Source organism: Parasteatoda tepidariorum, chromosome 4 (assembly GCF_982258835.1).
Source record: "Parasteatoda tepidariorum strain Cologne lab strain chromosome 4, Ptep-v5.0, whole genome shotgun sequence".
NCBI lineage: Eukaryota > Metazoa > Arthropoda > Arachnida > Araneae > Theridiidae > Parasteatoda > Parasteatoda tepidariorum.
In genome coordinates, this window is record NC_141758.1 from 35,611,255 (window position 1) to 35,683,343 (window position 72,089).

Here is a 72,089-nt window from a genome sequence, read left to right on the forward strand (position 1 = left end):
ATATATATATATATATATATATATATATATATATATATATATATATATATATATATATATATATATGTATATATATATGTGTATATATATATTTATGTATATATATACATATACACTGAAGAGCCAAAAAAACTGGTATACCTGCCTAATATCGTGTAGGGCCCCCGCGAGCACGCAGATGTGCTGCAAAACGACGTGGCATGGATTCGATCAATATGTGAAGTAGTGCTGGAGATAATTGACACCATGAATCCTGCAGGGCTGTCCATAAACCAGTGGGAGTAAGAGGGGGTGGGGATATCTTCTGAACATCACGTTGCAAGACATCCCAAATATCCCAGCGATGTCGTAGATTTGATGTTTTACCGGTTTTACGATACTCACGGTATACTCAGGGCTAAAGAGAATACAAGGGCTAGTTCACTCCGCTCTTAGAGCTGAAGCTACGATTTCCCTCCTCATGACGTCACTGTGTCTACAGATCTCGGAGATCGCAAGCAAAGATATGATAACTTTGCATCTTTCTCTTGTAAAAATAAGTTAGACTTCTTCTGGTTATTAGCCTTCAAACTTTACGTAATTAACACATTATTTCCGTTCATAAACATAGTTCAAAAAAAACTTTCTTGGTTATTATATTAAAAAAATACCATTTTAAACTTATAAAAATGTTTTGCTAGTTGGTGAAAATGACACGATAAATACTTTATTTTAAAAAGTTCAGTTTTAACTTTAACTATTAAGAAAAATGAAGGCATATATCGACACTTTTTTTATCTACATATTCTTTTATAAAGATAAGTTAAGTTAAATTTAGAATCCCTGATTTTAAAATATGTCGTTAATAGCAATTTGTTCATACTTAATCATTAGGAAACATCAACCTTAAACGCTAATTACTGAAACAAAATAATAATTTAGGTTCATAATGACATCAGAAATTTTACAATTGTTTATAGACATTTAAATTTACGATGATATAATATATAGATATTTAAATTGAAGAGAATATAATTTTTAAAAAAAATCATAAATATTTAGAATAACTACATTAAAAAATATATTATGAAATTAGGAGAATTTCAACTATATACTATATATTTTATTTATACTTTTTACTTACATTTTAATTTTCTTTGACTTTATCTATTTTTTAATTCTTTTCACCTGCTTTTCTTTATGAAGTAGCGAGGCGGTTTCTATTTAGATAATGAATTTTTATAAAAGTTCTTTACGACAGAATAAACGTATTGCGGTTTTATATTAACTGTGTCATTTCGGAATCCATTCTTTACATAGTTGTTCATTTACTTTAGGGAACACGCGAAAAATTATACTTTTTCCTTTTGTTTTTATATCAGAATTTTTGCAAGTTGCAATCGCGCAAACTGGCATTTCGATAATAGTTTTAAATTCTTGTAAATTCACTGCAAAAACTGAGGAAAGTCATTATAGAAAATAACAAATGTCTTAGAATATCTCGCAAAAAGAAATGATCCAATATTAGTTAGAGCTAGTAAGGCCAAACGCTCCGTTCTTGAAGTAAAAGTGCGAGCTTTGCGCCAAAGTGACGTCACTAGAGTGACGTCAGAGGATCGGCGCGGCAAGAGATACTTCAAAGGAGTGAACCAGCCCTTCTATTCTCTTTAGCCCTGCGGTATACTCGTGAAATGGGCGTACGTAAAAATCCAAATTTCATTGCTATCTCGGAGATGCTATGTCCTATCTCCCGTGCGCTGACTATAACACTAAGTTCAAACTCACTTAAATCTGTATAACCTGGCATTGTAGCAGCAGTAACCGATTTAAGAACTTTGCTAGACACTCGTTGTCTTATATACGCATTGCCGATTGCAGAGCTGTACTTTGATTGGCTCCATACCCCTCTATTTGCATACTCATACCTGTACCAGTTTTTTTGGCTCTTCAGCGTATATATATATATATATATATATATATATATATATATATATATATATATATATATATATATATATATATATATATATATATATATATATATATATATATATATATATATATATATATATATATATATATATATTATATATATATATATATATATATATATATATATATATATTTATATATATATATATATATATATATATATATATATATATATATATATATATATATATATATTATATATATATATATATATATATATATATATATATATATATATATATATATATATATATATATATATATATATATATATATATATATATATATATATATATATATATATAAATTCCTCCACCAATGTGCGGAAATATCAACATAGGTTCAATCATAATCGGAAATATCAACATGTTGAACATTTTCTACATATTTTTATCTGTTAAATGATTCTTACTTAATTTTACAGAAGTCGTCTCTCTTTGTCTTTTGCGGATGAACTTCTACTATGTACGAAATCATCTCGAAGAAAAATTTTCCCTTAGAGAATTAAGAAACACGAAAGTATTAGCTCTAATTGGTGGCATCTTATTCTCATTCTATGGAATAGCTTTTATCGTTCTTGCTGTCACGAGGAAACAAGGTATTTTAAAATTGATTGTGTTCAAAAATTTGTACTTGACTTTTAATTACATTACATACATTAGCAACTTAATTTTCAGTGTTGTTTCGTATTTTAATTTTTTAAAAGCGTAAAGTTTCAGGTCCCTTGTCATTTGGCACAAATTTCAATACTGAAGTAGATTTAATTACTCTTTAACGGACTCAACCGAGGGAGTGGAACAAAGTTTTCCATCTTTAAAATTTCGATTCTTAAACTCAATTCTTATTCAAAATTTCAACTCTTAGACTTGGCATACCAATCGCATGCAGTTTCCTCAACTGTGGCACCCTCTTAGAATATTAATATCACGGACAGCTTCTTCATCTTTAAAGACCTTGATTAAAAGCAAAAATGGCTCAGATGTATCGAAAATGCTTACTTTTTCTTCATTAATATTCCATTTTAGTGATCTGAAAATTAAAATAAATTAAATCGAACAAAAAGCAAAGCAGTCAAACAATACATCATTTTTTCAAATATTTAAGACTTTGATATTTAAAGATTTGCGGCTTGTGATAAAATACGAAAAATGGCGAGATTTTAGTTGCCATGCCATATGGTTTTAGCTGAGGTAATCGAAATATTAAGATTCTAGGAGACACTTTTTTTTTCAATCATCAGTAACGCTTGAAAATAGAGGTTTATTTTTGATAATAACTAGAAAGGAATTTTTCCGCAGAGATGCTTTAATGACTGCTCACTCGCTTGATATTTAAGTTCTTTGTTGCTAATGCGAAAACGAAATTTCATTAGTATTATAACAATCTATACATACATTCACATTCATTTTTAACGCAATGAGAAGATATATTGTTGAATAATTTTTGCAACTTTATTTTCAGATTTTCAGTGGGAAGACGATGGTTTTTACGCATCAGCTATTCCAGCTTTTCTCGGAGCATTCTGGTCATTTGTAATGTTTTCTGATTGCAAGAAATTTGAATCTATTTACGTCCAACCAACGCCCAACCAAGTGTCCTTACCACAAATATAATGTACTTTCATTAAAATAATTTTTTTGATGACCTCTCAGAAATTTTTATGGCATACAGAATGAATAATCGTAATAAGAACAAAGTTGAACTCGATTATAACAGTTTGTGAGCAGCTCTTAAATTCGCGAGCACTGATAAAAATAAGTGCCAGTTAACTTAAAGATTTTCACAACAACCTGTTGCACTTATTTATATCTTTAGAAGTGACATACCAATAGGACTGACTTCAATTCAGAAAAGCAGTATTAGTCTGATGGGAGCAAGGTCCGCGCTTGTACGTCAGGCGTACTGGGCTATTCCACGGTAACTTTCACATAAATTTTATTGCACTGAGAACTAACAAGCGGACAAATAATATTAATACACACATTAAAATAAAGTGATTTCTGAAAATTACAATCGAAACCAAAAGGAATCTAGCTAAAATAATTAATATTTTTCAATTTGAACAGTGTAAAAACCTAAACTTTGTGTGGTAACTTACGTTACCGAAAAAGGAATTTCATAAATTTGCAATATGCTTGAAGGCAAAATTCTGTTCTTATACAAATGTTGCATGATTAAGATTATATGTATCATTTTTCTGACATGTTTAAATATTTCTTATGCCTAGATTTAAAATTTCATTTCAAAAGTTAAATTAAATATAATTTTTTAAATGGGTAACTTACGCTACGAAATTCCCTTTGTATCAAACTTTTATTCCAATAATGTAAAAATTGGCCGTAACAGGACACAACTCTTTCGTAATCTACTGAATCTGGCAGCACGCAGAGTACGTTCTTGTAGCTTCAAGAAATCTCTTGAAGACTCGATAAATTCGAAAAATCTCATTTTTTTTGTACAGATTGCGTATTCTTGGAATATCTTCGAATATGCAGTAGCCATCAATAAGTTGGTCAGTTCTTCTGCAGCAAAAGGAGGAGCAGCTTTTAATATTGTTGCAATGCTGGTTAAGTTTGATGCTGGTTGACAAAGCTAAGGCACGCGAAGGAGAGATAGTCAGTTTTAGGAGTAAAGTTACGCAATTTCAACTCCAAGAATGATTTTACCAAGAAAGGTAAATTTGATAAAAGGATTCTAAGAGTTGAAGTTGTGTTGGAAAATAAACCGTAAACGCAAGTTTATCTGGTGAGTGAAGACATTTTGTTGAAAGTTCAAATATTCGGCGGTTAAGCTGGCAATTCTAAAAGATGCGTCTTGCCGCATTTTTGTAGGTCCTAAGGGTTCTCTAATACAGAATACATGAATTTTTATATACAAATTCTCAAATTTATATTACTCTTTTAAAACTTAAATCAATGTACCCAATGAAGGAACCACAAGGTACTAAAATATGGCGTAGAAAGGACATTTTTCAAAATTTAATAAAGAAAATTGAAAGATAAATAAAGGGTAGAATCCTAGGATACGTTACTAAAATTGGCGTGATTTTGAAAAATGACGCTTGTCGAACAATTGCTAGTTAACCGGGTAAGTGTACAATCTATCCCAACTCAAAGATGATGTGACAAAACACAAATTTACTATGAATAGTATCCGAATACACTCAAAATATTTTCAAAATCAAGATAAGAACATTAAAAATGACAAATGCCTGATTGTGACAAATAAAACTATCTATTTAAAGTCAACACAAATAGTACTTTAAATATTATCCCAATAAATATTTTCGAAAAATAATATGTCCAAAAAGAAAAAAAGAGATATAAATGAAAAGAAACAAAAGATAATTTCAAATTAATCAAACTTGCACTTCAGATTAAAAATAAGGAAAATAGCTAGATCAGTCAAATTTTAAAAACTGATTTTCCTTAATACCATATTAAATTTGAAAGCTTGTTTTGGATTTCAATTAGTGATTGTGTTAAACAGGTTGTAAAGCAAAATTTGAGAAGACAGATCACCTTTTCTGATTAAAAAAGCAATTTGTCCTTACACATTTTTCCTGAAATCCGGGTTAATGATTGCGATAAAAATACCAGGAAAGAAAATAAAAGTATAAAAAATATAGAAAGTAGAAAGAAAACTAAAAGAGATAAAAGAAAAGAAAATTACTTACAGAAGGCAAGTTTTGGACATGAAAAAAAATTTCTCCGGTATTTGCTATTAAAGTGATAAATATGAAAGGTTAATAATAAATAAAGTGAAAGGAAGACAATACTGATGTCTTGGACTTCAGAATAACAACCACTGTGTCATTTTTTATTTTATTTTGTTTTTAAACAAGGCAAACGATACTCAAATCTAATTTCAGATTGATATTTTTCCTGTAAAACTGTTTTTTGTATTTTGCATTTTGCATTTTAATTTACATATTTTTAAAAAATGCTTATAAATTTTTATCATCATGATTGAAGAGTTAACTTAAATTGTGTTATTATGAGGAATACTTCTTGGAGAATAACTTTGTTGTCATCTTCAAACAAAAGACTTGGAACTGAAAAAAAACTGCAAAGTCATAAAAACTGTTGAAAAGGAAAATCATGATCTTAAATTTTCTGATAATGCTACTACAGATTTTCAATTGTGTTAAAATTTTTACCATGAGAACAAATGTAAATTTTTTATAATTCATATTACTTTTATATATTGTTAAAATTACAAATTTTATTCTTTTCATTTTATTTGTGCTTCTATCATAGGGAAGATTTTGCAAATAGATAATTTTTAAAACGTTTGGATTGTATTTAAAAATTTTCGGCGAGGGGGAATGTAACATAAAAAGCTTCTAATCTTTTAATGTTATTCTTTTCTGTAAATCCTCTTTTTAATTTATTATTCTAATCGAAACTCTTTCTCACACTTTTAAATTCACATCCAGTCCTTAAATCTATTTTTGGCTCAAGTACGCATTCATTAAAAGTAAAGACATTTTCCCCCTTTGCTCTTTGTGGGAATCGCATGACCTATTTTATAAACCAATCACAATTACTAAGATTTATCTCTTTCCCTAAATTTAAACATTTTACGGATTTACTTTGCAAGATTTTCCCTAACATATAATGAAGAACACTACATTTCATGACAACTTTTATGACTGCTCTCTGCCTAATAATTAATAAATAAATTATGTACCTTCCTTCCCTGCCTAAGACCTGTTTTAATAATTCCACACGGCAACGACAATTTCATAATCTTATAAACTCATTCTGATTCAGTTTCATTTCATTACTGATAATGTTGCCCCGCTTAAAAAGAAAATCCTAATTAAATTGTGAAAATGGATAAATTTTACGCACGGCCTTTGAACTAGTTATCGTGGACTGTCTGATTCCCAGCACGTGTTCATTATACGTTATTAAACTTTCATAAAACCAAACTTTCCAAGTTTCACTTTCCAGCTGGGAATCTCCATTCTATTCCCGGTGGCCCATTGTAGGGCACTTGGGTGATTCCTGGAATTTTAAATTTTCCTATATATATTTTATCTTTTGACACTGTCACTAAACTGACACATAAAGTTAGCAGTAATAAGCTGATAAAACAACAACGTAGAATAAAATACACATCACTTTCCATGACCGATTACTTTTTGGTTATACAAAACATCCAAATTACATAGATCTACAGTACACATATTGGCTACGTATACATAAAACATTGCACACATAATTTTTCAAATATACAAAACTTAAAACAAATTTTAATGTCTAAAAAAGGCATTCATTGTTTTTACAAATCCCTTCTAAGCATTTTGAGGTCCTCTATCCTCTTGTTTCTTTCTTTTGTTTTCTTATAACTCTTGAAAGGATAACTTATGATAAGTAGGACTGTCTCTAAGAAATCGAATACAGCAACCAATGAGATTCCAAGCCACATTCCAACATAGCCACCAATATAGCTGAAAATCTCTATATTCTAAAATGTATTGTACCCCAAATTTTTAATGTTAAATTGAAATCAACATATCTAACTCAATTCATAAATAAACATTAAAAAGCATAAACAAAGCATTACTATTTCGTAAATATTACATTAGATGCATTTAGTACATATTTATATATATATAAGTACAAAATGAAAATAAAAACAAGGAAAAATTATAGACATATGAATAAAAGTTGGGGGGGGGGAAATAATAGATAAAAAAATAACAAACAAATAACAAACAACTAATTATAAAAAAAAAAGAAAAAAAGGGATGAAAAATTTAAAAAAAAACCGGGAAAAAAAGATATAATCTTTTCATCAACCCACACGATTATATCCGCAAAAAAGAGTGCAAAATTATCTATTAAATAATAATTTATTAAAAAATTTATTAAAAAATTTTTTTGTTAAAATTATCTATTAAAAATTTTTTTCTTTGATAATTTATATAATTTTTCCATGTGCAAATCCATTTCGGGCAAATCCGTGGCTATAATTATTTGTAAAATAGTCAATTTATGTTTCTCTTTTCTATTTTATATTTTTTCTTAAATAAACATCTATTTCCTAAAACTATTTATGGTCAAATTTTTTAAATTATCCAGTATAATATTACCTTTTGCGCATCCATTGGTAACTAACAAATCAATGCACAGAATAACAAATCACTTCAGCAATGCAGTAAGAACGACATTTTAAAACCCTCTAGTTACACTCAATTTGCGTTTTTGTTTTCATATTTTGTAATCTGGCAATCTTGTTGCGAAAACAGTTTTAAATCATTCTTGAAAAATTTCCCGTGCATGTAAGTACATCTGATTTCGCTACCTGCTTTATAGTGTATGTTTTATACTATTTTTTCTTTTTCTTTTATTTTATATTTTGTTTTTACGTGTTATCTTTACTTATTGTGCTCTATTTTAGTTGTTGCAATTTTGATTGTAAAATTGATACCTTATCTGAGTTGCCACTGGATAAAAACTACGGAAAATCCGCTGCAGAAATCTGTTCAAACTGCATCACTTACCATAATACCTGTAGTACGTATTCATCTGCGTAGCGTCATCTACTTAAGGCGTATTTCTACAGTCTCCCCCTCCGCTAACGAATAAGTACTTTTTCCCTATTGAGTTTGCTTATTTTTTTTATCATAATAAACACATGTTATCAAAATTAATTAATCATTGGTGTCAAAGATAATATGGCCATTTCTTACGTTTCCATAAAACGAGTAAGTATCTTTTTTAATTAACTATTTTAGCTTTATATTAATTGCGTCGGTTTATGTCATGCATGATTTCGTACTGTTTTTCAGTATTGATTCATCGATTATTTTCTATTCTTTAAGCATCTCGTACGAAGAACGGGTATTCAGCTGGCTTTATACAAATTTTCTTTTTATTTCGCGTATAAATCGTTTAGAACATAAAAAAAAACCTAAGTCACAACCATTAAATAAGGACATTAAAAATAATGGTTTTGATGTAAATTTACATAATATATCATTCGCATTCATCTCGAGATTTTTTTTCTCTCTATATTGCCTATCGATCAGTAAAGTTATGAATCATGAGTTTTTTTGTGCGAATCAACTGACTTGTACATTTCAATATTGCAGTCAAATTTACTTGAATTTAAGCTCATGATTCATAACTTTACTGATCGATAGGCAAAATACAAGTAAATTTGACTGCAATATTGAAATGTAAAAGTCAGTTGATTCACACAAAAAAAATTTAGCACCGTTACAATGATATATTATGTAAGAACAAAACACAGATTAAATAGAAAGATTAAGTTCAATTTAATATACATGCGTAAAGTATAAAAGAAGATTTCATTCGAAATATAGAAATCAATTCACCCATTTAGCATAATAAAAATATTAAGTCAATATGCACATTGAAAAACTGTGGGATTTGTTTGAAAATTGTTTCGCTCGGCAGTACTTTTATCACTGTATATTTTCTATGAAGTAAAATCTAAAACACTTCTAAAAAGCAAGCGACACTTTTAAAACCTAATATAACTCTAAATCTCATTTTTTACTGAATTGACATGCGGCATTGACGTGCAAATCGCTGGAGTACAAATCGCTGGACGTGCAAATCGCTCTTACAAATATTAATGGTATTTAGAAGAAGTGAGGCAAATCATAGGGATTGAGAATTGCATAGAAAAAAATTTCCTGAAATGAAATCGCACGCAGCTTGAGGTGATTGCTTACTTAGATGTTTCTGTTGAACGTTTTTGAATTGGGGTATTTATTTACCTAAATTATATGGGAGTCATATTTCCTAACAATCGTTCTCAAAAATTGCATTCAAATCCTCTAAGAAATAGCTGTTTTTATCGTAATTTATTAGTTTTGGCATCAGCCTGTTTAATATCAAGAAAGAACAAATTTATTGTAACGTAATAATTGTAAGATGTCCCCTTCCCCTTAAATTAAGATAACACGAAAATTAAAATATTTATTTTTACCTGAAATTTAGGTTTTTATGTAAATGCTGATGTTTACATTCCATTCATGTCTACTTCTACATCAATAGGTACATTTTATTACCTAGATTTCTAAGTTTAATGTTTTATATTACTTGTTTTCAGAAATTTCATTGAAATAATCTAAGATATAGTTTCTTTTTTCTTAATTTATTAATTCAGGAGGTAAACTGTTTATCAAGAAAGAATAATTTTATTGCGAGGTAATTAAATGCAAGATGGCGTCCTAAAATTAAACTAGCATGAAAAGTATAATATTTATTTTTACCTGAAATTTAGGGCTATATGTATAAGTCGTTGTTTCCATTCCATTCATGTTTACTACTACATCAATGAACTGGCTAAAATAAAAATATCCATTACTGTATATTTCACGAAAAAGAACTTATTTTTATTCACTGAAAGTGAATTATTTTAAGATACTAATGAATTTAGTTAGATTTTCAATCTCTTAAGGCGATTCTAATAATGTAGATACTTTTATTATTTTGTATTTTTTTAACATATTTTTTTGCGACTATCGAGACTATCGACTATTTAAACTATCGAGAGCAAATTTTAAAGCTAAAAAGGAAAAGTGCTTCTTCAGAGAAAATACGTTATACTATTATCATTCAAAAGCTTATTTATGTTTTGCCAATTGCATTTCAAAGTGCATTTCAGAGAGTAAAGATTAGATACAGTGACCTCTCACTTATACACCACTTCTTTTATGCACCTTCTTCATTTATACGACGATTTTTGCAGGTCCCAGTACATAAGGTATGAAAATAATGGTAAACATCCTTCGTTTATGCGTCGCTCTAAAAATAAATTTTTCAATCATGCGCCGAAATTCTAGGCTAGCATTTTAATTTTTTTATCCTTTAAATATTTTTTTTTCTTTTTCTAAAAAAAAATGTTTTAAATTGAAAATGAAGCAAATAAGCAATCCTTGTTTCTGATAAAAAGAAATATATCTTGTTATATCCCATTGAATTTTCTTCCCCCTCTGACCTTATCATTATTGTTGTTTCTGGAAGGACATTCTTTCTAGAATTTTGAATAGTGAGTCTTAAATCTGTTGCACCAACAATAATGAAAGCCCATTCATCTTTAAGAAAATTACTATTCCTCTTGTCCAGAGGTTAGTTTTACTCCCATACTGTTTTCTAGAAAAAGAAGACACCTGGAATACGAAAGATGAAAGAGACCGCAATCACTTACTTGCAGTCAGATGGACATCATGAGTAAATAAGAGGAAGTTTAACTTATTGTGCAGCATATTATGACGTCAAGTACTTTTCTTAGAAATTTATCATGTGATGTTTCACCCCCTCCTATAAAACTCAAATTTTTTGTGAAGAACTGTTCATTTATATCTAACTAGAACTTGTGGACGACGAGAACGAGGTGGATGATACTGACGAGGATGATAAAGTTCCTCCAAATCACACAGCAGTATTAGAAGCTTTAGACACTATTCGTGACTATTTACAATTCAATTTTGCTTCAGAAACTCCCCCTTATCACATTTATATGAACTGAAAAAACTGTTTTTTAAATACGTCGACAGAAACAAATACAAACATGTATTAAGATTATTTTGTAAGAAAATAACTTGTCTTAAGCTATGTTAATTTTTTTCCTTGTATAATTATAGTAATTACCAAAACAGTATAAATATTAACATTTTATCTTTAGAAACATATTTATTCATATTGTCACTGCAATTTACGTAGAGTTTTAGAATTTTGAAGTTTTTCACTTATGCGCCTCTTTCACTTATGCGCTTTTTTCTCTTGGCCACTTACACCGGTGCATAAGTGAGAGTTCACTGTAATTAGATTGCTTTTAAGAATTGAAAACTGTTAAGGTGTATAGATTTTTCTGCCCTCTCTCTTTCAAAGCTTTTAGGATATATAGATTTTTTTTGTAGCCTGGTTTTGGTTTTAGTCAGTTGTGTAATAAGTAGACAGTTGTGTAATAGCTTTGGGATTTGTTTTCAAGTAAGTTTTTGTACATTATATTCTTATGTATCAGTTTAGATTTCATAATTTTGTATTTGTTTTTTTTTTTTTTGTATTGTATTTTCTTTTCCTGGACTTTGGCGAAACCTTTGAGGTGCAGGGAGTGCAACTTAGACATTGACAACTTAGACAGTTTAGATTTCATAATTCTGTATTTGTTTTTTTTTTTTTTTTTGTATTGTATTTTCTCTTCATGGACTTTGGCGTAACCTTTGAGGTGCATTGAGAACAATTGTCGAGCTCTTTTATAGAAACAGTTCTGCATTTATGACTTCCGGGGCTGGTACCCCCGACTGCGTCTGCTTCGGTTGTCATAGTTTTCATTGTTTTCATATTTCATTGCTTTTCTTTCTTTATTCTTTTGGTTTTAATTTCCTTTTGGAATTTTTGCAGTATTGCGCGTTTTTGCACAGAAAGTGTTGTTTCTAATTGCTTTAATTATTTTGATTCCTTTTCTTACTAGGAGAATTCAGTTAATTCCGTTTAGTTTGCAAGTCTCTGCTGTGTAATTGACCACAATTTTAAGCCATTAAGCACGATATCGGACAAATTTAGAATCAATATAAAAAAGTAACTACAACTTCTAAGGACTATAGTATAATATGATCTAGTTTAAAATGTTCAATTTGCACGAAAAAGGTTTCTATTGACACTGATAAAATAATTGCATGAATATTATATGGATCGTTTAAAATTTTCGTCGATATATTGGTATCGATATATTGGATCGTTTAAAATTTTCTAACAATGTATAGTTCTCGAAATTACGATTGAAATTTAATTTGCAATATTATTCAAATTTATTCTGGAATTAAATTCTGCACCCTTTGCCTTTAAACACATGAAAATTTAATAAAATACTTACTAGCGCATTGGTAGGGGGAAGCAGATAGGCTGTAAAGAAGGAAAAATTTAATTTGAATGTATATAATAAAACTGAAATCGTAGATTTTCAAAATAAAATATTGTACCTGCTATCTAGAAGTTCCCAGTTTTTAAGATACTTTGAAATTTAATAAAACATGTCAACTGAGGTAGCGTTAAATTATGAAATATACCACTTCCGCTGACATGACTGTCTGACGTTCTAATCCTGAAGACTAGATTTTTTTTCAATATACATAGCCATCCTTACCAAAATTGACAATATAAAATATCGTATAAGATCGAGTTTAGTGACATTATATACGCTGAGCTTAAACATTCTGACATTTTTCTATGAACTCGTCTAGATGGTAGATAGAGGGCATGCATTCAAAGTGGAATGGTATTTAACTGCTGCTGGAGAAGGGATAATTTTTGCAATTACTTTTGTGAGAGATGGGGATGGCTAGTGATTTAAAAGAATTTGATAGTGGGCAGATTGTAATGACAAGATGTATCTGCTAGTATTTTCGAAACTGCATGACTGGTAGACTGTCCCTGATCTGCCGTTGTGAAAATTAAGGTGAAGGGGATAAATGATTGTATACGCAACTTGCAGTATACGCAAAAGGCGTAAGACATCCACATTCCATCTAAGACGCCGGAGACTGTCCCGTTTGGAAAAACAAAATCAGCTGTAGACAGTGGCTTAGCCCTGTTCAATGCATTTATAAGTACTAGCCTTTCGGAACACACAGTTAAACGGATGTTAGATATGGGACTATGCATTTGACGTTTCACTTGTGTGCCATTCTTGACCAAGCGCCATCCTCAAGTACACCTACAGTGGACTCAGGAACATTTACTTTCAGTGGACCATAAATTAGTGGATGACAGTTGTCTAGACAGATTAATCAACGCATTTTCATTCATCGTATTGATGATTGTGTTAGTATGCCATCTTCAAGGTCAAAAATTGCTTCCCACCTATATAGTGTGCAACATAAAAAACGGATCACCCGGAACTACTCTTGATCTAATGATCGGATCTTCACGTTTTAGGATTCAATCTTAATGCTTTAAGGGGATGACAGCAATAATGCTAATTGTTATTGACGTATTTGTGTTTAGGCAGAGGGGTGCAATTGCTTTTGTTTTCCAGTTCTTGTTTTCCAGTGTTCCTCTCCCAGCGTAATTACCTAACCAAACTTTCACTTGTTTCTCTCTCATCAGAGTAACATTGTGTGGAATAACATTAAGTTTAGAGTGGGATGTAAATCCGCACCTTGTTAATTTTTTTGTTGTTGTTGCAAAAACCCAAGGGGTTATGTATATACATATACTGATACCAACATATATACTGATGTACGGATGTGTGTAGGAATATGCATAGTAGAATAGTATTCATAATTATGTTCATACAAACTTACGTGGAGTTTTTCTTCACGCTTGTCAATTATCTCTCTTGTAACTTCATAACTTTCCTCACTAAAAACAAAAACCGATAATATTAGATGGTAATATACTTATGGAATATTCTTTCTTCACCGCCAAAATGGCCTCATTACTACTCATTACTACTTAAGTAACAGAGAGAGATTTTGCACAGGGATATGTTTCCTAACTCAAACTCCAGCTCTGTGGTACGTAACTCAAACGTTAACGCTATTTGCTTTTTACAGCTCATGAGGGAAAATTTCTTACAAAACACAATTTCCCTATAATTCAGAAAATAACTTGAGCGTAACGGTTAACATTAGATAAATGCTATAGGAAAATGCTCTGTAATTTATCATTTCAAGGTATAATACATTTTAAAACGTTTGTGAAGGATTTATGTAAATGACAGACAATGTATGCGAAAAGTCAATTCTAAAATACGCAAACTATTTTCTTTAATTTACATTCGCATACATTTTTCGTTTTTGCATTATTACCATTCACCCAGATGTCCTTAAATTGAGACTAACAATAATATGCAGACAGGTACTGGTTGAAGTAAGAAGAAATGAATTTTTTTTTAAAGGAACACTTTAAAATTCAAATAAAGTTTGTAAATGCATTGAATCAAATAACGCTTCTTTCATGATTAGTAGGATTTTATATTTTGACGCTGTTAGAAAGTAACTTCGCATATCAATTTAGTAACTTGTTAATACTACGAATAATTTTTGTAGAAAATATTATTACAATTTTTATTATTTTATAAATTAATAATAAATGTAACAAAAAAAATAATGTTGCAATTTTTATCGCAATTTATATTAATTTGTGTATGCGTTACACTTTTAATAATTGTGTACTCTATTAACAGATAATAATATTAAACAACACTAAAAATATTTTGTGTTAGTCGATTACAAGTAATACTTCATCAAAGCACATCGGAAAATCAAATTCTTTACTTACAAGCATGCAGGAAAACAATGCTTCTTTTCACAATCTGTAATTTTATTTTCCGGAACTTTCACATGTAATTCTGTAAAAGTTAGGTATTGCATGTTAATGTAAAAACAAAAAGTTTCATTTGCTGTGTCATTTTAGTTCTATTTATTCTTTAGAGAAACAATAAACCTAAATAAAATTCAATAATTCAACCATTTAAAGAAAACCATTAAGCCTCCATTCACCAAAAAATTACTCCTCTTATCTATATATGATATTATATGATAAGTATTAGTCCTTGAACTATGGATAATATTTTGGACTAAATATATTTTGAAAAGATTAAAATATTTAAAATCTCTGACATGCGTTTTTGAAAAAACAAATCTGATATTTGAATACTGCAAATCCTTTTTATTGTTATTGTTTTTAATAACACTTAGATAAGCCAAGCTCGCCAGCCATCGGACCAAGTATGAAAGGTGAACCTAACGTTTAACAAGAGAGCACCACAAGGGTGAGAGTACGCCTCAGCTCAGAATCTCACGGATAGATGGCAGCACCATTCATTCGTGAGGACACTTCCTCAATTCATAGATCTCTGAAGAGAAAGATAATTTTCCCTGAACTCATGGTACTGCTCGGTGATCGATCACAGGACTTTTGATTCCCCAGATTTTACGAACACGTAGATCGCATGTAGTCGGTGGGACTTAGCGCCGTCGGGGAGGCCACAGCGGTACTCCGAACCTGAAAATCAAAACCTATTGGATTCCTTAATGAAATAATTTTATCCAATCATCTAAATCTCCGACATTCTACCCGGTTCTGAAATTTTCAATCCCGCTTTGTCAGTAGTGAGTTGTTAACATTTGATAGCGATTTGGTTTTCATCCTAGCTTTTGTTACCTACGATTTGTACGTTAATTACTTCATTTTATATTTTTTAAAAAAAAATATTAAGATTAACCACCAAAAAACTCATTTATTTTCCTGATCTGACTGCATATTAGAAAGGTCCCGGGTTTGAATCATGGTCAGAGGCCATGGATGTTCTTTCCTTCTTCTCTGCATTGTTTGTCATCCTTATTATAGGGCAGGGCTGTCCAACTGCAAAGAGCCCACGGGCCAGAATTCCGGTCACTGATCACCTGGCGGACTGCAGTTTGAAAAAGTTGAACAATACCCTCTTACCTCTTATACAATAACAATTAGTAGTTGAATTATTAATTATAAAACAATGGAACAGAAGGATTATAAAACATTTTGCTTGCATTTTAATGGGAAAACTGAGGCCGATCAGACTGAATAAGAAGTTGGCGGGCCACGCAATATGTGTTGGTGGGCCACATGCGGCCCGCGGTCCGCCAGTTGGACAGCCCTGTTATCGGGGTAACGTTGACACACCAATGTATGGCAGTACTTTTACTTTCGTTACTTGTACCGCCGGTACAAGTAAAAAGTACGTACTTTTACTTGTACTTCGTTTCTTTTTAAATTTAGTACGGAAATATCGAATGAAATCTTTACATTTTTCTTAAACTCGGTAAGCTTTCTAAAAATAAAATAAAAAATAATTAAAAGAAGTTTTCTGCTGGTCTGGTACCTTGCATCAAATTTAATTGGTTGGAAGAAAAAGCTAGGGAGGAGGCTACAAAAGAATTGGAAAGAATTGTCCAAGCTGAACATTCTGCTATAACTAATAACGTAACAGAAAAAAAAAACAGGGATTTTAAATTTTCTAAGGCTGAAAACATCATACCAATCACCAGCGACAGAAGAATTTATGGCATGCTCAAATGTCGAAACGGAAAGCATATCAATTTTGAATCGATATCCAATCGTAAAAAAATTATATGTGAAATATAATACTGCAGTACCTTCTAGTGCTCCCGTGGAGCGCTTATTCAGCTTGGATAAGCACGTTCTGACAAATTCTAGCAGCAGACTCAGTGACACCACTTTCGAAATGCAATTATTTCGCAAATTGAATAAAAATATTAATTAGCAAGCTATTTTCATTCATTTTCGAGTTTTATGCATTTATTTAATACATTTATTTAATACATTTTAAATAAAAAAATGTTGGATTTTGTTATTACGTTTTTCAATTTTCATTTTGAACTCACTAATAATACATTTTTGTCTTAATACATTTTTTACTCAATACATTTTTACCAAGTACATGTTTTACTAAAATTATGTTTATGCCCGACCTTATCAAAAAACGCCCAGTCAAATCTCTAAGAACTTCAGAACTATTTGTGCTATTGAAAACTAAATTACTATTTTAATTCTTGAAAACTAGAAGGTATTAATTTAGCCGCTGATACTAAAATTCGTTTACAAATTTTAATTATTCCGTTAGGCAGAAATGTTCGGAAAATGATTTTCTCGCATGACTTCAGCATTAGCCATTGTTACAAATAAAACTGTAGACTGTTCTGTTTCAACTTATACTGCACATTCAATTATTTTTTGCTAGCTCAAAGGCCACAAAGCTATCTGAAACCCCGTGTTTGCTTTGTTTATGTTTGGGCTTTTAAAACGCGTTTCTATAGAGTAAAAATTTTTTAAATCATTGGTAATTTAAATAAATAAAAATAATAAACTAAATATTAAAATCAATAGACAAAATTTCTTTTTCGTGCAAATCCATAAAAAGTTTGATATTAAAATTACATTTGATTTTAAAATTATATTATACGATTATATTATAAAATTATATTATAATATTCTTCCGAATTTAAAAATAAATTAATGTCCGTAACTTTCAAAATTAAAAATAATAAAATGAATAACAACAATTTTGCCAAAACATTAAGGAACATAGGAATATTATTCAATAAAATTTTAGGTTACTTTGAATTTTCTATTTCCTGGAAATGTACTTTTAAATCGTTACTTTTTTTGTATAGTACTTGTACTTTTGCTTGTACTTTTTACTCGTTACTTTTTAAAATAAGAACTTTTTACTTGTTACCTTTTTTAAAAATACTTGTACTTTTACTCGTTACCTTTTTTAAAAATACGTGTACTTTTACTCGTTACTTTTTAAAAGGAACGTTGCCATATATGGACACACCTAATGTGTGGTCAACAATTGCTACCCGAATATCGAATGTCAATATATGGCAGGGTACTGGAAAAAAAATCTGAGTATCAACTATTTCTAGGTTTTTGCCCCTCTGTTACGCATTATTTCTATGATTATATATTGTGCGTTAAAAATCAATAATTGGTTTTGTCTTCTAGTATAGAAATAAAGGATTTTTAGACAATTTCAATTATTGTTTTTTTTCTTTCTAAAACATGTGAATCAAAGTATTAAAAACCTTCTTTCTTTGTTTTTCAGCTCCATTCTTTTGAAAAATTTTATCACAAAAGCTTTAATGTTTACTCCAACGATATGACTTAAAACAAATGCCAAATACGCGCCGAACTAGATGCGATTCGTTTGAGAATTGCTTATTTGCATAAGGATCGAACAGGAAAAAAATGGCAAATTGAAATTTCGCTCATTAATGGCTGACTCGGAAAGCATTACATGTAAACTACTAAGTTCTCGAAAATGGTGAAATAGAAGAAGAAATAGTATTTTTTTTTTAGAAAATAAAATGTTATTAATTTTTTTTAAATTCAATAAAATAACAATGAACACACAAATATTCATTAAAAAATTTATAGTCAATCCTTAGAAGATAACAGAATAACAATTGTTTAAAAGTTCACTTTACCTTTATCACCGCAGATTTTTTCATTTCCTACAATTTTGTAGTAATTTGCGAAGCAACCACGATACTTCAAACTGATGTTCTTTTGGCATTCCTCAAAGCATTCCTAAACGTTAAAGAAAATTAATTCTTCAGTTTTGTTATACAATGCTCGTCCAATCAGTGATCAGTGACTGAACCATTGCTTTAGAAAATTTAAAAATATGAACAACTTACTTTGATAAATCAGCTGCAGCAAAAGGCTTTAAGTGCTTTAGGGTTAACTTTTTCAGCATTCAAGCCGTGATACTGTGTGTGATCGGCCACAACCTTCATTTCATTTATTTTGCCTCAAGAGCCTAGCACCCTTCATTTTAACTTCCAATCTTAAGTTTTTTATTTATTTTATTTTATTTTATTTTATTTTATTTCCTTTCTTTTTATTTAATTTCCTTTCATTTTATTTTATTTCCTTTCTTTTTATTTAATTTCCTTTCATTTTATTTTACTTCCTTTCATTTCCTTTTATTTTATTTTATTTTATTTTATTTTATTACGGGCGTTGAATGGCTGACCCAATTCTAAATTTATGACTATCAATTTTCAGCAGTCGACCGGCATGTGTAGGGGGCAGGGAACTGTCCTTGCATCAGAAAGGTTCTGGGTTCGAATCCCGGGCCAGGCATGGTTGTCCTTTTCTTCTCTGTACTATCTGTCCTCACTATGGGAGCGACGTTGGCCCACTTAATATGGTGCCCCCGCAAGAGAGGCCAACAAAATCACCATGTATATGCCTGAATTGACGGATGTTATCACAGGTGGGCATTGGAAATGTTTTTTCTCAACATCATAGCTTTGTGACTGAACCCAACCCACAGGACAAAGAAACGCTTGAATCAAGCATAAGGAAAACTAGCTTTCGTGGGCAACTTTTCGATGGAACTAACCGATATTTGCGTTACACGGAGGGGAAGCCATTAAAATCTTCCTCGGCCAATTTGATGGAAAGGAGATTCCAACCCATGATCGATCTACAACTGACGATATTTTACGTCAGAACTGTGGTCGGCGCTGGTCGGGCACATAGTTCACATCAACCAGCCACAGCTGGGCTTTGAAATAGGGTTATGAACGCTCTGTACCATGAGCCATTATAGCTCAACAGTTAGCTTTGTTGATTCCCAGCCTCGGATGTAGGCAAAATTTTTCGAAATAATGAATAAAGATGTGACTTTCTTTCACCATATTATGTTACATAAAGTTTTAAATTGTTAAACTTTTGTTCCTTTTAGCCACACTTTTTAAACACCCGCGTTGATGCCATGACCATAAATTTGCTTGTATTCTTGAATTTTGTATTTATGCATCTAAGTCAGAGCATAAGAGAACGATGATTGGGCTTCAAGGGCTATCCAGGATGCTCGTAATTAAATAGAAAGATTGTCAGTCACACTAGAACTGTTGAACAATCTCTCTTGAAGAATATAAGCGACTAGTTTTGATGAGTAATTTTCTACATGCTGAATGAAATAATAAATGTACTACGAAGCTAAAGATTACTAGTATATTACTTTCCGTCCACCATATTACATTGCCATGGTCAGTATACGCCCATGGTATATGCCAAAGATTAGCAACTAGAGGACTACGGCTTAAGTCTGGACAACCGCCCGGCAAGCAGCCGTCCCGCCTCGAACCTCTTTGACTTGAAAAGAGGTCTTACCTTTGTCATTTATAAAGAAACGGTTCCAAACTAAACTCATTGAATTCAATGAATTTGGCACAGCAGTGGACTGATCATTAAGACATGGTTCCCAGACGAACATCGCAGTGAAACACCATTGGCTACGGTCAGTGTGCTGGTAGGTGATCCCTTAAATCAGTCTTCGAAGGGACTGAAAGTGTGCTGTATTGTTCCTCGCTCAACTGTTCTACCGTATAGAGCTCGACTTCCAATGAAGGTCTTCGAGCTATCGAAGTAGGGGTGCAGCACCCCCTCTGCAGAGGATCAAAATTGTGGTGGCATGCCTCCAAATGATCCTCAGAGATTTTTTCAGTCCGTCGCCAATAGCTCATTATGGAGTTCCAGTGCGACGTAAATAAACTGTAATTACAATCAATAGAGCCGTGGTGAATCAAGGGAAAGAGCGCTCGCCATCCAATAAGTAGAACCAGGTTCGAATCCCAGTGATGGGTGGTTGATACGAATTTTGCACTCGGCTCGTACCGACCACAGTGCTGACATTGAACATTAGTAGTCATAAACTCAAAATTATATATATATATATATATATATATATATATATATATATATATATATATATATATATATATATATATATATATATATATATATATATATATATATATATATATATATATATATATATATATATATATATATATATATATATATATATATATATATGTGTGTGTGTGTGTAATAACAGGGCTCCAACCCTGTTATCAGTGTTGTATTTAGCTTGAAATAATTGCAGTCTTAAGCCATCATACGTTCTAAACAGGTTTATTTAAATGTAGGCTGGTATTGCTAAAAGTTCACGTCCACACTCCCTATGGGAGGGGAATGGACAAGACTTCTGACAATTCCTGAACAGCTTATCAGGATCAAATCATGATGAAAAGGACACGCAAAACTATGCGTTCTAACGTTTTATACCAACATAGATTTGAGGTAAAAAGGCACATTTCGTACATTCCTTGTATCCTTACGCATTAAGGAAAATCATTTCTGCTTCCTTATATGGAATTGAAAAAGGGAACGATTCTAAAAATAACTCTTCCTTTGAAATATAAATCTATTTATATTTCAATGGTATGTTTTCAGCCTTGAATTCCCAAAATAGAATCTCTCTACGTTTATTCTTTAACAAAGACATTTTATGAAAACGAAAGAGTTTTAATTATTTTATTAATACAAAAGTATTTAATTTTTGTATTATATATATATATATATATATATATATATATATATATATATATATATATATATATATATATATATATATATATATATATATATATATATATATATATATATATATATATATATATATATATATATATATATATATATATATATATGCATATATATATATATATATATACATATATATGTATATCATCATCATCATCATCATTGGCATGATGTCCAGGGGAGAGTCATGGCCTTACCTAGAACATTTCTACTTGTTTTCTCTGTTGCCAAGCCTCGGTGGTTCAAATAACTCGATAGTTTTTAATAATAATAGTTTCTAATAATAGATAGTTTCTAATAATCTACATTAACGAAGACCAGCCATCTCAGTTTGGGCGTCCTCTAGCTCTGTTGCAAATTGGTTGGTCTTTGAATTTTTTATGTGTAAGGCTAGTTTAATGGATAATGGGTTCTGCAAATCTGTCTAATTATGCCTATTTTCCTCATAATATTTGATGTCTTCAAAAATGTTTTTTTTTCATTAAAATTATAATATGAATGGTCCACCGTGTAAAGCTGAGCACGAATGGTACTAGGAGCTATTATTCGTCCTAAGACTTTTGGGTTACTACTTCCAATTGATTTTAGCGCCTAAGCTTGGAAAAACGGGACATTTAGTGGTATTATACTTTTAGTCATCGCGATAATACTCGATCTTTCAATTTAAATTCTAACTCTGAACAAGTAATGAATGAAATCAGAAGACACCACAAGCATGCTATAATGCTATCTAAAAAGAAACAACCGGTCATATTTTACACGGTTTTCACTAAATAAAGGATAGCACTCAAAAAGTAGCAAACCTTACACTTAATTTATATAGTGATATAAATTTTTTTAAACTTATTTTTGCCTCGCGACCGATTAGAATTTATAACATACAATAAACTCTTATGAATGTTAAATTTTTGCTAAAATTCGAACATAAATCACAAGAATATACTTCCATAAATCTTGTTCGCACATCATCTCGTAAGCATAACATAAGCGGAGTTTTCTAAATTTCTTCTGGTTTAGGAAATCTTGTTGTTGTTAACATTCAGTGAACTATTAATAATCATTGTTCGAATTTAGTCATAAATCAATGAAAATTAGTTGCAGGAAAAAAAAATAGTGAATGTTCCCACAATAGGCACCTAATGGGTTAAAGCAGTGTTTCCCAACCTTTTTTGTGCCATGCCCCACCTAATCCTTTCTAAAATTCTTATGCCCCCCCCCATGTAACATATCCATAAATTTTAATATTAAAAAATTGAATTGTTCACTTAAGTAGCTTAAAATAGAGGTTTTAGGAAAGAATCACTAGGAAATTGTTAACGAAACACAGTAAGTAAATTTTCAAAACATATAATGAAGAAATAAATTGAAAATCGAAATAATTTTGATATAATCAAATTCGAAATAATTTTAAGATTTTTCTATAATAATTTAATATTTTAATTTATTGAGATCCTTGCGCTGAATGCTTGATGCACAGAGATTTTATGTTCCAATTTAGCTAGCTTCAGTCTCAAGTCTCCCCGTTGTATTACATCCAGGCGATTTCTTATTTTTACCAAAAAATCATTTACAAAACTAAATCCACATTCAGCTAAATATGAAAATGTAAACTGTAACAATAGTTTTCTTGCACATTTGGGTATTTGATTTCTGTTTCCTCACAAAGCCATGCCATCACTCCTTTTATATTAAATAAAATTTTAAGTGACTCATCATTTTACATTTCTGCGAGTTCTTCTTGATACTGCATATTTGATATATCAGACAAATCCACTAACATTGACTGCATTATCCTTGTCGGAAAATCAATTTGTTTTAAATCAGAAAATGTTTCTTTTAAATCAGCCGAAAGAATTTTCAGATGATCGACAATAACAAGTAAAGCTGTATCATTTACTTCACATCTTTGGAGCCAATGAAACTGTTCAAAGTTTTTGTTGTTAATATATTTCTGACATAATTCAATAAGGGTAATGAAGCCTAATATCTTCGCTTTTGCATCAAACAGAGTTTCATCTGTTCCTTGAAGTTGCTTATTTAATATATTTAGTTTCTCAAAAATACCGACTAAATAACTCACAGATGCTTTACCATCGACTGTTAACAGATACTTCATTTCAGGTTCGTCGCCTAAAAAATCGCTAAGTCACGTAATATTTATTGGCCTCAATTATTTAAGAATTTGCTTTTTTCTTTTAATTTTGGCACCGAAATCTAGCATTGCATTTAAATGGCGCGGAGCAAAAGGGTTAAACTCGTGTCGAGTCAATTTTCGAATTGCGCCCCTTAACAATCAAAATGCCCCCCAGTGGGGCGTGGGCCCCACGTTGGGAAACACTGGGTTAAAGTAAATGAATTACAAAGACATACCTTACAATACCTACTGTAGTATTGACGGTATTAATATTTTAAGCACCTGCGATAAATCGTGCTTGAGATAGATAAATGACTTAAAATATACCTACGATATTACTTAATGCGTATTACTTTTTGATTGGTGGGACCACGTCCTCCTCTTAATTTCCATCTTTTTGTGTAATCTATACAGTTTGTATCGTACGGGGCAGGAAGAAGTTTTTTTTCAACCTAAAACAAATTCACACGCGTTTTAAACAAGAGTTCTTATAAAATGATAACAAATGAAACTATGGAATATTGTTTAGTTTAACTGTTTTGATTTTTAACTTTTTGAAAATTATTTCCCACAAAACCTTTCGTAATCGAAAAGCCTGAATCGTGTTGAGACCCATGTAAAATCCATTGGTGAAGGGGTTGAGAATCTGCCGAGGGCCATGAATGGAGAGATACACTGCAGCAACTTTGATGGTGTCGGGATATTCTTCAAGGTGAGGACGTACACTCATGGTGTATTCTGGAAAATGAAATAAACGTACAGTGAGCAAAAAAAAAAAAACGGACTACCCAGAAGAATAACTTTTGATCCAATGATCAAAACTTCACGTTCTATGACTCCATCTTAATGGTTTGAGGAAGCGACCTCAAATATGCTAATTAATTAGTACAGATGATATTAAGCTACGAAATCGGACGCAAAATCGTGCTTCTTATAAATAAACATACATTTTTCTCAAAGCATTCAGACCTGCAAATTATAGGGAGTAGCCACAATCTGCGAAATATGGTCCCCATAGTTTGGTCAGCAGAGCGGCACAAAGTTTGGACCCCCTGATTTTAATTTTATTTTTCGCGTTTTTGCCAAACCTAGAGAATTTTTTAAGCGAATTCAAAACTTTTGCAAGCATTTATTTCGATTGACCGAAGATAATATCATGCAAAATATAACTTTTAGTAAATATTAATTATTTTATATAGCAATAGTTGAAATTGTAAAGGTATGGAGTTTTTTTAGATATAAATTTACAAAAAGCTATTTTAAATAGCAAAATGAAAAATTTAAGCTAAATGGGCTGAATAGTTCCTGAGAAATTGAATTTTAAAATTTTTCGATTTTTAAGAAAGTCGTAATTTTAAAATTCGATTTTTCAGGAACCATTCGATCGAATTTGCTCAAATATAGTATTTTCCATTTAAAATAAAGAGCCGATCATTAGATTAAAAGTTATTCTGGTCCGTTCTTTTGAAGCACTGTACATTCACCAATTAACTAATTTTAATTCTAAGTTCGATTTGCATGTTACTAGCGAATAATTAGTAATTTAACCAAATGCAATAAAAAATATCATAACACAAATAAATTTTTTTTCTTTTCTTTTTTTTTACGTAGAATTAAATTTTGCACCATAGTAGCTTTTTGCGAATTGCTTTTAAAAGTATTTTGTGAAGTTCCTAGTATTAAAATATTATCTAAAAAATATAATGTATGGATTAAAATTCATTTTATTTGTTAAAAAATAAATTTATTTCGATAATAAAGGTAAAATATTGAAACATTTTCTTTACGCATTAGCATTTTCTTAACTCATAAACAAATTAATCAATATCAAAGAATTCATTTTTAGCTATCGATTTCATCACCTTGATATAAAAGGAAATATTGAGTGTTTTTCCCGTCAATTAAAAGTTTAATCACTTGATAATTGAAAATGTTCTATTTTAATTAATAAGTCGAAATAATTCTTTGTCTATTTCTCCAAATTTGTTTTTCTGTATCCCTTTACTTGTATTTATTTATCTATCACTTTTTTTCTAAAATTAAAAATTCTAATCCGGTCATGATAGTTTTCTTAAAAAATAATGATAAAATGGGAATCATTTTTCACCCTTTAACTTACCTCCCATTGAGGAGATTTTTTTAGGTTCAGTTTCTGGTCGTCCGATTATTGTATTAAGGGTCCAACAGGCTTCAATAGCATCAGTTCTACTTGGACATCGCACATTCTGATAATATCTCAAGCTGAAATATTAATTCAGAACATGCGGTTAGCAAATTTTGCTCAGAGTTGAACCATTCTATGGTACTTTTCAAAGATTTAAAGTGTTTAAAAAAAGTGTTAATTAGTGGTTTAAATTAAAGGTTTAATCGTGATAATAGCCAATTAATAACAAGCTTCAAATTAAAGGTTTAAGTTTTCATTGATTTAGCATCCAAATAGAGTCTCGGTGCTGCCATCTAGTGTGGCAGAAACTAGACGTCCAAATTAACATGGCCAACGGTATCTCACACATTGTGGTGGTCCTGAAAGAGTGGATACTACTTCTGGAGAACGCACTAGGTCTGCTCATCGGGAAGACTGATTGAGCAGCTCATAAGAAATAAAAAAATGCTTTCATTGATTTAACGATTACAAAGAAACTTCATTCAATAACGTAACTATACTATGGTAATAAACGTAACCATACTATGGTTTAAATTACGTTTTAATAAAAAAAAATTTAAAAAAACTCATAGCTCTGCTAAACCCGTTCTGCAATTTTAAATAACAAACCTTCACTGTACCGTTGTGAAATCTGATTATTGACTGCCTTATATAGTAGAAATCTCGACTCAAGCGTTTTTAACAAATTTCTCGAATTTTAATGCGCCACACCCTTCAAAGGTTTCGTTCTAGCATCGCGAAAAAAATAAATAGAAATAATACTTTATTTAAACAGTTTTTAACTAACATTGAAATTTCGGATTTTAATATTTTTCCAGAGCACTATATTTTAAAATTCCCAGACACTTCAAAGTTCAATTTGAAATAAAATAAAAAGATATATTCATGACTTCTGTTTGCCGCTGAATCAGTATTTCGATGCAAAACACCTGATCTCTGAAACATTTTAAGTAATAAAATATTTTTGTTATAAAGTTATTATTATGACATGCTACAAAGTAAATATTCTTGCCTTATCCGTCATTTTTTATGCATTCTTACAGTCAATCAGTAAGTTATTTGGTAAATGTAAACTTTATTCGTTCTTGCTAGAATTTATTTATTGCTACAATGAATATTTATTTAATTCTACAAACGATGAATACCGGAATTGAAATGGCTGTAGAGGAAATATGACGATCTGAAATTACTTTTGAAAGTTGTAGGTACGATTTAGTTAATCCCTTAACGATCGGTTAATTTTCAAGAAAACGGTCATAAAAGCGCCTATTTTGCCTAATACACGTATTTGATTAGTGCTAACATCTAGTTTAAAATAATCTAACTATCTGCAATTACCTTAAAAATATCCTGGTACTGCCATCTGGTGTGTGAAATGAGAAATTAATTGTTTTTCAGTCAAAAGAAACGAATTTGTTTTATTCTTATTGGCGCGTTTCTACTGAACACTCCAAACCGGAAATTTCAAGGGAGCTAGAAATAGAGGGCGAAACCTCACCCCGTCATTTTCACGGGAGCAGGAAGGATGTCTTAAAAATACTGAAAGTGATAAAAACTCGAAAGCATGCCAATGATGACATATTTGGCTCCTCTCAAGAACTAGGTGGCAGATATTTACCTTCATACGAGAATGTTACGAAATATTTTCTTCTTGTTCACATCTTTACTCACAAGCATGAGTTTTAGTTTTTTGAAAAACAGCATTCGTTGTAACAGAAGAAATACAGATAAATACAGATAAGAAATACAGATATAAAACTAAAATGCAACAATCAAATGCGTTTTATCAAAAAAGTAGATCGAAAAAAGCTTTCTTAAATGTTATTTGAAGAAAAAAAAATTGAATAACACTAAAAAAACTCCCAAAATCCCAGAATTCTTCTCAAGAAGAAAGTTAATGATTTGAATGAACATGCTAAGGGAACTTTATCTGACCATTGCAAATGTAAGAAGAAAAGGTGTACCTTTTCTGTAGAAAAGGTTTATTGGTAGAGTGGATTTGCTTCAAACTCAGAAAATCATGATAATACAAAAGAAAATACTAACTAAATAATTATGGAGCATTAAAAATTTCCAATAACCTTTTCACTGAAAAAAATGAATACTGAAATATCATTAAATTAAAAATTAAAACAAATATCGATTTTCCAATAATTACTTCAATGTGGGCATCATATAGGTGGCACAACACAACTAAGACAAATAGAACAGAGAGATAAATTACGTCCATGCCCGAAGCGAGATTCTAATCCCGGACCTTTATGGTACAAGGTGAATTTCTAGAAAACTATTCTAGCTGCGTATCTTAAGTCATCACTTATCATTTCAAAATCATTTATTAGCTTAAATTGTTTTTTGTCTAGTCTTTATTCTAGTCTTATTAACAATCTTCCATAATGCACTTCCGATGAGGTTTCAAGTTGAGGAAACATTTTCATTTGATAACGTTTCTTTACAAATCACGTTATTTCGCGACAAAATGATTCTCAAAATCAACGAAATACTGCTCAGGGATTGCTAAATCTTCAAAAGTGATAGTTTTATTTCTGTGAGTGTTGACGAAATGTATAGAATTGGAATTCGGGAAATTGATATGCACTGCAAGATACTTAAGGGTCGTAGAAAAAGTGATAATAAAGATGACACATTTCGAATGCTTCCTCAACGTAGGGGTCTGAAACAGCAAAAATCAATCGATCAATAAATTCAATGACAGAAATGCTTGTGTTTTAACAAAAAGCAGAAGTCTCCTTGTAATTTACTACTCTGAATAACATCCGCTCCTCTAACTGATAACAATGCTCTCTCTTTGTTTTGAAAACAGGAGGCGATGAGACAAAAGAAAATGACCATGTTAAATTCGAAGGAGAAACAACAAAATAGCGTAAAACTAGTGCAGCGCAATCGCCAGAGAAATAATAAATCTACTAAAATGCCTTTATTTTGACAAATGAAAAGATTTAACACTAACTACGAAGAAGAGCAAAAAATAGTTGAACAGGAAAACTGTAATGGAACAGCATTTAATAATGTTCACAGAACCATAAAAAAGACAATTTCTGCAAATGTTAATGTAAATTTACCATCACTACACTGTTAAAATTTTAGTTCTGATCCACGGTAGAATAACTAGCTGTAATCTGTCCATCATTTTAACCATAAGGTTAATGGTTAGGAGCATTTTTTTTATCTTTATGGTTTTAAAACCGTTTACAATTAATACAGCTTGAAACCGTGAAGGCAAATCTTGCCATCTTGCCCGGGCTACCCCTATGTATTTAGCTGCAAGAAGCAAAATGTCTTCATAAATTAGGCCTAGTTGGCGAAGATAGAATTTTGGTTGCTAAACCGTATTAGATAAAACATTCAATAAACATTTTTTCTCACACTTAAAATTTTGAATATAATCTTTTTTTCAGTTATTTGACTAATTTGGGTGAATATGGTAAAATAACAATTAAATAAATTGCTATTTAGCCATTTTTACCTAGAAATTTCTAACAGTGTATTTTAAACTTCTTATCAGTGGAATCAAGAATTTGTAGAATAAACAAGTAGTCGTTAGAAATATATAAAAAAAAACATATTTAACCCCATAACGATCGGTTAATTTTCAAGAAAACTGTCATAAAAGTGCCTATAAATACACTTATTTGATTAGTGCTGAATCTAGGTTTAAAAAAAAACAATTTGCAATTACCTTAAAAATATCTTGGTACTGCCATCTGGTGTGTAAAATGAGAAATAAAATGCTTTCCGGGCAAAATAAATTAATTATTTATTCTTATTGTCGCGTTGCTACTGAACACTCCAGCCCGGAAATTTCACGGGAGCGAGAAATAGAGGGAGAAACCTAACCCCGTCATTTTCACGGGAGCGAGAATGAAGATGATATGATGCTGAGATTTCGGTTCTAAAATAAATGGAAAACCCATTTTTCTGAGTGTCTTTACGAGAGTGTTAAGCTCTTACTCGCACAATGAGTCTGATTCCAGGCCATCCACAATACCACACACCCACATGAACTCCTCCAATCTCTGCATCAACATTTTATAATCTCTATATTCCATTCGCTTAATTTCTTGGTATACTTCCTTATCAGGAACCTAAAAAGGGAATATTGAATGTCTTTTTAACAAGTAGGATCTACTGAAAATTAAAAATAAATCTGATTTTTTTTAATTAATTTTTTATTTATTTTAAACATCTGAGATAGACGGAAAATATTTTTTTTTCCTCCAAAAATGACTAATGCTACAGAGTTAAAATAAAATTTAAACGAAACAGTAACATTTTTTTTTTAAATAAAGCGTATTTTAAATAATAGAGTTTGTTCTACATAAGACTGAAGTCTAAATTAGTCAGGAACAAGACATGAGAATGCATGAATATTCATATATTCTCAAGCATTTTTTTTTTCCTCAACTGAACGCAACGAACAAATTCAGTGCAGGTCACCGGTGACCCTAATTGCATTCAACGTGTTAAATAAATGGGCACATATGTTTTATAAGGCTGTTTTGTATTGCGCAAATAATTTAGTAGCTAAAAACAAATTAGATTGTGATAGAATTTACATGTAAATTACATCATATTTACATGTAAAATCATTAAATGTACTTAAAATTATGATTGGGTTTATTTTGTTTCAGTGCAATAATGCTGAACACTATGGGATGTCGCACAAAAATATTATACCTCAAGTTTATTTAAACATAAATAGCGGAGCGTTTGTAATTAAAGCTCTGGATACGTAACGTAGATTAAGAAGCGACACGCATTGATGAATACAAATCTCAATGCAGAAATTCGGAGTTTCTGCTCTTACATAAACGCGACATTTTGTTGATCAATATTTTCATATTCTTGAAGATAACTTAGATATTTACTAATTATTTTTTCTTTTTTTCTTATCTCTGAAATTATATGTTTTATTTTTATTCTATTCCGAAAAAATAATACCTTATCTCTAATTTAAAATCTTCTTATTTCGTCACTCATGATCTGTTATAATTTTTTTTCTCCTAACTCTTTGAAATTTTTCGCTGTCGGTTTTTCATGAGGTTCAAAGGGCGTTATGATTTGAGAATTTAAATCCCTATGTACATTATTATCAGTGTTCAAAGAAAAATTCCTTTTCCCAATATTTCAAATCTTTTTCTTCTTAATTAATACCAGTTGTTATATTTGGTCTTTTATAATAAATAATTACTTAAACTTTAAGTACAAATAGTTGAATTTAAAATGAAATCCTAGTCAAAATTTTAGATGCAAATAACAACATCGAAAAATATTTTAAAATTGTTGGTTAATCTTTAAAATAGTAGTAATTTTACTGTACAATGTTTATTAATTATTGCTTGAATTTTTAAAAAAAACTGATAGGAAAATATTACTGTAGAACAGTTTATCAGAAAAATTCTTATGTTTCAGGTAACGTAAATTTATTAATTAAAAAAAACAGTAGTAGTAATCAGGGCTAAAGAGAATAGAAGGGCTAGTTCACTCCGCTCTTAGAGCTGAAGCTACGATTTCCCTCCTCATGACGTCACTGTGTCCACAGATCTCGGAGATCGCAAGCAAAGATATTATGATAACTTTACATCTTTCTCTTTGTAAAAATAAGTTAGATTTTTTCTGGTTATTAGCTTTCAAACTTTACGTAATTAATACATTATTTCCGTTCATAAACATAGTTCAAAAAAACTTTCTTGGCCATTATATTAAAAAAAAATACCATTTTAAACTTATAAAAATGTTTTACTAGTTGGCGAAAATGACACTATAAATACTTTATTTTAAAAAGTTCAGTTTTAACTTTAATTATTAAGAAAAATGAAAGCATATATCGACACTTTTTTTATCTACATATTCTTTTATAACAAGTTGAGTTAAATTTAAAATACCTGATTTTGAAATATGCCGTTAATAGCAATTTGTTCATACTTAATCATTAGGAAACATCAACCTTAAACGCTAATTACTGAAACAAAATAATAATTTAGGTTCATAATGACATTAGAAATTTTACAATTGTTTATAGACCCCAAAGACTGCTGAACTCAAACTGTCTTTTATTTTAACTTTTTGTACTATTTCATGATGTATGGGATATGGGCCTTCTGCGCAGCCCAGGTGCCCAATTTTTTATAAATAAAGAAGGAAAGAATTGCTTAAAGATATTTAAATTTACGATTATATAATTTACTGATATTTAAATTTAAGAGAATATAATTTTTAAAGAAATCATAAATATTTAGAATAACTGCATTAAAAATATGTTACGAAATTAGGAGAATTTCAACTATATACTAAATATTTTATTTATACTTTTTATTTACATTTTAATTTTCTTTGAACTTTATCCATTTTTTTATTTTTTTCACCTGCCTTTCTTTTTGAAGTAACGAGGCGGTTTCGATTTAGATAATGAATTTTTATAAAAGTTCCTAACGACGGAATAAACGTATTGCTGTTTTATATTAACTGTGTCATTTCGGAATCCATTCTTTTCATAGTTGTTCATTTACTTTAGGGAACACGCGGAAAATTATATTTTTTCCTTTTGTTTTTCTATCAAAATTTTTTCAAGTTGCAATCGCGCAAACTGGCATTTCGATAATAGTTTTAAATTCTTGTAAATTCACTGCAAAAGCTGAGGAAAGTCGTTATAGAAAATAACAAATGTCTTAGAATATCTCGCAAAAAGAAATGCTCCAATATTAGTTAGAGCTAGTAAGGCCGAACGCTGCGTTCTTGAAGTAAAAGTGCGAGCTTTGCGCCAAAGTGACGTCACTAGAGGGACGTCGGAGGATCGGCGCGGCGAGAGCTACTTCAAAGGAGTGAACCAGCCCTTCTATTCTCTTTAGCCCTGAGTAGTAATAGCGGTTTGGAAGTGAATTATTGTTTCATATATTTTCTTTAAATATTTTTATTTATCCAGATATAAAGGCCTTACATAATTGTTACGAAGATTTTTAATCAATGACTTTGCCATGAGAATTAATAGTGTTTCTACTTACATTGAAATTCACAAATCAAACTAAAATTTTCTTTTATTCAAACAATTTTTTCGCCCCTTGATCTAAACAGATTTTAGGGCCAGATAAAATCTGCTTTTTGCATCGTAGCACATTCGTAGACAAGTTGAAAAGTGTTAACTATGATCAAAGTCCCCACGCGAGCTATCAATACCTGATGAACTCAAATTTTTTGAGTCTTGCGTATCGAAATTTCGTATTGTATACAGCAATATAGTAGAAAACTGTGTACCTGAATATCTAACAGAGTTCCATTTTCGCACCATCTTTCGTTGAAACATCGACACCAGAATTTACCACCTAATGTTGGACATCTTGACTCGAATCTAGGGTCCGCACAAATTCGACTTCTGTATATTCTGAGTAAATAAACGCAAAATAGAAATTGTTAAAGTTACTTAAAATTCGTATGGTGCACCAAAAATATCTTTATCATTGCAAGATCTCAAACATCCAAAAAAAATGTTCGAAGCAGTGACAAACAGGGAAAGAGGCAACAAACATTGACTAATGTCACAGAAAAAAATTTCATGGATTAATTGAGAGTAAAGGGAGTACTTAAGCAATGGTGAAAACCCAATTTAAAGAACTTGAAGAATGTTACGGATATAAAAAAAGAAAATTAGGAGCAATAGCCGTCAGAAACTACAATGGTTGAACAAATTGGGTGCTGAATTATGGCAAACTGAAATTTTAGATTGTCCGCGACTAACAATTGTTGACAATCTTAGTTTGAGTTCGTTTACAGTTTTTTTACCAGGCATTTTCACGTCCTTGATCTTCACATTCAATTATTTTTTGGAAAACATTTCTCAACTTAAATTCAATACAATCAGCTCTATTGAATAGGGTATGGTTTTATTCATTTCAGTGTGTAAAAATGGATAAGAAACCACGCTCATTTAAAAAAAAAAAATGCAGATCGCAATGTTTAAGCTTCTCATTGCTCTTTCTCCTAAGTTAAAAATCCGATACCAGAGGTCGCTTAAGTTTTTTAAAAAACTAAAAGTACAGTATATTATGAAAGAACTTCATTAGCTCTCAAAAATTCCGATGAAAAATGTCGACGTTCTTCACGCCTTCGAAACAGGCACTAGTTATCGTGACAAAACAACACGTGAATGATTAGAAAAAAGGCCTAATTAGCCATGGTTGTTTCACCGTGCTCAAACATCCAGTTTTTCATCATCGTGGCTCCTGTTCTCTCATTGTCGTTTTCATACGAGTTTCAGATGTGTATAGCCGCAATAAATCGTGGCTTACACCAGCGGCTCTTAACCTATGGGTCGCGAAGCATATTTCTTGGGTCGCGCTGAGACGAACCAAAAAAGTTAGTAATACACCAAATAATAAGTAATACCAACACCTCCTAGAAGAAGTCATTGTGGTTTACTCAGCCTAGGCTTAATGAGGTACCTGGGTAACTCTATACCCTTAATCCTCGTTCGTTCATAATAATTAAAAAAGGCACATGACTCAAAATTAGTTTAGCATATCAAGGTGCAAAACTAATATAAGAATAAAAGATACTTAGTAGTTAATGTTTAAAATAAAAAATAAAATAAAAAAGTAAAAAAGAATTAACATAAGGGCCCTCTCTAAGAGGTAGAAAAATAGTTCCACAGAAGTGGCGCTGTTTAAGTCAAGGAATAAGTTAAAATGTCAATTATTTTCAAAAAGTTATAAATATATTTTAATTTGGTCAATAAAAATTATTAAAAACACTTGATTATTAATTAAATTTTCCTTGGATCGAAAAGTACTTTTGTTTATCTTAATTATTAAAAAAATAAATAAAAAATTTGTAAGTTATAAAAAATCATCATCGTAGGATTGAAGATTTTTTAAAAATACGATCTAAAATAAAGCAATGAAAAAAATTTTGACTCTTTTTTGGGTCGCGACATGAACATATTTCTCAAATTTGGGTCGCGGCTTAAAAGGGTTAAGAACCACTGGCTGACACCACCGATGCGAAAATGAAGACTGTGAGTTCGATCCGGTATGTACAACGCAGGAAGTGGCGGTAGAAGTCCGTATGTTGGCTATAGTGTGAAAGTTTGTAGAAAGATGTACCAGCTCAGGCGCTGCCCACGTCGTCTGACAAGATTCAAAATTACGTGGCATGCTTACAGCATAAGTCTGAAAAGATTAAAAGATAGAGCCCTAAAAATGATTCAAAAGTCACAGCTATGATTGGGTGATATGTGTGCACTGGCTGCCAAATTTCCTGATCTCTTTTATTACTAAAGTAAAAACAAAATGCATTTACTAATATTTTTATTTTGATTTAACAAAGTTGGTTTATAATGATTTTGACAACTACTATCTGTAAAAAAAATTGCATAAATACATAAAAGTCCATATTTTTAAGAATATATTTTGCAATGCATAGCTCTTGTTAAAAACTATAATTTCAGTTTTTATATAAACACTATAAAGCATATGCATATGCACGTAAAAATTAATAGAAAAAAAATTTAACTGCTGCCTTAAAAACAAATATATACTACTGGTATTATGGTAATTGGTGCAGTTTTAATAAGAAGTCTGCAACGGGTCCCTGTAGTTTCAGAAAATATTTTCCAGCAGCAAAAAAAAGGTATATTAATACTTTAGAATTAGAACTTTTCCCAACTACTTAGAAATGTTTTATACAGTAAAAAAAAAGGTCCAATAAAGAAATGGTTCTGTCCTTATCAAGGTCTTATAATTCTATTTGCTTTTAAAATTTCGATTTTATCCAGTTGCCACTAATAAATGTACTTCGCACAAAACTCAAATGTTGAATGTTTATGCAATAAGTGCCAAACATGCTGATATAGGTATTATATTGATACATTTGGTGATTATTAAAACTGAGCCAATACTATGCAGTTATAATACCAATATTCGAGAAATAACTGTCTTGTTGGGATATTTTGAAAGGGATATGTACCGGAAAAAATTACTTGATAATGGTATTGTTTAACTATTATGAGTTGGCCGCAAGCAATATCATCACGACAAGTTATGCTAAACGTAGGAAATCTCTATTCTGATATGATATTCTGCACAAAAAAAGTGTTTTGCTTAATAGAATAACGTAAGGCCATAGACAAAGGCAACAAAAATAATAATAAATAAATAAAAAAAGACTAAAATTATTTTAGCTTTATCAATTGAAGAGCTTAATTGAAAAGCCAGATAACTGACATTTTTAGAGAGGCTATTATCAAGGCAAAAAAAAAAATGGTGTCCAAACTATTTTATGACCAATTTATTAGATTGTAGATCTAATAATTCTTTTTTCTTATTTTATTTACCACAACTTTATTTTAAAATCAAAATCATGCAAGTATACTGAAAACTAATGTAGATTTTTTATGTTAAGATTAAAGTGAAAGCAAACAATAAGCTTTTACAATAAAGAAGCCCATATTGATACGACCACTTTATGTTATTGTCACTGATTCATAAAAGTCCCTAAAATGTCACTTGCCTGGTCTTCCACCAAGCTCTTCCATTGTGTTTTTTTCATGATTTGGTAGCATTGTTCAACACTAATTAATTGATTTTTTTTAATTCTCCTCGATCTTGTTCTCAATAAAAAATAAATCTGTATAGTGCATGTTACAGCATAATCAAATATTTCCATACTGCTGCTTTTTAACCTGTATCAACTACAATTGGCAAAGTGATGGCCTCTGCTTGATATTATTTGTTTTTGTACAGTTTGGAACTTGTTGATAATGTTTATCCCAATTATTTACAGGATTAAACAAAAAAAAATTATACAGCAAGTGAAAATTCAGTACTAAAACAATTGTTTTAATTTAATTTTAAATTTAATGTGACTAAAGAAGTAAATCCAGCCAGTGCATAACGCTGATCATATTACAGCAATTATGAGTAAATTGCAGGCAGGTTGTTGGTCTCGAAATTCATTTTACGAAAAGATTCCAATTGTTTATTAACGTGATTCCTTTGTTGTTTTATGGATAGAGTCCGTTATTTTAAAAGGGATTTTATACATCTATTGTGATATTTTATTGTGACTATTGTGACGAATGGTGTCCATTCTTTTATGAGAGAACTTTTAGGTTACAATTGTTATTTTATAGTCAGTGCTGCGTATTTTACAGTCTGATCCAATAGTTTCTACATCGTAAAATTACGGGTAATTCGTAAGTTAAGTTCTAAATATTTTTTACGTATTTTGCCATGAATATTTGCTGCCAGTCATTATCCGTAAATTTACGTGTATTTTTTAAGTGCTTCCTTTTTAATTAACATGCTTTTTTATTCACAGAAATAGTTAAATATTTTAATGTTCTAAAATACATTACCCATTGAGATTGCACAGGGTGATAGAAGGCAGTTCTGTTTCTTTTGTTGTTTGCACACTAACATCCGTTATCGTCTTGTACTGCCAATAAAGATCCATGAAATCTGAAGATTGGTATAAGAATCCCAATACACAAGCGGCGAGTACTAAAGCCCGGATGAGTTTTTTTGGAGTGCTGGTTGCGTCAACAATTTGTGGAACACCAGTAACGATTGAATTCCGCAATACATTTAATGCATAGTTACCAAAATGTTCTTCTCGTATTATCACCATTCCTGACGGATATCAATACCTGTAAGTGACAAAATTTAAACTTTTGAATGATTAATGCTTATTGATATGTCTCGTAAAATTGTAAGATTTGAATGGAGAAAAATACAATCAGTAGAAAAACTAAGACTTTCAAAATTGAATTTGATTTTTTACAAAATAATAATATGTTAAACTGGGAAAAGTTTGATTGAGGCATATTTCGAGTAATAATTACATGTTAATTGAACAACACAAAATAATGATTTAAAAGATGTGACGCAATTCATGCGTATTGTCAACTAGGATTACTTCAGCTAGTTTTTTAAACTTTTAATAAATATTCCTCTCACTTCTCTATCCGTTAGAGAGAGAAAACAATTTCTAGACTTAGTTCCAGGATGAAAAAAAATTATATATAAAGTTTAAATGTATTTTCGTTATTTTCTCTGTTGGTAAAAATTCAAAATCATGCACTGTAAGAAAATCTTGTAAAATTTAATGCTTTAAACTGGCAGCATTGTTGGTTGTGAAAAGAAAAACCGTAAAATTTACGAAGTAAATCCGTACCATCAAGGATCTTTTTACCATACAACAACAAGCTTTTTCTTTCAAAAAAAAAAATCTGTAATCGGACTTATTTTTCACCGTTATTAAATACACAAGCGGAAAATATATATTTACGATAATCTATATTTACGATAATACGAAAATATATATTTACGATATTACGGATATAATAAATATTTTCAGCAAAAATAAATCTTTTCTCTCAACCGCATTTTACCATATGGGAGCAAGTTTTCTCTATTAAATTTACGAAGTAAATCTGCACCCGTTCCAGATGCGAATATTTGAAGAATATTTTATGAATTTGCATCGATTATTCATTACTGGGATTCGAACCTGGATGACGTCATTGGGAAATGCGTGCTCTGTCCCATGAGCCACTGCGGCTCAAGTGTTTTATTATGATGAAATTATAATCGCTTTCACAATACCGTCAAACCGCAGCTTTATTTATACAATGTTCAAAACCATAAAGTAATTGCTAAAAAGTAAAGACCAGTATGGAAAATAATCGCATAAATGATTGCAGTAAAGGTAAAGATATATTACGGAAAGCAAAACTGAATGGCAAAAGCTAGACTTTCAACTGATGGTTTTACCCTTTTTTGATTGGAGTGAAGACGGAGAAAATTCGTTTTGTCATCAAAACAGCTTAAACCGTTAAAATTCCGAGTTAAAACCATTAAAAGTTTTCACCACAACCAGCTTTATATATATATATATATATATATATATATATATATATATATATATATATATATATATATATATATATATATATATATATATATATATATATATATATATATATATATATATATATATATATATATATATATATATATATATATATATACAGGGTGATTCTATAAAGTTGGGCAAAATTTTAGGAAGTGATAGTACACAATCAAGCAAACAATTTTCATCCAAGAATGCATGGTCAAAAACAAAACGCAAAACCGCTAGAGGGCGTCAAAGTTTATGTTCTTATATGAGGCAAAAACGCACAGAGAACGGTGAAGTTAAGTTATAAAAGCAAATTTAATGGCATGTGATTACAATAAGTGTTCAAAACAGTTCCCGGCAGTGGCTATGCACGCAGTACAACTGCGAGGAAAAGATAGGCGAACACTCTGAAGCACACCAGACATGTCACGAAAGCTTGGCGACAAGTAACGCAGCGCAGTAACTCGCAACAGGAATGGAGCTTTCACGTTTGCATTAAACAACTTTCCAAATGCTCCAGCAACTTTGCTTTTTGTTTTCGACCAAGCATTCTTTGATAAAAATTGTTTGCTAGGGTGTGTACTATCACTTCCTAAAATTTTTCCCATCTTTTTAGAATCACCCTGCATATATATATATATATATATATATATATATATATATATATATATATATATATATATATATATATATATATATATATATATATATATATATATATATACAGTCAAACCCCGCTATAGTGAACACGGCTTATAGTGAACTCCCGGATATAGTGAACCAAAGGAGTGATTAAGTTGGATATAATGAACTTTTTTCTGTCTTCGACTGATTTCCTCCCCATTTTCTTTGTAATAATTTTGAAATTTCTACTTCAAAATAAATACATAGACCGATTTTTAAAACTATCTATAGAAACTACTTTCATGCGCTTGAATGGCAGGTTAGACAGGTTTAAAAAGCGGAATAACAGAAATTTAGGAAAAATTATCTGAGAGTCGGGAAGTGTTTCCATATCTGATGTTGAGGATTGCTCATCAGCTAAAGATTACTAATTTTTATTTGTACGCAAGACGAAGAGTGATGAAAAATGACACATTTTTTCTACCGCATAATATTTTTCAGTCATTTATATGAATATAATGTAATAAAAGGGAGGAGTTTGGGAACCATTTGTGAAATTGCCTGCGTAACGGATATAGTGAACTCCCGGTTATAGTGAAGCGAAATTTCGGTTCCTTGTAGTTTCATTATAGCGGGGTTTAACTGTATATATATATATATATATATATATATATATATATATATATATATATATATATATATATATATATATATATATGTATATATATATATATATATATATATGTATAATAACTAGAAAGTAACCAAAAAACTTACCATTAAAGAAATCAATTTTCCATTGACAGAAAGCAAAATACTTTGCCACTGAACTAAATTAAACGGAAAGCTATTTTTATGAATTTAATGTGTGCGTACGTGTCTTACAATAGTTTAGGTTAACATAATCATAGAGGGGAAAAATAGATCGAAAATGGAACCGGATTACTTAATAATTGCTTTGTAACAAAGGGTAAGCCAAGTTTTATTTTTCTAATCAAATTATTTTTCTAATCATATTTACACGCGGACATTATGCATGCAATGTAGATGTTAAAAAAAAATATTCGGGTATAGTCAGAGATACAGCTTGTTTCTTTCACTCGCTTTTGTTAATATTTCTTTTAATTTCAAAATTAAACTTCCTTTATGCAATAAATTGACAGTATTCACGCAAACGAGGCGTGCAAATTGCCTCAATGTTTGGCAAAATAATTAAAACATCAATATATCGTCATTATTAGATTATTATAAGGGAAAAAGAAATCAAAAAGAGGCATACTTATTGCTTTTTAACAACTCGCTCGCCGTGTGTGTGTAGTTTGTTAGGTACATCACTAAACGTTACAGTATCACTCAGGCTCATCACTAAGTTATATTAGAATTAAAAAAAAATTGAAAAAAAATTTAAACAAATGTAATTAACTGAAGAATGAATATTATTTATCATATATCATTTAACGAGTTTTAGATAAATATTGTATGTTAAATGTTATTATGATTAATATTAATGCATCAAAATGTACGCGAAAATTACTCATCTAATGTAGGTAAGAAGGTACTTTATTAACGTCGCACAAGAGCTGCACAATGGGCTATTGGCGACGGTCTGGGAAACATCCCTCAGGATTCCATCGCAATTTTGACCCTCTTCAGAGGGGATGACTCCTCAGCTATGGTAGCCCGACGACCTGCGCGTGAAGTAGTGATTTACGGTAGAGCAGTCTAGCGAGAACCAACACCCTCGGTTCCTAAGCAGGCTGATCAAAGTGGTAACCCACCCGCTTACTGACCGCAGCCAGTGATACTTGACTTCGGTGTTCTACATGGAACCGTGTCCTTACAATCAGTCCGCTGCGGGACTCTCATCTAATGTAACTGGTTTGCTAATAAACACCTGTCATATTGATCTTACTTCCTTTGTATCCGCATGGAAAAAAACGAAACATACAATTTTTGAATTTGCTGAAAAGTTCTTGAGCTATAGTGAAATTCTCAAAAAATAAATTTAATATTAAGGGGTCCAAGCTTTAGAGTGTTCTCCTGATCAAACTATTTCCCAGATTGCGGCTACCTCTTATACTTTGGAGGTTAGGTAACAAAATCCTTCGAAAACAAGGTATGTTTGATCAGAGAAAGTAAGTTTCTGTGTCTGATTTCGTAACTTGAAATATCGTCTTCGCTTATTAGTTAACATATTTCAGGTCACACCTTCGAGTCATTAAAATTGAGTCCTAGAATGTGAAGATCCAATTATTAGATCAAATGTTATTCAGGGTGACCCGCTGTTGTGCGCAAATGTACATTAACACTTTAAACTTTTTCCCTGATTGTTGCCACTCTGTAATAAGGGGAGTGAGTTAAAAGAACAAAAAGCCTTAGTAACATTTTATATAGATATCGGAAATAAGCGATACTCGAAACAATGAACCCTTTATCATAATAAACATGCCATTTTTTGACGGATTTGGATTCCAAAAGCATTAAAAATATGAGGGATAGCCGGGGATTCAAAAGTATGACTTACGGCTAAAGTATGGAGTGCTGTCGAATGTTTTTAATTGTCTTTTGGGTGTATCATTTTATTCATTGAATTTGTAATAGCGAAATAAAGAGTTCTTGAACTCAGTTAAAAAACTCATTCATACAAATATCATTCTACGTAAAATTTAATTTTTATGTTAATTTATATATTTATTAGGTATAATTCAATATTTTAATTTATTATCTGTCGAAAAAGTTTGATAGTGATGTACAAAATATTTTTAAATAATTTTAAATTTTCTATTTGAAAATACCGAAATAGTGCACCTATCTTATCTTAGTTTTTCTTATGCATTTATTTTGCTATTTTTATTTCTTTAAAAAACAAAGATAACAATTTAGAATTCAATGTTCTCACAAATTTATTTTTAGAAAATGTAGGAAGTTTTTACCTACAAGATGTTTGAAAACTTTTGTGAAAACTTTCAAAATGTTTCGTAAAAATGAAAAAAAAAAAAAAACTTTAGCATTTTCAATGTAACATGCTAGTGAGAAACAATGCGAAAGTTTTTTAATAAAACAAAAAAATTACTTAGAATATCAGTGCTTTAAGATATCTAAATTCTTATTTAGAATATTCGACAGCTTGGTTTAAATGTTACTGTCACACTAGGGCTACTTAGTGGATGATTAGTGACGATCTTGGATTAATCCTTAGTGATGACGTCTGAAGAAATAATTGACCCCTACTTGAAGTAGTTCAACCTTTATCTAAGGTAGTATTCACCGACACTACACCACACAAGTGGCGAGGGGAGTTCCTTATCTAGATTGTTCTTTTCCAATAATTTAGTTATATTTGGACATTAAATTTTTTTTAATAATTAAAATTTATGGCCTACTGCAGGTTTTTACCTGAACTCCCTTTCATACTTTAAATTTCATATTGGAGCAGAATTTGTGAGGAAAAGTTTCTCTTGCGGTGTAGATTCCTCTTAAGTATTCGAGGCCCCATACACATTCTCTTAATAAAAATGATATTAGGAGTAGCAGGTAAAATCTCATTGGTTTTCATAAAATTTAGAAATCAGTTAGGATAGAAAAAAAAATTGTTTTATTAAGCATTTCTATTTAAAGTCAAAGAGTATATATTTTTTAGGGTGACAGCGGTGGCCCATTGCACTGCAGATTTAGAGATAAGTGGTTTGTTTTTTGAGCTGCCAGCGCTGTCAAAAAATCCAACCTAGATACTCTCTGCATAGGACCGGGAACTAGAACTGTCTATGCAAGTACAGCTGACAAAGCTGAATGGATAAAAACCATCATTAATAAATACAGTTAAATTTACTTCTTAATATAGTTATGAAAATCGAGATCTTTGTGAATATTATAATGATAGTCATAATTTATATGGCAAAATAAAACATTCCTATAAAGACAAAGCATTTATTTTTTTCAAAAAAAGTTTTTTTTTAACAGTACAATAAGGTAAGCATGGAAATAAGTGATATCTAACGTTATTTAATAAATCACATAAAATTTTATATGTTATAATTCCAAACATACTAGAATTACTGATAAAAAAACAGCTAATATCGAAGTACCTGGATTATCGAACAATCAATTATTTTAAATAAACGTACAGTCCGCAAAAAAAAAAAAAAAAAAAAAACGAATCACCCTGAATAACTTTCGTTCTAATGATCGGATTTTCACGAACTAAGTGTCAATCTTAATGGTTCCTGGGAGTGACCTCAAATTTGTTAATTAATTAGTGCTAACTATTAATTAAGTTACGAAATCAGACACAAAAACGTACTTTCTCTGAATAAACATATAATTTTTTTTACATATTTGGAATCTAGACACTTGAATTAGGGGGGGGGTAGACAAATTTTTAAGAAAATTGGGTGGTAAATTGGGCCGCAATAAAGGTTTATATATTTGGCGATAGTCCAGAAAACCGCCAAAAAAAGTCGCCTGCGCAAATAAATATTTTAAGATAACCCAATGACCAGTGGCGTACGCAAGGGAGGGGTTTAGGGGTTTAAACACCCCCCTTGAGCTCAGACAAAATGGCAAAAATAAAAATTACAGTAGAAATTATGCGAGCTATTATTTTTAAGACTATATTTTTATCTGCCTTATGCCTACTTTTTTTTCTCACTGTATTTCTCAGAATACTGAAAAAACATTAACTATAATAGGGCTGTACTTTTGAAACCAAATTCACGTGATACTGCTACGGACTGGTTCCTTTCTGTCCTACCAGTATAGTTTTCGAGACTGGCTGTCATTCGCGAGGTCTTTACGCGATGATTCAGGAATCCTAGACGTTCTGTCGTCTTTGAAACAATTCAAGAATTTTGGAGATGCGGTGAAAAATTATATAAAAGGGGGAACGGAGTACAGTGGAGTTAGTTAGTCAGACTTAGAGTTATCTCTGCCGTTTGTCTTTCGGAGCTTGCCGCTAAATCTGTTTTGATTTATCTCAACAAAAAGTTCATTCAATCGCCGAACCGTCCCACAGTGGACTGATCGTTAAGACACGATTCCCAGCAGATCACCGAAGTCAAGCATCACTGGCTACGGTCAGTACGCGGGTGGGTGACCACTTGGATCAGCCTGCGTAGGGGCCGAGGTTGTGCTGTATTGGTCCTCGTTAAACTGTTCTACCGTAAAGTGCTCGATTTCGCGTTCAGGTCGTCGGGCTACCGAAGCAGGGGTGCCATCCCCTCTGCAGAGGATCAAAATTGTGATGGCATGTCTTTGGATCATCCTCAGGGGTGTTTCCCAGACCGTCGCCAATAGCCCATCGTGCAGCTCTAGTGCGACGTAAATTAACTACAACTACAACAATCGCCGAACCCGTCGTCGCCACTATTTCGACTAGTGAAGAAATCAGTAACAATACTTGGAGATACTGTGCTCGTTGAAGTTATTCATTCCAGTTCGAAACTTTGAGATTGTAGCATAGCGGATATTTCTTTACCAATCCATATATATATATATATATATATATATATATATATATATATATATATATATATATATATATATATATATATATATATATATATATATATATATATATATATATATATATATATATATATATATATATATATATATATATATATATATATATATATATATATACATATATATTTGATGTTCTTGGATCTTTAGGATGTCAAAAAGCAAGAATTTAACAATTTTTAATTATTTTGCGAAAAAACCTTAACCTGAAATTAGTGAGGTGACAGCATCTAGTACCAATGTAAGTTTTTCTGTTGTACAGAAATGTGATACTTCCGTTGAAGAAAACGTTTCTAACGTAACAAAATCTGATGAATGTGAAAGTGGCCCTCATAGTGTTACTTCCCACCCATATGACATTGGACTTTTTTTAGAAGATATTACATTATGTTCTTAAACTTAAAAAATCAAATCAAAATTATTTAAACAATGTTGTCTAAATAAAAAGTCAAAATTGTCTAGCTGTCTGAATTAGGGAAATAATAGTGCTTTATTACAGACTCGAATTTCTTTTAGTAGTTTCAAAAAATTATGAACACCCCCCTTGAAAAAATTCTGCGTACGCCACTGCCAATGACTAATTCAAAAGAGGAGTGCTTAATTTTACTAGGTTGCTACGCAACCAAGCTCTGATAGTAAAAAAATTGAAATAATTTTCAGTGTTTGCTCGGAGAGGTTTAATTTATTATTAATAGAAAATATCTCGAAGTTTCTAGGCAATAAACAATTTTTTTAGGGGATTTCTTTCGAAAAAGCAAAAAAAAAAATTATTTTAATCTCCTTTGAAAAGTAAATTTGAATCGATTTATAAAATATTTATGTTAGTTTTTAGAATTTAAATACATGAACTTTTTATCTGATATTATTTAGATTACACTGTTTTTACTATATTCATTCGAGGATTTTATACTAAAATCAAATGAACATAACTTATTATAGCTATGTACAAAATTTTAGGGATAATCATTTTTACAGCTTTAATCGAGTCTTCTAGGCAAGAAAGTTTGAAGAAAAAAAAAGTGCTTGAAAAATAAAATGTAGATTGTAAAATAATTCCAATGCACATTCACAAGGTTTTCTATAATTTACATTTCTTTTTTCTATAACTCAAGGAATTGCTAAATGTTTAGTGGCATTTTAAAAAGATTGAAATATGTTATGTTTAAGAATAACATTGAAATAATATGTTGCATATTGTAGGATTCATTGTTTAAAAAATCGCTTCATTCTACTAGATATTTAGGTTACATCGTTTTCTTTGGATAAAGATGATTAGCAAATAGCATCCTCATGTTTCGATACATTCTGAAACTTAAACGTTCGCCAATTCACCATAAAATGTCGCACAGCATATTCTTCAATTACGATAAGCTACATTTACCACCAAATACTACTACAGTGCCCGCCGCTAATAAAATCACCGGATAATAAAATCAGCCGCTTTATAAAATCAAATCGGCAAGACCCGAATCGTTACAATATTAATACATGTTAAAAACATCCTTTAATAAAATCAACACCGCCGCTTTTTAAAATCAAAATTTTGACTACATAATAAATCAAAAGTGCGATATTTCAGCTTCTTTTGTCCTTATTTATAAAATTTTAATTTTTCGAAGTTTAAAGACTTTTTTAGAAGAAGCAATAGTTACTCACAAGCCTGTGAAACTGGTGTGGTTAGCACTTTCCTGCGATATTCATAGTGTAAGAGTTAAGGAAAAATGTGGGTGGTAAGCGGCGAGTTCATAGAAATCAATTTAACAGTGTCAATTGCTTGACTTGAATGAAGTTTGGAGAAACCCATCTCATTCAACAGGGGGTCGAAGGGGTTGAATTCTTATCTTACTTTTTATTGAATGAACCATAGAAGGGAGAGAAAGAAGTTTCTTTTGTTATCTATCTTAACAGAGAACATGAATAGATTTCCAAAAACTGTCTGTGCGCATGTTCCATATTATTTAGGCGAGGCCATTTGAGTAAATTATAGTTAGAGCACATATCATTTTTAAGTTCGTTTGGTGCTAAATTTTATCAGCATGCCGAAAAGGAAGGATTTGAGTCTTAAAGATAAATTCGAAGTGTTGCAAAACTATGATAAGCTTCCTAAATGTAGTCAACGTGAAGCTGCAATTAAATTAGGGATTTCCCAAACTGCTCTTTTCAACATTCTGAAACAAAGGATAAATATTTCTGAGGAAATAAAAAAGAATGGAAATCTGTCAAGAAAGCGTAAGCGTGAAGGAAAATCGGAGGAAATTGAAATGGCTCTGTTAGAATGGTTCAAAAATGCACGCGAACGAAGAATTCCAATTTCCCGTGGAATTTTATTTCACAAAGCACAGAACTTTGCTAACTTATTTGGTGATTCTGATTTTAAAGCTACAGATGGGTGGCTAACCCGATGGAAAGAACGCAACAACATTGTCTATCGTAAATTGCATGGTGAAAAGCAAGATGCTGATTTTAGCTCTGCCGCCGATTGGGTAAATGACGTGTGGCCAACACTCATCAAAGACTATAAACCAGAGCAAATTTTCAACACAGATGAAACAGGATTATTTTTCCGAGCACTTCCTGAACACACACTGCTGTTTAAAAATGAATCGACTGGTGGATGTAAAAAAATGAAGGAAAGACTAACCGTGCTGCTAACATGCAACATGACAGGAACTGTGAAAAAAAATCCTTTAGTGATAGGAAAGAGTTTAAAACCTCGATGTTTTAAAGGAGTAAAACACCTGCCCACCAGTTATGCCAACAGCTATAACGCATGGATGACATCCAGCATCTTCACAAAATTTCTTCTTGAATGGGACAAGGAGCTGAAAAATGAAAAGGTCGTTTTACTTTTAGACAATTGTTCTGCGCACCCTGCTGATGAGGACTTGAGTTTGAAAAACATTAAATTAGTGTTTTTGCCACCCAACACTACAGCTATTATTCAACCCCTTGATCAGGGAATCATAAGATCATTCAAGTTTCATTACAGAAAAATGGTTGTTCAAAAAATCATTAGTGACATAGACTGTGACAGCTCTTCGGAACTCTTAACTGCAAACAAACTATCGAAATCCCTTACGATTTTGGAATCAATGCATTTGATTCGTAACTCATGGGACATTGTTTCAACCCAAACAATATCAAATTGCTTTAAAAAGTGTGGATTAAGCACTGGTGATGGAGCTGATAACTGTTTCGAAGAAATGCTCAGCAATGAAGAAAATGATATGGACGAGAATTTTTCATGTTACGTAGCTATTGACGATCACCTACAAACATCAGGAGAAAAATCTGATTCTGAAATTGTTACTGACATCAAAAATTGCAAAGTTATTTCCAATCAAGAAATGGAGGAATCAGACTCAGAAGATGAAATAAACTCATCAGTGCCATCTTCAACGGAAGTCAGAAAAGCACTTAATGTATTGCGGCAAGCTTTAGAACAAAGAGGAGGAAATATCGAAAACTATAAAAACTTCTATAAACTCTCAAATGATGTTGAAAAGTTAATTTTAAATAGTGCAACTCAAGCAACCATTGATCGGTTTTTTGCAAAAGTTTTGTAAATTTAATCTTATATAGGGTTTTACTTTATTAAAATAATTAAATTAGTTGAATAAACCATTAATGTTGTCATTATTTCAGCTTTTGAAGTGTGTGCATTTAGAATATATTTTAAAAATGTGATTTTTTTCTTCAAATGCTGAATCGCCTCTTAATAAAATCAGCCGCTTAATAAAATCAAAAGAGCATAAAACGAAAGTGATTTTAATAAACGGCGGGCACTGTACTATGGTTATTTTTGTTTTCTTATATATATATCTGATGCTCTCTTTTAAAACAGATCCTTAAGATACTGAAATGGGGGCACAAAAACTTAAAAGATAAAATATTTAATTTCATTAACTCAAAATATCTGGTGTCAAAATGTTAATTTTTAAGTTAAATATAACTTTTACAATATTGATGTTCTTACGTTTTTAAAGACCACATGAATCCTGATAAAATATTAAAATGCATATGTTTACTTTAACGAGTGTAAAATCCTTATCAAAATAATGATCAAGACCCAAATGTAAAACAGTATAATTGACGATAAAAACTCAACTGGCTTCAAAACATGTGAAGAGGGAAGTAAAAGACGACATGTTTCGAGATTTCAAACATAATCGCCCATTCTCAAGACTTGTCAGGCTTGGATAACTTGTGACTTTTATTATTGGACGCTCAAAACATGTCTATTTTTATTATCATCTATTATTTTTTTAAATCAATGAAGTTTTTATATTTTCGATTCAGTTTCTTGGGATTATCCATTTAGTTACACAACATATTAAATTATTTCACTCGATATTAAAATAAGTTTTACATATGTTATAGGCACAGGTTCTTAGATTGAAAAAATAATAATTCACTACTTTGTAAAAAAATCAATGCAGTAAAAAAAAAATTTTTTTTTTTTTTTTTGCTGCAGCCTTAACATTTTAATTTAAGGTCATAAAAAAATTCCGTTTACAATTGAAATTTCAAAAGTCGAATGTGAAAATGGAATGTCCCCTATTACCAGGAATCGAAATTAAATAGTTACAAGGACAACTTTTTTAAACAAGTTAGCTTTTCCGTCCTACTCGAAGTTGTTTGAAAAGATATTTTTTATATATCGATTCCAAAGTTTATTCTACATATATTTCAGGGTATACTTTCGGAGTATTCCGATCGAGTTTATTTTTACACCCTTATTTGCTTAAAATTATTAAATAATTTACTTAAAATAAATTAATCAAGCTACATGATTTAATGCATTTATAGTATAATAATAAACGGAGCTTCCAACGCATATCCTTAACCTTAATACCGCTATCATCAAATAAATGGAATAAGCTTAGATAAATGATCAAAGTTAATTTTTCCCTCGTTTTAATTTTCAAGGAATAATATGTTTCGATCAAACAGATTTCATTCTGGAAATAGCGAAATTATTGAGTAGGTCCCTTGGAGCAATATCATTCTTATCCTCTTTTGACGAAATAAAGGAAAAATTAGTTTTCACAGTTTCCGTAAAAAGTATGTTAGCCTACTTGCCACGTTTTTTTTAAAAAAAAATTTATTAAAATAAGTTCGGAAATTGTGTATTTCTTATAGCATTTTTTTTAAAAGTCAGATGACTCTAAAATTGGCACAGCTTCGGAATCCTTACAAATTTCAATTTTTAGTATTTCCTGCTTAACAAAATAAGGCATTTTCCTGATAACAAATTATACCACAATAATATCCTGGAAATCATGCTAAAGTAAAAAATTAAATAAAATAGTTTAGTATATTATCAGAAAAAAAATCTACTTATTATCATAAAGAGTAAAAGATATAATGAAATAATTAGTGAATCACACGTGGTCAGATAATTAAAAATTTAATTTCACAACTAAGATAGTAGGACGACATTTAAGATACTGAGATATTTTAAGACACTAAAAAAATTGGCTACGTATTCCACAGCTTTTTATGTTCGGTATCTTTATCCTCTTTGTAGTGACTTATAAAACATCAACACTATTTTAGATATTCTAAGTTGAAGTCACAAGAAACAAAAAAAAAAAGACAATCAATAATTTATATTCTTTTTTCAAAAAAACTAGTATGCTAAGTAAATAATCAGCTGTTTTGCATTAAATAATTTTAAACAGCTGAATGTTTTTAATTTCTTAACAAGGTTTTATTCGTAGCTAGCAGACAATAATTCTATAAAAATTAACTTGACTATAATTTAAAAAGGAAACGTAAATTAAAGAAAATCTAAATTAAAGTTCTAAAAAAATTTATTAGTATATTAATGAAGAAATAATAAACGTAAAATGGTAAAGAATAAGATTTTTAAAATGATAAAATTTAATTAAATAGTTGGTAAAATAGTTCTGCGATACACTTCTGGAAATTTCTTTTAAGATTAGGATGATATAGGGTAAACCAACAAATGAAGGAGCATTTCATAGATATTTCTTAGAAATAAGATTTTAAACGTTTTAATTTAGATTGATTGGTAAGAGTAGTTTACTACCTAACAATAGGAAGTCATCTAACAATGCATTTAGTTACCTGGTCTTTGAGTCTTCTCTGGAAAAAGTTTCGAATTTGTTAGTATCTGTTCAGCGCCTTGTTTCTTTGACAAAATTATAAGGTCAGTGCTTGTTGTTATCCGTTTAAACTACAATTAATTGCATATAATAATACTTTTTTTTCTCATTGTGAAAAAAAGAATTCAAACAAAAAAAGAATTCATTGAAGTTACGTTTTATTTATTTTAAGCATCATAACATAAGCAAGTACTGAGATTAGGGGGTGTTTATTAACTGGATTACCGAACGATGAAAAACCAATGAATAAACAAGTGTTCCTTTACTGGGATTTTTTCAAGTTAATGAAAATAAAAGAAAAATTTTAATTTTCTTGTACCTTTTGTCATATTATAAATCAAAATTATGTTAAAAATAAAAAAAAAAAAACTTCTAACCAGTGATGGAACAGGCATGTTCCTTCACTGAGAATAGATTTCCCAGTGAATGAATAGTATGTGTGAAATTTGATTTTACATGGATAATTAGTAGTTCAGCGACATAGAGGACTCCAATTCAGTTAAATGTTGTATGAATAGTTCCTATAACAATTTCATTTAAATATGCAAATTTAATTGCTAAATTTATTTAAAGAATTATAATAATAATTAATTTATTATTTATCTTTATAAATGTAGTGATTAGTTATTACATCATACCTTAGACACCTTAATAAACTATGTTTATTAACTAAATAAACAACTAAATACAATAATAAAAGCTTGAATGGAAAATTTCTTTGCAGGATTTTGTGCCAATAATTAGCTAAATTATTATCCTATTGCGGTCCTTAATGTCCAGACGGGAACTGGTACTAAAAATGCATTTAAAGACAATCATCCAGGTGAAAAATGGGTGAAGCTTTTTTTAAGGTGACATCTACCGATACCTCAGTGCAATGCGAAGATAATTTCAAAAGGCAAAACTTCCCTTAGAGAATAATATTCGAAATACTGGTTTTAAGAACTTCAGAAGAATCTTTAGGAGGGAAGTAGCCCTGGCATCCTTTTATAAAGTGATTGCATTTACAATGCGAATGAAACAAGAGTGGAATACTGCCCTTAAACGGGAAAAATCTTCGGCCTTAAAAATTATAAGGATTTATATTCTAAAGTACCTAGGAAAGAAAAAGTACCTCCATTGGTAGTTTTTCCTTACAGAAGAATTCGTTGCGATATTACAGAATCAGTCCCTGCTGCATATTTCATTGGAAAAAGCTATTCATGAAATGAAACGATGACCGCAGCAACATTTTACAAATATATTGCAAATGTTTCTACCCATGGCTAATTAAAAATGCAATTAAATTCCATATTTTACTTCTTCTGGATAGGTATAAATCTCATATCAATTTGAAACTGAGCAAGTTTTGTTCCTCAAAGCAAATTTTCTGGTTTAGTTTTCTACCTAATTCATGGAAATCTCTCGTTAGATCTTGAAAACAAACGAATTGTAAAACAATATGTCTAGAAAATTTTACATCCATTTTTAAATAAGATTTGAGGCATCAACTGATGAAGTTAAAATGCTTTTATGAAATGCGATATTTTTCCATTCGATGTAGAAAACGTTGACTGTAACAAATGCATGCAAAACACACACCAAGAGTTAATGAGCATGACAACTTAGCAACAAAACACATGCTTCGAGAGTAACGATGCGCTATTTCTTCAGAAGCTTGAGAAGGAAATCTCACAAGTTATGTTGCAAATTTTTAAAGGAACATTGGCAGAAAAGTTTAATCTCCCAAGTTTCCAATAGCCTGTGCTTTTCTCAATATTGAAGAATTTATTTCAAAAAAAACAATTGTATAATCAAATTTTGGGTCTGAAGCTGAGACAACTAACATTAATAATGAAAGTATCTTGAAAACTGATTTTGAGATAAGTCCTCTTGAGGCATTCTTAGTTGCAAAAACAATTGGTTTCATAAGTAACTACTAGATATAAGTCAATGAGAGATGGGTTTTACTCAAACTTCGAAACTCCTTTTTCTCATTTATTATCCAGTGAGGAATTCTGGAAATGGAACTGGAAAATCAAAAGAAATTTCGATGATACATTTACATTGGCCAAAAATTTGGAAAAAAGAGGAAGCTTAAATCAAGAGAAAAAGAAATAAATTACTCATGACGAAGAGAAAAAAAATACTTAAAAAGATTAAAAAATATGGGGAGAAGAGTAAACTAAAAAATGATCGAATTATAATAATAATAAAAACATCAACGGATTACACAATGATAAACATTCATAATTTAGAACGGACTATTAAACTGTGAGAAAAAAATGAAAAACATTTTTTTAAATTATGTATTCAAACATATTTTACTTTCCATTCCATAACTGAAAAAAAAGTAATATTTTCCGCATTAACTATGGTTATATCTCGTAATTCCAAGAAAAATCTTGTTTTTAGACATTTGTGTGGCCTATGGATTCCTAACGAGCATCAAACATTCTCAAAATTAAGTGTTCATTCACTGGAAAATTTAGTGTTTATTCACTGGTAAGAACTGTTCTTTTACTTGGTCACCTTACTACTTATTATTTAAACCACCAAAAGCTTAAATCAATATTATGTAAGTTATCTAACTTTTTTTTTACATAATTTGCATTTAATAACAAATATGTCGACACCATCATTTAGCTAAAATTACAAATTTTGAAATTTTTATGAATTTTTTTTAAAGGCAAGTTAAGCTTAAGTGTTCCTTCATTGTTTAGTTTACCCTATAAGATGTTGAGAAATTTGTGATGTTGTGAGAGATGTTTAAAAATGTTGACTACGTATTTTTATTAATATTTATAAAATATATATTCAAGAAATTGATAAATATATTATTCCAAATCTATGCATGCGTACGTATATTATTGAAATTGTATCAGTTATTGAAAAAAAAAATAAAAAAAATAAAAAATAATCACATTAAATAAGCACAATCTGGTGTATTCTATCAGAAACACGCTTTTTTAAAACTAAACATTTGTTGAATAAAGTGTTTTTTATTCAAAATTCTTTACTAAATTGTTTTTTAATTATTAAATGAAGAAAAAAGAAACATCGTATTTTATAGTGTGAAAGAAATAAAAATAAAAAGATTAGCAAACGATTATTAGTAAAAAAAATATGAATGAAATTTTACGCTACGCGCGCTAAGTCAAGTTCCTCCCAAGTTCATCACATTTTAATATTAATCGCCCCAATTAGTTATTTCTTTATTGTCGCCAAATTATTTTTTTGAAAATAATTAATTTTAATTTTTCTCAGCTTCTAATAAATAAAAACAGTTGAAACTTTAGATTTTTCAACTGAAAATTATGTAGATTAATATGGTATAAAAAAATCCATACCTTATAATTCAATATTTTTTCATCCTCACTTTAACTAAATAATAAAAAATAATAAATAATTATTAAAAATTATTTTTTGCATGAAATTATGTTTGGGTAAATGAGTTTTATGAGTGAGGGAAATTTTTTTTTGAATTGCTTCATTAGTTTTGAAAATATGACTGAAAACGCAAAAAGCGAAATTAGCATTAAGGGGTACGAACTTTGAATCGCTCTCCTGACCAAACTATGGAGACCACATTTCCCAGATTGCGGCTACCCCCTATATTTTGAAGATAAGAAATCCAAATATGTAAAAAAAAATGCATGTTTATTCAGAGAAAGTACGTTTTTGTGTCTGATTTCTTATTTTAATTAATAGTTAACACTAATTAATTAGCATATTTGAGGTCACCCCCAGAAACCATTAAGATTGACACTTATTTCGTGAAAATCCGATCATTAGAACGAAAGTTATTCAGGGTGATTCGTTTTTTTTTTTTTTTTTGCGGACTGTGCACGTCTTATCATTTGACTGATTAAATGAATGAAAAACAAACACCTTTTTTTTATAATTTTTATTGTTATGAAATTCATAGTATCCCATTATTCAATTTTCATTGCAATTAAGATTTATGTACAATGTTAAAATAATCTACTAAAAATTTGTGTTCAAAAGTATTTGTTCAGATTCTGATTTTATTTTAATAATTTTTTTATTGAATACTAGAAAAAATTTAATGTAGCTACTGATAATGGATGTAATATTATAAATAATATGTAGCCATGTATTTTATAACAACCACAGCAGCACTACGACTTGGAATAATGTTATTAATAATGCATGCAGCTAAAATTGTATCTCATTCTGGTTACAAAGATTTGTCAAATCGGTATTATTTGAATATTAAAATTTTCTTGCATGACGCTATGACTCTTCCCATAAATAATGTATGAGATTAAATTCTGGAGATTCACAAGCTTTGATGTAAGTTTCAAAAAGTTTTCATGCTTATATGTCCAAGTTTGTGCCATAAGTTGGTCAGCATGTGCCACGAGATTGCTTTTCAAAATATACCAATCCTAGAAGCTATCCACAATGCCATTAATTTGCCCTAATGGTCCAAGATTGATTCGAAAGGCATTCAAAACCATAACAGTCCTCCAGCGTTTATCAGAAAGAATTTGATAATTAACATTTATTTTTTCTGTTACACATCATTTATACTTTCTACCGTTACTCTCGAATAAATTTAATTTGTATTCGTAAGAAAAAATATGAATACAAATTTGTATTCATAAAAAAGTTCAGTTCAAGTGCTCAATGACTACCTGTAATTTAACCCCCTGATTATTTTTATTTACCATAACATTGCCTCCATCATTTTTTAGAAGGATTTGATAATTAACATTTATTTTTCCTGTTGCACATTAGACATGAGTTCTACTGTTACTCCAGAATAAATTGAATTTGTATCCGTAAGGAACAATATGAATACAAATTTGTATTATTAAGAAAGTTTAGTTCAAGTGGTCAATGACAAACTGTAATCAAGCCCTCTGATTATTTTTATTTACCATAACATTTCCTCCATGGTTTGTCAGAAAGAATTTGATAATTAACATTTATTTATTTCTGTTACACATCATACATACTTTCTACCGTTACTCCCGAATAAATTTAATTTGTATTCATAAGAAAAAATATGAATACAAATTTTTATTCATAATAAAGTTAAGTTCAAGTGGTCAATAGGAAACTGTAATTTAGCCCTCTGATAATTTTTGTTAGATAATGGCTTCTATTTGGGTAATCAACTGCACAATCCAACATCACATATAAGTCTTGTAACAGCAATATGTACTTGCGAAATTTGAAAATTAGATTTTTTAAAGTACCTTTCATATACGGTTCTGATATTCCGTTAAATTTCGTGCTAAATGACATTTGGGATTAAATTAAAAATCCTACATCATTTAATTATTAGTAACCATATCATTTACTGTTTACATTACATTTGATAAAAAGAAAGATGACTTTTCATTAGTGAATAATATCTTCTTTCGATAATTTTATTACCCAGATACGTGAACAACCGTAATGTTAACTCCATGAAAAAGATTCTCGTTTATGGCTTGAGAAGTGTTTAAAGTAATACTCTACAAAAATCAGTTTATTTACACTTTCGAAAGTAAGCAAATTGAACGTTTTTTCTTTTTTTTTGTTATAGAGAATTACACCAGGAATGGATAACTGAATGAGTTTGATAATCCTAACCCAATCTTTATTACTATTTTAATCCTCTCTTATTGCAATTTAGGAGTCAATATTTTGGATACAGAGATCTATTATTTTCTTCCAACTCTTTAGATTTTATTTTTTAACAGTCGTTGAACAGCTGACCCAATATTTGGGTTTACAACTACCCATGTTCCATTCGGTAGCCTTGTAATTTTGATCCCAATCCAGGAAACAAAGGAACTCCTGGATCAAGTATTAGGAGAAATTTACCTTCGTGGTGGTCTTTTTGATGGAATTACCCCGCATTTGCGTCACATGGGGAAGAAAACCGCGAAAATCTCCCACGGATAGCTTGACGGCAAGGGCACTCTAACCCAGGATCCGCTACCACTGAGGATATTTTATGTCAGCACTGTGGTAGGTGCAAGCGGGATGCAGAATTCGTATCGACCAGATATTGCTGAGATTCGAACCCAGTTCACCACATCGGAAGGCGAATGCTGTGTCCCTTGAGACATCACAGCTTTTCGTAAATTTTTTTTGAATTCTATAAATTCAGCTAGGAAACTTTTTCGTGTGTATATTTTATGTTAGTACTGTAGTCAGTGTAAGCCCGATGCAGATTTCGTATCAACCAGTCACCTCTGTAATTCAAATCAGGGTCACCTCATTGGGAGGGGGCTCTTTTCCCTCGACCAACTGAACTTGACCTTCAATATGTGTCAGTTTTCGTTTCTAAAAATATATAAAGGCCATTTCGTCATTTACGAATGTCGTATTAGCGGACTTTAAAAACACCAAATTTAGCTAAAAAAATCTAATTTTTGATAAAATCAATTTTGGCGTAATTTACGTAATTTTTATTGGTTAAAAAAGTACAAACTAACTATTACGAATGAAACTGAATATGTTTTATCATTAGCATACAGTCTTAAAGTTTTAAACTTTTAAAAGTTAATAAAATATAGAGGAATTTTAAATGGAATTGTTATATTTTCGCAAAAATTAGTGGAACTACTAATTCATGCATTTAATTCTGCAACTATAACATTTGTAAATGGTTTAATTGCTCATAAGAATATCCTTAGCAATGATATAAAATAGGATTTTAAAAATGTATGTTAAGAGCAGGGAAAATGGGACACCTTGTTTATTCCATTTCTAATCAATGAAAGTCAGTTTTGTACATACCATAGTTTCACCGAAACAATAGAAGTAGTAAAACAATTGATTGAATTAATAAATTACAAATCATGTTTCAGTAACAGTGTGCATTGTTTAAAAGCATTTCAACAATAACTGAAATTCATCTCAACAATAACTAAGATTTTACTTCAACAATATAACTAAAATCCATTTTAAAATTAATTTGATGTTCAACTTTTGTGGCTGTCGGTTGCATTTGAATTCCGAAAACTGAAAATTTTGCAGCTTAAATGATGCAGGTGCTGTAGTGATTATGAAGTAGTTAAAGCTGATTCAAAACTGTAAGTAAAAATAATTTAAAATCTAGAATTTAAAACCCAGAAATCCAAAAGAAAAAAATTCTCTCGATATAGCCTTTAATAATCCAGTTATCAAGCACCAAGTTGTCCTCCAATCAGCATATTAAATGTTTTTAAGGTTAACATGCGACTATTTGAGAAATATAGATAGTTTTCGGTTATAGAGAATCATGAAAAAACAATTCCAGATTCTGATCAAGAAGTCGCTGACAAAAAATAAAGAAATTTTTCAAAAATGCCATATTTCCTGATAATTATTCATATCAAATGTGAAGTATTTTGATCAACATCGATAACTTTGCACATAAACATAATGATAATTATTAAATATAATATTGCTTTGAGTGTTGCTAGAGTTCATTTAACGAAAGTATTGACCAACATAAAAATAATATACGCTGTTTTAAAGGAAAAACGTTGCGGTTTATTGCTAAATATCGATAATTTTGATAATGATAATTATATATATATATATTTGATTTCTGTATTAAATCTTGGCACTTCTCCGTTACCAGTAACAATTGTTGGCGACAATTGGAAAAGCTGTAAGGGAATGTTTTCAGTCTTCCTACTATGTGCGATTTTGGATAAATAAAAATAAAATAAATTGGAGACATCACAACACTTTAATATATACAGTTATTTACAAGTTAATATAAAATATATACCTCCATTAATACGTTTACATCCCAATGTCTGGAACACCATGATAGTATTTATTATTGAGTTATCTTAGCGACGTGCTGTTTTTATTTTTTATAACACTAAATTTAAATGCTTGTTATTTTATTGCTCTTGCGCACCACAAAGCAACTGCCAGTATACAGCCCTTATAACTAATAATTACTGAAAAATACTAACATATCTGCTTGCACGATATTATTGTAAAGACTTCCAAGTGAAGAATCAAAACGTTAGTGCATCAAGGTTAAAACAATTGAGTTTAAATTTATAAAATACAACATTTCAAATTAATAACGACATTCTTAATCATAATTAAGATTAAAAACTTCTTGAAAAATAAAATTAAAATTAATTAAATTAAATATCTTTAAGTAGTATTTAAAGAGTACCTAAGGTTTGCAAAAATTTCACCAATTTCAATAATGAACCAATTTTCAAGTGTTTGGAAATAAATTCAGAAATAAAATTTTACCAAATCATTAAAGTCTACCAATTATTTGGGTAATTATAAAAATTAGAAATCGAAAACTCCATTTTTTATAACTAATTAAATTTATGAATTTGTGCAGAAAGTCATTTTTTATTATTAGTTCCATCGCGTATTCCACTAGATTTACTTATGTATTTTATAATGTTCCCATTTCTTTGATGATTTTTCTTACAAGTTGCCGGGGTATGCAATAAACTTAAGCAAAGTTCTTACTTTTTCTGCAGAATTTCGTATCTTTATTTAAAAGGTGCTTTATCGCTGAAATTCAATCAATACATTTTACATTTTCTGATATTTTTATCATGGAAATTATTAGTCGAATCCATGAATCTTTTCTAATAAGAACTATTAATCAAAATTTAAATATCGACAATTACAGTAGACCAATTTTTTCTAACAATTCAACATTCAGATTCAAAATTTCGTAATTATTTTAAAGTAATTCAGTAATTTTATAGTAATTCCCTTTTTTGTAACTTTTGTTCAGAATTGGTACTTTTTAAAAGTTTTGGCGATTGATTATCCGTTTTAAGCAATAGGTTAATAATGTGCCTTTCCTGTTTTCCAATAATTGATTTATTCTTAGTTAGAGATTTATTCATTACGACTGATTTGATAATTAATTGACCTAAATCAGAGTCTAGTACTAAAGAGTACTAATTTAATCAAACAGTACCCATTTCGGGTTTCACATACTTTATTAGGAATTAAGTCATATCAATATATTGTAAAATAGTATTTTTTTCCACCATTTTCTTCAGTTGAAATAATATAATAAGTGCCGGGAATCTGCTTTTAAATGCAAGACAAGAAACAATAATTTCAATATTGTTACTTAGTTCAGTGTACTGAGGACGTAAATTGGATCCACATTCTACTTTCAAAATTTTCTCTCATTATACTATTTTTAAAACATTATTTTGGCAATAAGTTTGTTAAAATCTTTATTAAATGAGACGTTGCTAAATGATGAAATTCTTATTTGGAAACTTCCCATAATCGCCAAGTTTTTCATATAATTTTGACTGTCATATCTTTCCAAACTATACTATTCACTTGCTAGTTGTTCATACAATTTTAAAAATCGCCAAAGGTTATTTTTTTAGTTTTAAAATCTGTTCGTTAAAATAATACTTTAATTCTTGAGCAAAATTTTCTCCTGAATCTAAGGAGATTTTACAAGTAGCTCAAAATTTTTAAGTTCTTCTGTTTTAAGTTTACGTATGATATTAGTTAAGAATCAGCTATTTTACTAAGTCGTAATTACTGGCATCTTTAGGCGATTCTCTGGTCAACATATTTAAAATGACTTACGGTACTAAGCCTTAGAATCAAACCACACATCCATCTTCAACAAGTGCCATTTCCTCTCGACGTTCAAAGTTAGTGATATACAATGACGTTTCGTCTTTATCCTTTTGAAAAATTCGAAATTACTTGTAAAATTAGTTTTCTATGATTTGGTTCAAGCGATATCAGTCCCAGAAATCATGCAACCTTACTTCTATCTTGTGTTGGAATTTTCTTTTTATCGCCACGAAAATGTTTCCACTAAAAACCTTTTTCAATAAAGCAAAAATATTGCAGTTTCAAACCTTTCATTCTAAAAGCATTAAAAAGTATTTTTAAAGCTTTCTTAAAAAGTATTGCCGTTTAGGTAAAGTGGTGATTTAGGTCCATCATGACGTTTTAGCTGACGTCACACTAGCGATAGGATCAAATTGCATTGTCTATTAAAATTTCATGACAAGGTGGATTTTAGCTGAGCATACAAGACGTTGCGGAAAGAAATCTTGTAATTACCTAGATTTAAGATTATTCAGATTATTTTCACCCTAACACAACCTCTATTTAAGGTTTTTACATAGAAGGTTGTTTTCCAAGGTTTTGGATTAGGGTAATGTCAGTAGAATGGAGCGGTTTGTAACAGATCTCGTTTTAAGTTTGGAAGGCTTACACGTAAACCACACAAAAAACCTTTTCAGGTTTACGTTAAAAGATTTTTACTGATTGAAAATAAACCTTATTTTGCCATATGGAAAACTGTCTAGATGGTGATAAATCTAAGATTTTACTTCCAATTCCAGGCTATGTATTTATGATTCCTGTTATCACTCAAGTTCTTCCCAAAGATTCTGCGGTTTGAATTATTTTTTAATACTAAAAAATGAAGGGAAGGAAAAAAATCATTTATCGTGCAGATTAGATCTCAAACCTCATAATCTTGGAATCTCATAATAGGTACTTAAGCGTTTAGGGGTGGGTAAATGCCTTTTACCATACTACGTAAGCTTGATACCTATATATATCAAGTACTTATATTAGTATTTTAGGTATCTATTTTAATAGTAGTTACTACCACCACGCTACTATCAGTACCTATTTCAACAATTAATTTAGCATCAATAACGTGAATAAAAGTTTGGAAAAATTTTTACATTTCCTAGAAATGAATAAGTACCAAATTCTTTTATTATGGTTCTTGAATTGTCATATGATTTGGAGCTATGTTCAATTACGTTGCTTATAATTTTAAACTTAACTTGGAAGAAAAAAGACCGGGACAAACTTAGTGTAATGGAGGACTTTAGGTCTGACGTGTTTATATTTTAAAAGCTTTTATATTGTTTTTGAAAGCATATTTGTATAATTCGATAAAAAAGGAGCTGTATGCAATCACGAACGATTACTTAAATCCCAAACCGCAATGTTCTTTTCTTAATTTACAACAGAGTATATAATATAGTCAATGTATGAAACGTTAGAATTCCATTGAATACTTGGAATACTGAGATTGAAATAGGAGAACTGTTATATACTTTACCAAAATTTCTACTGGATGCTTATCATTTTTAAGCAAAAATTGAAATAAGAGAATTATTATGCACTTTACCAAGATTGAAATAGGAGAATTGAATTGGCAAAGATTGAAGTAGGAGAATCAGTTATACTTCACCAAGATTCCCACTGAATATTTAGCGTGTTTAGACAACGATTGAAGCCGGAGAATTATTACATACTTCACCAAGATTGAAATAGAAGAATTGAATTGGCTAAGATTGAAGTAGGAGAATAAGTTATGCTTCACCTAGGTTCCCACTGAATGCTTAGCGTGTTTAGGCAACGACTGAAGTCGGAGAATCATTACATACTTAACCAAGATTGAAGTAGAAGAATTGAATTGGCAAAGATTGAAGTAGGGGAATAAGTTATACTTTACCAAGATTCCTACAGAATGTCTAACGTGTTTAGGCAACGACTGAAGTCGGAGAATTATTAAATACTTTACCAAGATTGAAATGGAAGAATTGAATTGGCAAAGATTGCAGTAGGAGAATCAGTTATATTTTAATAAGATTTCTACTGAATGCCTAGCAATTTTGAGTAAAGATTGAAATATAAGAGTTATTATATACTTTACTAAGACTAAAAATTAGAGAATTAAATAAGAGAATCGAAATGGTAAAGATTGAAATAAGATTATTACGTCATATACTTCATTATATTATTATATACTTCAGCAAAGAATTCTACTGAATACCCAGCATTTTTAGGCAATGTGTGAAGTAGGAGAATTATTATATACTTTTTAAATATTTCTACTGAATGTCTAACACTTTTAGGCAAAGATTGAAATAGTTGAATTATTATATACTGCGCCAAGATTTCTTTATTTTGTTTTATAACCGTCGTTGAACAGCCGAACCAATTTTTTATTTACGACTACCAATGTAATACTATCAAAGTTCGTAGCCTTGTAATTTTGAACACAGTCCAGTAGACAAGGGTACTCCTGGAGGACTTTTTGATGAAACTAACCCGCATAAATTTGTTTTCAGTTTTCCATTTTAACCGAGAAAACTTTTTTTTTGTGATCGACTTTGTACAGCACACATCATTTATTCTCTTAAGATTCGACTTGAAATTTAATATGCTTAATCAGCAGTCGATATAGTCAAAATCCTGATAGAGTTATGAACAGTCCTCTCTTAAGGCCAAACCATTATTACTATTTCATCATAACTTTTTTCGTTACAGTATCTAACTTCACTTCCATTTTATTTTAATCTTTCAGTCTCGAGTCGTCTCAATAAGTATAAAAGTCATGAACACGAACGAATTTCTTTAGTTATTTGAAGCCATCTAAGAATTTTTATTTCTTTTGCTCAAGTGGAGAATTTCAAACGTTTCGGAATTGTTTTGTTGAAATTTAGGAGGCTAACAAGAATTACAAATTGCTTAAAATTTTTGGTTCCTATTTGGCCGATAATCTACGGTCTTAATCATTTGTTACGATTTATGATGGCTATTACGGTTTTATTATGATTTCGTGCCTATAAACTCTATCTGTGGTCTTAATCATCTGTTACGCTTAATTTGGATTATTATTGCGGTTTCCCTGAGATGTGAAACTTATAAAATTCATTCGGAAAAATTTGTTCCACAAAAACAAAAATGATAATGATGTGAAAAAAATGTGATGCGTTATGAAGAAAATAGCTTCACAACAGATGTAACTGGAATAAAACTTTAAATTTATACTTCTTCATTAGTGGATAAATAAAATATTTAAAAGTTCCATAAAATGCTATCGATATTTAATTAAATATTATGCATATAATGCAAACATGTTTGATTGGCGGAGGATAATGAAGCTTAAAGGCAAATATTATAAACATGACACTTCTGGAAATTTTAAATATCTTAACAGCCCTTTAATTTTCGAACTTTCATTTGGAAGTTGCAGTGACTGCATTTATTTCCTTTAATTAAAAAAAAATTGGCTCGTAGAAACTAGTTAAAACTTACTAACTTTTCTGATTCTGATAGCACATGTTCTCTCTGGCCCTGTTTTCCTTTAGTTTGGTCTTGGACAATCAATTGATATGTGATAATGTTCGTCAAAGTTTTTTTCCGACAGAGAACACATGCTATAGTAAAAATATATATTTTAAAAACCGTACCTAAAGTAAAGTAAAACGAAAGAATAACTCAAATTAACATTTAGGGGATGAAATAAAACGATTGCCTTATTTCAAATTTCATAGAATATTTTCCATGTTAATTTGGAATCCGTAATTTGTACAATACAAATTTCACAAGGATTTTAGAAATATATATTTGAAGTGGATTTTGCAAAAAAGTCTGTTGAAGTACTGATCGTGTAGAATTTAACAGAAAATCTCTGCAAATCATGATTCTTTATGTTTTCTGAAAAATAAATAAGTTCAGTTTCTAACAATGGCTATTAAGATATTTTTTTTAATTATCTTTTTGTGTACACAACTCTTTCAACAGAGCTAATAGATGCAGTTAAACAATTACAGTAAAAAGAAACAAATTATATGCACTTTAAAAGTATCCATTGTTGCAAGCTGATTTGAACAATGTGTAAAAATCATTATTGAGTTCATTTTGAGCTTGGATTTCGTGTGTGAAGGTTATTTTTTGAAGTTGAGAAAAACTTCTTAAAGACTAACTGATGAAATAAAAGAATTTGTTGACCGAAGATGAAGATACGAACGGTGACTTAAAATAGTAAGTCATAGTATTTCATTAAATATTTATTTCATAAAACATAAAATAAAAACAAAATAAAGTCAGCTAACGGTCTAAAGATATTCAAAAATAAATGAATTTTTTTTTACAATCCAGATAACTAGTTATAAAATTAAACTACTTAAGCGTTGTTTGGTGCTTTCTAGAATAAAATAGAGTTTAATAAATATATAATTAACATAAATATAAAAATAAACTATAAAAATAACCTAAATATGCGAAGTAGCAATCATAAAGAAATGGAACGATTTTTTTCCCTTCTTGTTTAATTTGCAAAAATCTTATGCTTTTAATTAATAAGTGTCACTATAAATTATAGACAACTATTTCTGCTTAAGGTGACCAAATTTTATTTCTGCTACAATAATTCTTCATTTTTTTGATAAAATTCTCCCACCGTGAATAAAGAACTGGTAAAAATTTAACGGGAGGCAAAAGTATTGCTGTAAAATATTTTTATCAAAGTTATATTCTAGTCAAATTCTTATTTTAAGGATGGCAGTAGGAACATGTTTTGAGTGTCAAAAAATAAAATCGCAAGTCTATTTAGAACAATTATATGTATAGAGATAGTTATAATTATATTTCCTGGATTAGTAAATTAGCGTACTTAAGACGCACCGCTTCAAATGTAACATTTGCAATTTAATATGTGATTTCCCGATTGCAATGTCGAAAATTGGGGCGTGCCAATGACTGGAATTAATTTTTTGAGACAAACATAATGGCTAAAAAATTGACAAAATTGACGACAATTTAGATTTCACTAATGTTTCTCAAATGATTATTTTCATTTGTACCAGTCTGCATTAGTACCAGCAGTTGCAGTAGATGATTGATTTTACGATCCCTTACCTACATTATTTTTTAATTGCCATTTCACTATTTTCTAACCTAGGTTGAACAATTCCTAGGTTTCAGTTTATAAATTTAGTACCAGTCTGCATTAGTGCCAGCAGTTTCAGTAGATGATTGATTTTATGATCCCTAACATACATTATTTCTTAATTGCCATTTCACTATTTTCTAACCTAGGTTGAACAATTCCTAGGTTTCAGTTTATAAATTTAGTACCAGTCTGCATTAGTGCCAGCAGTTGCAGTAGATGATTGGTTTTACGATTCCTAACATATATTATTTCTTAATTGCCATTTGACTATTTTCTAACCTAGGTTGAACAATTCCTAGGTTTCAGTTTATAAATTTAATACCAGTCAACATTAGTGATAGCAGTTGCCGTAGATTATTGATTTTATGATCCCTAACATACATTATTTTTTAATTGACATTTCATTATTTTCTAACCAAGGTTGAACAATTCTTAGCTTTCAGTTTAGAAATTTAGTACCAGACTGCATTAGTACCAGCATTTGCAGAACCTACTGATTTTATGATCCCTAACATACATTATTTTTTAATTGACATTTCACTATTTTCTAGGTTGAACATTTCTTTTGAATCAATTTACTGTTTCTTAAATTTAAATTTTCTTTTCTCATTTCATAAGTTATTTCAGAGCTATTTTTTAAAACTCTAATTCACCAGTTTTGTACTTACAACGAGAAACGTCTTTATACAGCACGCTTATACTCTTTTACCACTTTATTTTGAGTTGGTACTTTCTATTAATGGTTACATTTACTTTAATTTACTTAATATGTAATCAGCCTAATCAAAATGTGCTAATATTTATATTTGGCTACAACTTCCGAAGCTATGTAACCATTTAAATTTGTTTCAGATGAAGATTTTACAAAAGCCCTTTCTCCAGTTAACATGTTTGAATTTAGATTATTTTTTCAAAATTATTCAATCATTGAACATCATTGCCGAAATCATTGAACAACTGCATCTTGTAAAAACAGCATTTTGTGTTCTTCAAGCAATAAAAAAAATCACACCATTATATTTTTCCTTAAACTGTTTCATTTTACTTCCATTTTCTTCAAAAATCTTTCAGTCTCGAGTAGCCAAAACAGAAATGAAATAGAACAATACAAACTGAAAAGATTTTCTTTGGATATTTGTAGTCATCTGTAGCGATATGAAATTGGATATTTGTAGCCATATCAAATATGAAGTTCTTCAAGCTCTGTCAAATAGTTTTTAATTAAATGGGATAATTACCAGGATTGAATGTACAGATCATTGCCAGGTATTCATAATATTGATGTTATTTTATGAATTATAACGGCTATTGCTCGGCACCCTTTTTATGCTGTTTTAATAACTTAACAAAGCTTATTTATGAACAGTAAACTTTGTGGCAGTAAAAAGTAATCCACTTATGCCATCGTAAATTCAGAACAGGTTTTCCTCTAACTATCATGAAATTCAAAAACCAAATTTCGCCTTTTTCAATTACTATACAAGTCGTCACATCACAATATTTTAAATCACACCGTACTCTGCGATTGTAATAAGTTTATACAGGGTGATTCTAAAAAGATGGGCAAAATTTTAGGAAGTGATAGTACACTCATAAGCAAGCAATTTTTATCAAAGATTGCATGGTCGAAAACAAAACTCAAAACCGCTGGAGGGCGTCGAAGCTTATGTTCTTATATGAGGCAAAAACATACAAAGAACGATGAAGTTAAGTTATAAAAGCAAATTTAATGGCATGTGATTACAATAAGTGTTCAAAACAGTGGCCGGCAAGCGGCTATGCACGCAGTACAACGGCGAAGAAAACATAGGCGAACATTCTGAAACACACCAGGCATATCACGAACTTTCCCTGCAGCGGCTGAAAGCTTGGCGACAAGTAACGCAGCGCAGTAACTCGCAACAGGAATGGAGCTTTAACGTTAGCATCAAACAACTTTCCAAATGCGCCAGCAACTTTGCGTTTTGTTTTCGACCATGCATTCTTTGATAAAAATTGTTTGCTTGGGTGTGTACTATCACTTCCTAAAATTTTGCCCATTTTTTTAAAATCACCCTGCAAATAAATGTCAATGGTGCGAATTAGTGTGTGTAACATAATACGTAGTGTGTAACATAAAACATAGTGTGTGTAACATAAAATATAATACGTAGAAAAATGATTGAAAATATTTATTTTTAAGGCAGGAAAACCACTATTTTACTTAAATATAATATTCACATTTTGATTTAATCTTCATTAATAAATAATTTCAAGAGACAATCAATTTAAAGCAAATTCCAGTCTCTCTTTCTTGATGTATTTTTTGAGACTCTCGGGCTATTTGGAGATTCTTTGTACTTTTCTTTAAACTCTTTACATAAAAAGTCAATGGTATTATTTTCTTTCTTTCAATTTCTAGAGAACTTATTTAAATTTCTGTCCTATTTTTATAATCTATCCAAATTCTTTTTATTTTGAACTAATTTCCCAAATACTTTCTCCAATCGATTTCATCCAAAATTTGCTGTTTCTTTTCTCCGACGATTTTGATTTCACTGATGTTTTTCAAGATTTCTTGGGATATTCATCCACTTTTAGATTCACGTGGATAAATTTTTTTAAAATTTTTTTCCGCACATGCGCTGTATAAAGCAACTACTTCAACTACTCTTATCTGGCTCAGTTTTTATTATTATTTTTTTAATTTTTAAACAATAATTTCATTATCAGTTTAAAACTGATTCAAATGCTTTGTTTAATGTTTTTTTAAATATTTAAGCTATAGAAAAAGTGGCCCTAGACCTAGTATATATTTCGGACATTTACCAAAGGTCTAGTCATACTAGGTCTGGTTATGTGCCATTGCCCGGTATACATTTGCCCGGTATATCCTACACTGATGTTTTTTTAAGGTCAAGTGTCATTGCCCGGTATACCCTACACTGATGTTTATTTAAAGTCAAGTGCCACTGCCGGTATACATTTGCCCGATACTCCAAACACTGATGTTTCTTCTAATCTATCGTCAGTAAGTATTAAAATATCGAATAAATGTAATTATATCCACGAATAAATTAATATCAAATCAGATGTAATAAATATTTCAGACATTCACCAAAGCGACTAATTTGATTGTCAACATTCACCGTTGAAAGTCAACAACCACCGATTTCGGTCACTGACAGTAACATGCACATCATTTACATAATAACCTCATCAGGACGATTATTTCATACTTTGCCTAAATAGCATCCGGCATTTCAAAAAATAAAAATAATTATTTTTGTTGGTGATGATCTCGTAAGGCGATAAAGGATCTTACCATGAAGATATTAACCTCGAAGGAAAAGTGGATGAATAGCCCAAGGAACCGTTTTTCAATTTATTATTCCCATTAGTACAAGATGCTTCGGATTTTATGATTACCTATTTTATTTTTTAAAAAGTCATTTCACAATTTTCTAATCTAGGTCTAATATTTCTTTTACTATTTTTTAAAATAAAAGATTTTTTTTCTTTTCAAAATTCACTTGTTATTTCAGTGTCATTTTGTTTTCATTTAATTCACCAGTTTTGTATTGAAACTGTGAAAACTTTTTGTTGTCCTCTATACAGCACACACCATTTATTCTTTTTTCACTATTTTGACTTGCATTGGCACTTTTCATTCAAGCGTTACTTTTCTTACCTGTCAGATATTTATTTTTATTTACTTAATTAGCAATTGATATAGTCAAAATCTGCCCATACTTACATTCCGCTTCAACTTCCAGAAAGAGGTAACTATTTGGATTTGTTTAAGATGGCGATTTAACAAACAACATTTCTCTAGTTAACATGTTTGAAGTCAGTTTACCCTTGCACGATAAATCAATGCTAGCACTCGTTTTTTCAGAATGGAGTAAAAACGTTAACATCAAAAATAAAAACTTTAAGTAAAACCGTAACTGTTTCAGTAATAACATCAAGACTCGTTTCTTCCTTAGATATCTCAGTTTTTTTTCTCCAAATTTAACGTTTTAAAATATCTGACAGAGCTATGAATAGTCCTGTATTAAAATCAAACCATCATTACTATTTTATCACCACTTTTTTCATGATACTATTTAACTTCACTTGTATTTTTTTTTAATCTCACAATATGTAAAAATACATTATTACGAACGAATAAGAATTTCTTTAGTATTTTGAAACCATCAAGAAAACGGAATTTTTCTTTTTTTGCTCTAGTGGAAGAAAAATTTTCATTTCAAGAGTTTCGGAATTTATTTGTTGAAATTTCACAAGATAATAATAAATACAAATTATTTGAAATTTATAATTTCTATTTGGTTAATAATTAATTTTAACAATTTTAATCATGTGTTATGGTTTATGATGGTTATTATGGTTTTATTATGGTTTCGTCGTTAAAATTGTATTTCTGGTCTTAATCATCTGTTACAGCAACTTTGGATGTGGTTTTCCTGAGCTATAAGAATGATAAAATTCATTCGAAAAATATGATCCATTGAAAGAAAAATGATAATGATGTGGCATAATATCCTGTGTAATGAATGAAATAACTTCACTACAGCTGTAAATTTTATTACTTCTTCACTGTCAGATAAATAAAATATACGCAATATTCCATGAAATGCTATCAATATTCAATTAAGTACTATATATGCTATGCAAATATGTTTGAACGCAGGAGAAAATCGTGACTGGTTAAAAGCATATATTATAAACATTAAACTTGTGGAAATTTTAAATATTTTAAAATCCCTTTAATTTTAGAACTTTCAATCAGAAGTTGCAGTGACTGTATTTATTTCTTTTAATTTAGAAAAAAATTGTCGTGTAGAAGGTAGTTAAAACATTTTAATTTTTCTAATTCTGATAGCAAGCGTCCTCTCTGACCCCGTTTTCCTTTAGTTTGGTCTTGGACATTCCGTTGACTGACTCGTCAAAATTTCTTTTGCTACAGAGGAGAACACATATTTGTTTAGATATAAGTTTTAAAAACCATACCTAAAGTATAGTAAAACGAAAGAATAACTCAAATTAACATTTAAGGGATAAAAAAAAAGGATAGCCTTATTTCAAATTTCATAGAATATTTTCCATGTTAATTTGGAATACGTAGTCTGTATAATACAAATTTCGCAAGGATTTTTAAAAATATATATTTAAGATGGATTTTAATCTATTAAGGTATTTATTGTGAAGAATTTAACAGAAAATCTCTGCAAATCATGATTCTTTATTTTTCTATAAATTAAATAAATTCACTTTCCAACAATGGCTATTAAGGTATATTTTAATTATATTTTTGTGTATACAACTCTTTCAACAGAGCCAATAGATGCAGTTAAACAATTACAGTCAAAAGAAGCAAATTATATGTGCTTTAAAAGTTTCCATTCTTGCAAGCCAAAATGTAAAAATTATTATTGAGTTCAGTTTGCGTTTGAATTTCGTGTGTGGGGGTTATATTTTGAAGTTCAGAAAAACTTGTTAAAGACTAACAGATGAAATAAACGATGGTCTTGACCGAAGAAAATGTAAAGGTTAGAAAAAAGACTTAAAATTGTAAGCAAAAGTGTTTTATTAAATATTTATTTCCTAAAATTTAAAAGAAAAACGAAATAAAGTCAGCTGATGGTTTAATTATATTTAGAAATAAATTATATACATTCTTTACAATACATATAACTATTTTTAAAATTAAACTGCTTATGCGTTTGCTTTGTGTTTTCCGGAATACAATTGAATGCAATAATTATAATTAATATTTGTAAAATAACTATAAACATAACCTAAACAGGCGAAGAAGCAATCATAAAGAAACAAAATATTTTTTTCTCCTTTATGGTTAATTTCCAAGCATTAAAATTCAGCCACCCTAAGGTTAATACGTGTCACTAAAAATTTTCGACAACTACTTCTGCTTCAGATAATCAAATATTACTTTTGCGATTATCATCCAGCAACCTAAGATTTATTCCCTCAATTTGATAAAATCTTCATAAAG

At 30.2% G+C, this 72,089-nt stretch overlaps 2 protein-coding genes across 2 annotated transcripts in view; one reads left to right on the top strand and one right to left on the bottom strand.

Moving 5' to 3' along the window:
* LOC139425754 (uncharacterized) overlaps positions 1 to 3,609 on the top strand; it is an 8,271-nt gene extending 4,662 nt beyond the window's left edge. Inside the window, exons 3-4 of the mRNA XM_087160363.1 lie at positions 2,396 to 2,569; positions 3,433 to 3,609. Coding sequence (XP_087016489.1) covers positions 2,396 to 2,569; positions 3,433 to 3,584 — 326 coding nt within the window. The 3' untranslated portion in view covers positions 3,585 to 3,609. The remainder of the gene's footprint in view (positions 1 to 2,395; positions 2,570 to 3,432) is intronic.
* A 3,651-nt stretch (positions 3,610 to 7,260) lies between these two features.
* On the bottom strand, positions 7,261 to 37,867 carry LOC122272152 (degenerin mec-4). The gene is made up of 12 exons (XM_087162139.1): positions 37,596 to 37,867; positions 33,500 to 33,626; positions 30,200 to 30,333; positions 26,183 to 26,304; positions 24,641 to 24,801; positions 24,417 to 24,515; positions 18,956 to 19,058; positions 15,243 to 15,312; positions 14,264 to 14,321; positions 12,835 to 12,863; positions 10,229 to 10,301; positions 7,261 to 7,446 (listed from the first exon to the last, which is right to left on the bottom strand). Exons 1-12 carry the CDS (start codon positions 37,865 to 37,867, stop codon positions 7,261 to 7,263), a joined length of 1,434 nt encoding a protein of 477 aa, XP_087018265.1.
* Positions 37,868 to 72,089: the final 34,222 nt, after the last annotated feature.

Coding starts and splice junctions, on each gene's coding strand:
- LOC122272152 (XM_087162139.1), bottom strand. CDS start 37,867: ATGGTGATAATACGAGAAGAACATTTTGGTAACTATGCATTAAATGTA. Junction 12,864..14,263: donor AGCGTGAAGAAAAACTCCAC/GTAAGTTTGTAT, acceptor CCTTCTTTACAG/CCTATCTGCTTCCCCCTACC. Junction 10,302..12,834: donor TTCCCCCTACCAATGCGCTA/GTAAGTATTTTA, acceptor TTTTTATTTTAG/CCAGTTCATTGATGTAGTAG.